This window comes from Nicotiana sylvestris, chromosome 6 (assembly GCF_000393655.2).
Source record: "Nicotiana sylvestris chromosome 6, ASM39365v2, whole genome shotgun sequence".
NCBI classification, from domain to species: domain Eukaryota; kingdom Viridiplantae; phylum Streptophyta; class Magnoliopsida; order Solanales; family Solanaceae; genus Nicotiana; species Nicotiana sylvestris.
This window is the reverse complement of record NC_091062.1, coordinates 62465769-62537857: the sequence shown is the minus strand read 5'-3', so window position 1 is coordinate 62537857 and position 72089 is coordinate 62465769. Positions and strand designations below refer to the sequence as shown.

The following is a 72089-nucleotide window of genomic DNA, read 5'->3' as shown; positions in this document are numbered from 1 at the left end:
AATTAACTTAAACTTCCAATTCTACCATCAATAAGAAGCTTTAATAGCCATACAAAAACTTTGGCATGTTTAATACCACAAGTTTCAAAAGAATTATAGTCACACAAATGTTATGGCTTGGACCACAAGTTTTAGAAGTCTTCATTTGTTTCTTAAGCTTCGTGCCCAGTTAATAGGTTCGCATAAATGTTGGAACGTGGGAGAAATGGGACAAGAGGAAGACGATAGCCGATAGAAGCCACAAAATACAGCAAAACTAGGTAACTACGAAACAATGAAGTGATACGAGTATGAATGTACATAAAGCTGAAAAATGTTGAGGATATAAGAGCCGGACGTAAGTGATGGGATAACGCTGAATAAATCTCGACTTTTTGAGCAAGGTTGTTAGGTTAATAAAATTCAAAAACATGCCACTGCTCATATGCATACATAAGCCATAGATTTAATAATTATCATGAAGCAACACTAACGAAAATTTAGGGAATTACATCGCGTAACATCATGAAGTACAATGCACATATGATCCCCTCACAGCAGAGAGGTGATATGAGTCAGCAACTATCATTGACCAGGAAACAGTTTGATACCTCCGACGAACAACAACTATTATCCAAAATAAAAATAAATATAACAGTACTAGAAAGCGTATAAATCTCTTATAGGACTTAAAGACATCTAGAAAGCGTAGGATCTAAAATAAATGTCTAAAATGACTAAACATATTGGTTGGAGGTGCGACTTTCAGGAAGCGAGAAGTCGAGGAAGCAGTAAGACATGACGCAAAAAAATTTGTCACTGTCAGGTGTACTTACAGATCGGCCAAGGGAACCATTCCAAATCCGTGGTAATCATCTATTTCAAATGACCGTGAGGCAATTAGACTTTTTGCAGCAAGATACTCCTCAACACCGAAATATTCTGGTTTAAGCTGTAAAGAACCTGAAGTTAAAAGAGGCTGAATACACTCTTTCCAGTCCTCGTAGATAAGTTCCTTGTCGTCTTTAACTATCTGCCTACAAATACATTGAAATGGTCACACAATAGAAATAAGAACAGACCAAAGCTGTTAGTACACATGATCAAGCTTCAAATAGCTAAAAAGTAGGCAAAACAGCAAATACATTGCAGAAAAGCCTTTCCCTCTCTTCTACATTGAAGTTCACCAACCAGAAGCAGTAACATAGGCAATGTAGCACCATCAGCAATCTTTCCTTTTTAATTTAAAAAGTAATAATTTTATTGCTTTATTGGGGGGAAACACAAATATACAAGCAGTTTTACATAAGGTAGAGAGATCTAAACAAAAATGTGATTCTCTACAAAAAGCACCCTTTTCATCAATGATTACTGGAGTTTCTTCGGTGTTGCACAAGTAAACCAAAAAAAATGCTCACTCTAATATTTGCAAAAGGATTTTCAACCCCTACAGAGCACAAGTCTTTGACTCTTCCGGCAGTCAGTTACATTTAAATCTGCTTTCTGAAGTATTGAAACATTAATAATCTCACCCTAGAAAGTCCCAACATAATATTTCCAATAGGAATAAGTTTCCTGATTCCGCACAGAAAGATTATTGAGCTGCAAATAATGAAAAAGAGACTCGGTTATATTTATTCGGAGGGGTGCTCAGTTCCTTCTTGTTCTCAGAGTGGGCAACTGGGCATTGTAGCTCCTACTGGAGGTCTATGTTGCACGGACTCTCCAAAAATGTTGCCGGACCCTCGCGGATCTTTCAAAAATACACTACTTTTGGAGGATCCGACAACATCACATTTTTGTAGAGTCCGAGCAACATAGCTGGAGGCTGCTTTTTTGGAAATACATGATGGATTAGATTAGACTACTTGGGTTTTCTTCTAGTAGTGAAGGTAGTCAACATGTCAGCCATCTTAGCACTAAGGTTTACCATCTCTACAGCAATCGTTTTGTTTTTCTTTATCGTTAGCTCTCCACAGTAAGGGTACAGTACAGCTGTCTATTTATTGAGTTGATTATTTCACCAACACCAAGTGGGCAACTCACTCAGAGTTGTAATCAAATTGCACGCCAACTCCCGCAAGTTGCAATCAAATTGAAAGCCACCTGACACCAAGCTGTAACTAAATTGCATCAGAAGCGGATCTAAAATTTAAATTTGAAGAGTTCATCTTCAAATGAAGATGATACATTCCGGCCAAGCACGTAAAGCATGAGTCCCATATATGTAGATATCAAGGACATGGAGGGTTTCAAAAGGTCCAAGATCAAGTTAGAAATCCAGCTGAAGAATGTTGTTTCTGGGTTGTCATGTGACATATCGTGATTGCAATATTTCTTGTCAATTTCGCAAAGCTGTAAAGGATCTACTGAACCGCCATTACGTGGACTAAGCCATGATCGCAAAGATGCTGCTACAGGGCATTGGCTGTTATCGTGCTACAGCGGGCGCTATCGCGTTGGGACACCTGGAAACAATGGCCTGCATTCACGAAGATAGAGTCCGTGTTTGCTGATAAGATCATCACACAATAAAGCGCGATCATGAGGCTTTTATCGCGATCACGATGCACTATTTCAGGCGGTCAGATTCTACAATTGCAATTAAGGCCATTATGGCCATTTCTGTAATAGGCATCAGCAGTTACTATAAATAGCTATGTCTTAGGTCATTTGCCTTGGTTAGCGTTGGATGAATTGTAGAGATTAAACACTTCTTAGTTAGATTACTTCGTGTTTAGGGATTAAACCCTTCTATCTCTTTAGTTTGAACCTCTGTTGAATTCATTTATGTCTGAATTCCTAGTATGAGCTATTTCTCTTCTTCCTTGGATTATTTTGTAGAGTTAAATGCTATTTTAATTATTAGAATTGTCCTTTCTTCCTTGGAATTGCTTGTTATCTCTTTCTCCCTATCTTGTTCTTAGTTGTATTGTTCTAATTTCATGTTTTTGGGTATCAATTTGTATCCTCTTCAGGTTCTTGCTACTGAACCCATTACACTTTTGAAATTTTAAGTTCAAATATAATATTTGTCAAAATTTTAGTGATCTTTTACATTCATATTTATGCTCCATGCCAAAACATTGAGTTCAGTTGAACAGAGTAAACACACTCTCCCTCCGTCACTGAGTTTCATGCCCAACTCACTCAAAGTTGTACAATTTTTTTTTTCATAAAATTACAAGTCAACTTATTTCATCTTGCAAACAAGTTGCCACAAAACATCTTGACAAAACTATTTTTTTAACAAGTCCCAATAAAGTACTTTCAACCAGAGTAGAACTCGACCTGCAAAGTCGTCTACACCAAAAATGATTATAGAATAAACATGCAAGCTTCTCGGATAAAATTGCTAGGAAATTCTCTATAGTAGCATAACAGCCAGGCTATACTCTTGAGAAGAAGCAAAAACTTTGGACCTAAGTTCTTCCCTTGTATGGTTAACTATGCTTCCTTCTGTATAGATATTTGCATCAAAATTCAAACGCGGTATATTCTAATAGAAATAAGAAAAGGAGAGAGAGTGGAAAATTGAGGTAACCTTGTGGAGCTCAGTTCCGGCGAGAAGGGAGTGGATTTCAGATAGGGACCAGAGCAGGGGGATAGGTTCAGAATAAGGAAACAGTTGCAGATAACCAAACCAAGGAGATAGCGGACCCAGGCTTCGCTCATACATGACCGCAACTGCTAGACCTAAGTAGCCGTCGAGCTCCGCTTCCTCGATAATTTGCCGCGCACCAGAAGTCTTAATCGTCAAACAACTGTCCTTCGGAATCCTCGCAACCACATCGCCTTCGTGGAGATCACACAATGCTCTTACGGACACTTCCGAGGAGTTCGCCGTCAGTACCAGGTCCAGCGCGTCGCTACAATCTACGCCTTGCGACTTCATCCATTTCTTGAATGCTCTCAGTTTCCTACCGCAAAAACATGTTACATTCAAACGTTAATTCAGAGAGAAAGAGGAGAAATAATGTGTGAATATTTCGGCGGTGGCATACCTGGTTGCCATTGTTACAGCAGCGGCGGAGAGCGGAGGCCGAAGGTAGGGATAGTAAGCAGACGAGGATATTTTTGAAAGAGGAAGAAAAGGACCGGCAGAAGTAATGCTGTATTTTGTCCCGGGCCCGGGCCTTAGTGGGCCTAACGGGCCGGGCCTCGCGGTCCCGGGCTCTGGCGGTCCCGGGCCTGGCGGTCCCGGGCCTGGCGGTCCCGGTCTTCGTGGGCCTAATGGGTGGAACCGGTCCGTGACGGGCCTAAGCCCACATGGTCCTGTGCTTAACGGGCCGGGCTCGTGGGCTTCGCGGGCCTAGCGGGTTTTTTTTTTTAAGACAATTTCTTGTAGTATCATGGCTATATTAATATGTAGTATATATGTATATCTAATTATTAAAGTGTTTGACGAAAAAGAAAATAACAAAACAATAGTAAAACACTAAATTGTCATGCATAAATATCACTTCTTGAAGTATATTATATTGTATCTTATGTATATATATTCTCTTATATATTTTCTTTTAGTATATGTATTGTATCTTATGTATATATATTCGCATAATAATATATTTTCTTGTAGTATATATATTGTATATTATGTATATATTGTAGCATAATATATTTTCTTGTAGTATATTATATTGTATCTTATGTATATATATTCTCTTATATATTTTCTTGTAGTATATATATTGTATCTTATGTATATATATTCGCATAATATATTTTCTTGTAGTATATATATTGTATCTTATGTATATATTGTAGCATAATATATTTTCTTGTAGTATATTATATTGTATCTTATGTATATATATTCTCTTATATATTTTCTTGTAGTATATATATTGTATCTTATGTATATATTGTAGCTTATAAATATATTTTCTTGTAGTATATATATTGTATATTATGTATATATTGTAGCATAATATATTTGCTTGTAGTATATTATATTGTATCTTATGTATATATATTCTCTTATATATTTGCTTGTAGTATATTATATTGTATCTTATGTATATATATTCTCTTATATATTTTCTTGTAGTATATATATTGTATCTTATGTATATATTGTAGCTTATAAATATATTTTCTTGTAGTATATATATTGTATATTATGTATATATTGTAGCATAATATATTTTCTTGTAGTATATTATATTGTATCTTATGTATATATATTCTCTTATATATTTTCTTGTAGTATATATATTGTATCTTATGTATATATTGTAGCTTATAAATATATTTTCTTGTAGTATATATATTGTATATTATGTATATATTGTAGCATATAAATAATTCTAAGTATAGACAAAGAAATATTGCGAAAAGAAGCTCATGGGTAGAAGCAATAAATTTTATTACCAAAAAATGACATATCTTTCTTAGTCATCCTTCCCCCAATGGAATGAGCACAACAAGGTACTAATACCACCATTAGAAGGAAAAAAACTAAGGAAGATGTGCCAAAATACAAGTTACATATTATTCTATGTATTATCTCTAACAAATCTCATAAATCCTTCAAGGTTCGGAGGAGGTTGCGTTGGTGGTGGTGGAAAAGAAGCTTGTTCATCACCACTTCCGGGCGAAGCCGAATCCTCCGTAAGTTCCGCTATCATTTCTTCATAAGCTTCATCTATCGCCGGTTGTGCTTCTGCAATTCCAAAGTTTCTTCTTTCCGAGCGGATCCAATCTCTAAACAGTACTGATTTTTCCAAGCTATCCCTCATAGACGCTCTATGATCACCTATTTGCAGTCTTGCTTGACTGAAAGCGCTCTCTGATGCAACAGTTGAAGCTTGAATTGATAAAATATCCCGAGCCATCCTTGCAAGAACAGGAAAATGTTTTTCCCTTGCCTTCCACCATTCCAAAAGATCAAAAGAGCCGTCTGGATTCTCCTTTTCAAGTCCCTGAGACAAATAAACTTGAAGCTCATTTAGATGTGAAGTTTCATCATAATTTTCACCTTGAGACCCCCTGAACTCCGTCCAAGATTTAAGAGCTTTTAAGCCCGCAACTCTTTTAGAGGATTGTGAGCTAGACGAAGTAGGGGTTGGAATAGTTGGCCTAGCATGCTCTAAGGCAAGTTGATAAGCATTATAAACTGTTTGAGCGTTAATCTTAATTGAAGCTTTTGCATCTGCAAGTGTCGCAATTTCCTCATTTGAAAGATCTAAAGCCTTATAAATATTTGAATACCAAAAATGAGGACCTCCCAATTTCATTGTAGGATTTAGCATTGCAGCAAGACCATAAATAGGAGGGATAGGAAAAAAATATTTTTTAAACTTTTGTTTCATTTCATTTATAGCAAGTTCATAAATATCCCCACCCTCACTAAATTCAACAAACAAATCAGATAGTGCTGCAATATAAACTAAACAGTTTGAAATAGTAGGATAATATTGCCCAGAAAATGCATTTGTTGCAATTTGAAAATGTTCTAAAAAATCTAAAAGAATTTTAACATTAGTCCAATCTTGAGTGGTAAGCATTTCATCATCATCTTCACCACCTACCCGAGAATTAAACGTTGCATTAATTGGGTTTCTATATTCATATGCTACTACTAAACTTTCGTACATACAATTCCATCTAGTCGGGCAAGGTTTAGGAACCTTTCTTTCTCTAAGGCCATATTCATCACATTTTTTAAAATACTCTCTAAGTCTACTTCTACGGTTTGAATAAAAAAGCCAATTAAGAGCCATTCTAACCTTTTCAATTTCTATGTTTAATATTCGCATACCATCACCGACAATTAAATGATAAATATGACAAATACATCTAACATGGAAAATATTAGTAAATGCAGGATTTAGTGTTGTTGTAAGCATGCCTATAGCACTGGTGTTACTAGAAGCATTATCCATTGAAATTGCCATTATTTTATCGCTAAAGCAAAAATATCTACAAATATCTGCAACAGTGTTAGCTATAAATTTACCTGTGTGACGCGAATTAATTATTCTATATGCAATTATGCGTTTTTGCATTATCCATTCTTCATCTATCCAATGACTTGTAACAGTTAGGTAATCACAATCATTACCACTTCTACCAATATCAGTAGTAATAGAAATCCGATTAGGTATATGAGTAAATAAATAACGCAAATATTGTTCATATTCATGTTTGAATTTATAAATATCACTCTTAACTGTTGCGCGAGGCCAACCTTTATAAGTAGGATTAAACACTCTTCTAATATAATGAACCCAATTAGGATTAGAAGCAAAAGTATAAGGTAAGCACATAACAGTAATCATCTTTGCTAATTCTTCACGATCTCTATTTGGATCGTAATATAAAATACCTCCAGTGACAGTGTTAATTCCTGGTTGAACTAGATTTGAACCTGTACTAGGGTTAATCGCAGAATCTACACTTGTCCCCTCTAGATGCGCTTTCATTTGAAAAAATCTAGCCTTATCTCTAGGGTGTGTTTTTATGTGCCTAGTCAAACTACCTGTGCCGCTACGGTCTCCTACATATTTATGCGACATTAATTTCCCACAAGTTTTACACTTAGCCTTATTTTTTTCTCTTACTTGAGTAAAAAAATTCCAAACTAATGATGTTTCTAAGCGTTTAGCAGGTTCTCTATTAAAAGTAGGAGTTTCTACAGGTGGGTCGACCGGTGCATCACTTGGGTTATTAAGAGGACTAGTAGGTGTATCATCTAAATCCGGTGCTTGAGTTTCATCATCATCCTCATTTTCCTCATTATTTTCTAAGATGGTTTCATTAGGATAAAGAGCATTCATAATTTCATCATCTAATCTATCACCTGGTGCAACATTATGATAAAATTCACTATCGGTAAATTGAAAACAAGGGTGATCACTATCAAGAATTACGGAAGGAGGAGGACGTCTAGGTTGGCGACTACTTTCAACTTGCTTATCTTTTCTAGGTCGGGGAGCCGGGGGAAGGGTAGTTGGTTGGCCACTACTTTCACCGGTTTTATCTTTTCCTTTACCAAACATTTTTTTCAAAGTAAATGCCATATTAATTATAATTATGCAAACTAAACCACACAAAAATATATTCTAAAAACGTAAGAGTTGAAACGAGTTTACCGGATTGCCGAACAACTTCTTGAAAATTGAAAATCGTTGAACACTTGAAAACTTCAATTCAACAACTTCACAATTTTTCACGAAATTTCAACAATAAATTAAGTAATTGTAGTAGAGAGATTGAGAGAGATTGAGAGATATTGAGAGATATTGATGAATTGGTGAATAAAAATGAAAGAATGAGGGGGTATTTATAGTTGAGAAATGAGGAAAAGTGTAATTATATAAAGTTTGGGGTTAAAATAAAGTTTGGGGGCCAAATGGCCATTTTTTTAACTTAAAAACGGTCATATTTTCAGCCCAAACGGCTAGATTTTAAATATGGCCGTTTGATTTTTTTTTTTTTTTTTTTGAAAAATAGCCGTTGGGCCCGCCAGGCCCGGCCCAGGCCCGCCTGCCGGTCCCGGGCCAAACGGTCCCGGGCTCGTGGGCTCAACCATGGAGACCAGCCCGTGACGGGCTCAGAGGCCCACCAAGACCGGCCCACCCAGGACCGGCCCACCAGGCCCACCAGGCCAGTTAGGACCGCGGGCCCGGTCCGGTCCGGTTCAGGCCCGGCCCACCGAGCAGCATTAGGCAGAAGATCTTGTAAGACCCATAAAGTTAAGAAAATTTCCGGTAAAGCCTCAGATGTTTTATTGGAAGTTGTTAGTGGTCCTTGGAGAGTGCTTTTTATTATGGGCCGTTAAGGTATTAGATTTTGTCAAAATATATTATTTTTTTTATAAATATATGTTCATAAATTTTATTTATCTTTTGGCAAATTTCCAAAACCTAGATTCCAAGAACTGGTTTTGGCCCAAAATATTACTATTATATTTTTTAAAAAAAATTCAAACTTTTATATTTTATAAAAGAGCCCATCTTTTATTATTTTGTAACAATGGTACTTCGTCTTCTCGGTCATATGATAGTGTATTATGTAGTTTATTATAAAAAATGATAATTTTATACCAAATTTATTTGTGTTCAGGACTATGGTTTATGATAATATAATGAATGTTATTGATGAAGGTATTGTTGGGTATTTGTGATAGTTTTTAGAACTTGTGGGTATAAGTCATGTTTCATATTTTTTTCAAAAAAAAGTGAAATATGTTTTGAAAACTGATGTCCAAACACATTTTCATCTTGAAACCAAACTTCACTCAAATCAGATTTTTCAAAATAAATTTGGAAATCTATGGCAAAACGCTAACTACAATTAACTCCTATACTTTACATTGTTTTAGTTTATTTATTTTTTAAAATAAAGACATTTATTTGAAATGAACTAGTCAGCTTCAAGGGATGTGATATCCCCTTGATTCATTACAGAAGACACTTTATGCCATGAAGGCCATTCAAATTGCCAAGTTTGGCTAAGGACTTACATACATCTTGAGAGATAAATTAATCAATAAAATACCTTTTTTTTATGTGTCAGCATCCTTGCCATGATAAAATGTGGTGGTATTACAAAACGAGTAATGTTATAATAAATATCACATTATAGTGGATGTCTACTCTTCTTCCATGATCTTCATCTCAAATGCTTAATGACATATTCAATGACATATTTTGTATATTCAATGACATATTCCATGACATATTTTCTTCACTTTTTATGCATATATAAAGGTCTTGTAATAGATAGAAAAATACACACAATTGAAGAAGAAAATCTCTTCCTTCTCTCTATCTCTATTTCTTGTTCATGTTTTACTAAATTGCTTTTATTTCTAGTTCATGTTTTACTAAATTGCTTTTATTTCATAATACGTTATCAGCACGAGTCTCTAGCCAATTGTATATATATCTACAGAGATTGCAATTAGAAGTCATACATATCATCTCTTGGTTAGATGTAAAGAGAAACTACATATGGTAAGTAATGAAACGTAAGAAGGTATGATTATCTTATACTTGTCATTCCTCTAATATCTCGTATGCACACAACTTCGTACTACACATGTATTGCATAAGCACATATCAATATTACATCTTTTATATCACATGAATGGAATGAAATTTTTGAAATTCTATATGTGAAAATCATAGTAGCAGTTAATTGTTGATATGATGCATGTCATGGTAACCAAGGATATGTTATATAAGTTGTCTTATGATTATTTGTGTGCTAACTATCTTCAATCTGTCTTGCCGCTTTTAATATTTTTTTACTTGGATGAATATTTTTTTCCTTTTGGGTCTTTGCACTTGCATAAAAAAATGGTCATACTGATTAGTAGGGGTGTTCATGGTTCGGTTTGGATCGATTTTTCCCTAAAAAGAAACCAAACCAAGTAAGTCGGTTTTTCAAATATTAGAACCAAACCAAACCAATTATGTCGGTTTTTTCTCGATTCGGTTTATGTCAGTTTTTTGATTTTTTGGTTATTTGTCGGTTTTTTCTTAAATATAAGACATACACTACCAAACACACATTTCGGCGATCACATTTTCAACTTAACACTATCAAATCAATTGTCCTTTGAGAAATATATTATTTACCAAGATATATTGATGATAATTGAATCAAATAGTGATGAATAATTTAAGGACTCAATTAAAAATATATTATTTTTAACATGAAATAGATTCTTACATTTAACAAAAGAAAACTACCAATTAAACTAGAATGTAAAGGTAAAGAACTGTACTAAAATTGCAAACGATTAATATTTACTATAAAAATTTTAAAACTTTGTATAAAAATATACATATATATAGGTGTAATAATAAATTTAAAATAGCTACTCCTATATTCGGTTTGGTTCGGTTTTTTTAATTAAAACCAAAACCAAACCAAATTTGATCGGTTTTTAAATTTTAAAACCAAAACCAAACCAAACCAAAAAGTATCGGTTTTTTTGTCGGTTTGGTTTGGTTCGGGTTTTCGAATTTTTATGAACACCCCTACTGATTAGAAACATAAATCATCTTAAAGAAAACAAGAAATACTTCACATCTTTATCTAGATTAATTAATTACTTCTTTGAAATTTGGAAAACAAACCAGCTATTGAGAAAGTATTCATAATTTATGATCGTATCATTTGAAAGCAAACAACGATTAGTATGACTACTAGAAGAGGTATTTTTTTATCCATGACCTACTTGATGCTTGCTACTGACTTACCATTTTCAAGTATTTTATATGAATGATGCACAAGCTACAACTGGTAAGTTGTTACCTATAATGTCACTTTTCAGGTAATATAAATGTTGAATTTATGTATTAGTATTATATATGTGTTGTTACCTATATGGTGTACTTTTGATAAATTTATTCACTAATTGCTTGGTTGAATTGAGTGAAGGAAAGTCATGGCGTTAAACCAAATCCATTAGATAGGGTATAACCCGAAAACAACAATATTTTTGAGAGAGGCTCAATAAATATTAATTTTATAATCCATTTAAACTCTAATAGAATTTAGAAGAAATATTCTGACTACAAACGGTTGTATTTCATATAGATGCTACAAATAAACGCTAATTTGAGATTTGTACACTTATTTAAGAAAGCAAATTTAATTTGCTAAGTTGCAAATTAGTTGTGTATAACTTTCTTGGCATGTGATTGAAATTACGGCTTGAGAATGAATCTCAATATTGTTTAGCCTATTATGACATTAATTGAGGGTAAGATATCGGGATGCTCCATAATGATAAGAGTTGGGTTTGAGTCCCAATTTATTATGGCCTAACATGTCTTTATATTGGTAAGACATTGGGTTTGAGTCTCACTATACCATATTGATGATATAATGATGACTAAAGAAAAATAATATATTTTTCATTAAAGGCATAAAGATTGTCCCACTTGATTTGCTCCATTCTTGAAGTGAATGTGGTAGCAGTGCATAATAAGTTTAAATAAAGACAAGTGGTTGAACAACGAACGTGGGCATTCCAAAGATCAAAATAATAATAATCATCACTATGATTATAAAAGGAGAACAATAAGGGTTCTCAAAATAGTCCTTCAGAATGTGAAGGCAATGTTTACCATTAAATTGGTATGAAAATAATAAAACACGCTCCTGATTATGATCCATTCCTTGAAAAGAATGTGACTTGTGATAAGCATTGAGAATGCAAACCCATTCCTAAAGTTGAATGTGACAATATGTGATAAAAGCAATGAATAAAGACATGCAATTCATGATTATATGAATACCACACAACTCACCTCTAAGGGAGGTTTGAGTGAAATAAAGAGAATAAATATTATTGTGTGGTTACATGAATATGTCATTGGTCGCGTACATGTGATACGCCAAATATTATTTTGTCATGCCTTATAAAAGTTATTAAAGGCAAAATTAAAGCAAGAAATGATTTTGCTTATGATAATTCTGATCATGACAATTTATTATGACATAAGTTTCTCCGTGAAAGAGACATTTACCATATGAATGGTATGATAAAAGATCTTGTAGTACAAAAGTTGTTAAGAGCTCCAAAAAAACTAATTTGTTACTATCCGGATGAATAAAATTATTCATAACATTGATATTGTAAAGTCTCAAAAGAAACTTTTTGAGTTTCAAATGTATAAGTCAAAGTGGTTGGCATATTGAGACTATAAATAAGATTGAATATCTTCATATTTCTATAATCATACTGGATAAATATGAAAGGTTACCCGATTTTCTTTCTATTTGTACTATACAAATATAAACATGATGATGAAATTATATGCCACAAGTAAACTAGAAGTTTACTAAAACAAATATTAGTTGGCATAACCGGTTGATCATCCTGGTTCAATTATGATGCGAAAAAATAATTGAGAATTATATTGGCATATATTGAAGAATAGAAGATTCTTCAAGAATTATGTTGTGCTGCTTATTCTCATGATATACCAGTTAAGGTTGGGATTGAATCCCTTGATTTTTGGAACAAATAAAAGGTGATAAATATATGGGTCCGGTCACCTGCCATGTGGACAATTTTAATAGATGCATCTATTCTATGGTCACATGTGCATTTGTTATCAACTTGCAGTTTGGCTTTTGGAAGATTGCTTGCTCAAGTTATTAGAGCACAGTTCCAGAATATAAATTATGATGATTTATCTTAATAATACTGGTTTTTAAATCCAAGTTGGTATAGCAGAATTTGTATGCCTCCAATTATAGCTAAATCATTGGTTATGAGAACAAAACTCCCAAAAATAAAATTTGGTATGAGATGTATTATTTAATATACAACAACACTTGTACGCATCTAGCCATATTATAAAAATTTCTCCCTATCACAATCGGTTCAGGGTCAGGAACCAAATAATTTCTATATAGAAATATGGATGTGCTATATGATTTAATTATGCCACCAAAAAGCACAAAGATGAGTTCCCAAAGAAGGTTGGGAAATATGTTGGTGATACCAACATTAGGGGGAGAAAATGGGCAGCTGAGAAAGTGATACGTGAAATGAATTATTATGAATACATATATATCCTCGTACAAGAAAATATGAACTTGAAGTTCAAGTGATAATTCATTTACAAATTATTGCCAGACGCATTTGCTGACCCAAAGCTAAATGTCATATTTCAGCTGCTAATGCTCCAAATAGAATAAAGTCCATGAGGAACAAAGTCTATGGCACACATGAAGCGTAACAGACCAATCGGCTCCAAAGATAAAACTCCTTGAAGAAGGAGAGGGGCAAATATTCAAAATGGTCATAATAAGGAGGCAAGTGCCCTAGAATAGCACCACGACATAACACTTCATAAGACCTCATGGGAGAGGCTCAGGTACCTGAAAATAATAAGATAAAGAGATCTCAATAAGTTATGTCTTTATTAGGTAATAATGAACCGACGTAAAGTGATCGTCGATGATATTGTTAATATAATGTAGCGCTCAATATTATTAATATTGATGAGGATCTTGAGCTCAAATCTATCATGAAATTTGGACAGAAAAATGATTGGCCAAAATAAAATAAAATATACGCAATCAAGATTGATTTCACTTGAAAAATGTGAAGTTGGACGGATAGTCCCAACACCTGAAAGTGTAAAGCCAGTGGAGGTATAAATGTGCTCTTGTGCGAAGAAAGACAAGTCGATAGACATAAAGACGACTTGTGTCACAAGAAGATTTGTAAATATCCTGGCATTGATTATATAGAGACATGTTCTCTTGTGGTGGATGAAGTTATTTCAGGTTTTAATCTGGCAATACATAAAAAATTTGATATGTGTATAATGGAAATCATTGAAGGATTTAAATTGTTTTGAAGCATATTATGGTTCCCAAGAAATTTATTAAATAAAGCTTCAATAATCCTTATACGGATTGAAACAATCAGGGCGCATGTGGTATAATCGCCCGAGAAAATACTTGTTGAAAGAAGGGTACAAGAATAATTCAATTTGTCCTTGTAAAAAGATCCGGATTGAATTTGTTGTAATCGCCGTGTATGTTGATGATTCAAATATCATTAGAACTCCCGGGGAGCTTCATAAAGCAGTAGACTGTTTAAAGAAAGAATTTGAAATGAAAGATCTTAGAAAGACAAAATTTCATCTTGGTCTACAAATTGAGTATATGAAAGATGAAATTTTTGTCCATCAATCAACATACACTGAAAATATTTTAAAGCGATTCTATATGGATAAAGTACATCCATTAAGTACCCCGATGGTTATGTGATCACTCGATATAAATAAAGATTCATTCCGACCTCATAAAAATAATGAAGAACTTCTTGATCCTGAAGTACCATATCTTAGTGCAATTGATGCACTAATGTATCTTGCTAACACTACAAGGCATGACATAACTTTTTCAGTTAATGTCTTAGCAAGATATAGCTGTGCTCCTACAAGGAGACATTGGAATGAAATCAAACACATATTATGCTATCTAAAAAGGACTACCGATGTGGGCTTATTTTATGGCAATGATTGCAATTCCGATCATGTTGGTTATGTCGATGCGGAGTATTTATCTGACACACATAAGGCTTGATCTCAAACATGCTATGTATTTACATGTGGAGGTATTGTCATATCTTGGCGATCGACTAAGCAATCAATCGTGGCTACTTCATCTAATCATGCTGAGATAATTACTATTCATGAAGAAAGTCGAGAATGTGTATGGTTGAGGTCTATAATACATCTTATTCGAGCTCAAAAATAATTTGAAGTGTTACAAACTACCCACAATTTTGTATGAAGACAATACATCATGAATAGCCCAATTGAAGGGAGGATTCATAAAAGGAGTTAGGACAAATCGCATTTCACCAAAGTTATTTTCCATACATGATCTTCAAAAGAATGGTGATATCAATGTGCAACAGATTCTTTCAAGTGATAGTATGGCTGATTTGTTCACCAAATCTCTACCGACGTTAACCTTCAAGAAACTAGTGTACAAGATTGGGATGTGAATGATCAAGGATGTGAATTGATGCTCTCATCAGGGGGAGTTAATACGCATTGTAATCTTTTTACCTTACAAAGTTTTGTTCCACTGGGTTTTCCTTGCAAGGTTTTTAACGAGGTAACCAAAAGGCATATTTCTAAACATGTGTACTCTTTTTCGTTCACTAGGATTTTTTTTCCATAGGATTTTTTTCTAGTAAGGTTTTAACGAGGCACATTATCTTTGGACATCCAAGGGGGAGTGTTATGATAAATATCACATTATGGTGGATGTCTACTCTTCTTCCATGATCTTCATCTCAAATGCTTAATGACATATTCAATGACATATTTTGTATGTTCAATGACATATTTTCTTCACTTTTTATGCTTATATAAAGGCCTTGTAATAGATAGAAAAATACACACAATTGAAGAAGAAAATCTCTTCCTTCTCTCTATCTCTATTTCTTGTTCATGTTTTACTAAATTGCTTTTATTTCTTGTTCATGTTTTACTAAATTGCTTTTATTTCATAACAAGTAATTTATTTATATTGGACAACTTGGTAGCTTCCATTACTAAAATATTCACCGAAGTTGTGCATGATTACAACCCTCTCCATTTGAGATATCAACCACCTGCAATTATATATAATAGAGTCAAAAGTTGGTTATCCTTGATGTAGGTAAGTAATTACCTCAGTTGAGTCTGATTCCACTTCCAGTTGCTAGATATCTAACTGAAGGGCTAGTTGAATCCCTTGTTGAAGGGCTAGGAGTTCAGCATGTGTTGAGCTATTTGTATGAATACACTTGGGGAAACCTACTATTCAATCAGCATTGCTATTTCTAATAACACCTCATGCGTCGCTACAACAGATATTTTCTTTGAAAGCACCACCAATATTGAGTTTATACCAACCCTGAGGGGGCCTGTTCCAAACTATTGAAACTAGAATAGCTCTATTTAAATTACTCCCTCGAGCCGTAAGGAGATTGTATTCTACAACATGTCGTAGTACATGAAAGATGGAGAAACTAATGTTAATATTATTCTCATTATTTTTGTTTCTATTGTTCCAGAAGTTCAAGATAGCAAATGGAAAAATATCTCCCCAGGTGATAGAGTTGTTATGCAATGAAGGGTTGATACCTTGAAGTGCAATTAGCCAATGTGAATTGGCAATTAGTATCACTGAGGAGGAACTATTTATACCTAAGCCACTCGAAAAAAAAATTTGCAATAGAATAGTTCACAAAAAAATGCATGATAGTTTCCTACTCCCTCCTATAAATTGTACACATGGCGTCTATGTCCATGCCTATGTGGCTAAGGAAAGCCCTTCAAGGGAGTCTGCCATGATAGCATTTCCATAAGAGAAATTTAATCTTATTAGGACAATGTAATTTTCAAGTACATTTAAAGTCCTTTTTGGAGTCTTTCAGAACCTCAAATAAACTATAACTAGAATTTGTGATAAAGAGTCAATTATATTTGAGGTCCTAAATAGGTGTATCAACATATTTGTGAATAGGAAAAATTATAGACCTAATCTCATTAACTATATCTGGGGGGAGGGAGAAGGATATCCTAGTTAGGTTACATTGATTTCTAGCATGAAGATCAGAAACAGTGAGGGAACTTTCTGAATGTGTTAGAGGACCTACAATGCAGTTTTTAAGGCTTGGTTCATTTTGGATTCACCGTATGTCCCATGTATTGAAAGTGGAGTATTTGGTACTAACCAAAACAAATCTTTACTACATTATCCCTTTAAAATCTGGTCCAAACAAAAGAGTGATGAGAATATTTGCTAGCAACATATTTATTAATAAGAACAGTAGACCAAAGAGCATTTGGCTTGTTAAATAAGCACCATGCAAGAGAGTTTAGAAGCGCATAATTTTTGGACTTGGCTTTTCTTAGACCTAAACCTCCATTAGCCTTATCTCTCGAAAGAGTGTTCCAATTTAGAAAATGGAGCTTCTTTTTATTCTTAGTGTCTCCCAAATGAAGTCTCTCCTAATTTTATCAATGTCCTTTAGGATTTTTATGGGAAGCATAGTATATTGCATTATATGATTGAGAATGCTAGAAAGGGTAGAAGTTTCTAGAGTTACTCTACCAGTAATATTCATAAAGTTTGTTTTCCAAGCAGCTAATCTAAACCTCATATTGTCCAAGATGAAGTGAAAATCCCTAGGTTCAGGGGCAATTGTATGAATTGGGAAATCAAGATATCTCCCAAAAATTCATTGCTTTTAATCCCAAGAAGGTTAGAAATATCCCTGATGGATTCCTTTTGCAGTTTTTTGAAAATATAATTTTCGATTTACCATAATTAATTTTTTATCATACAAATCACAAAAGAGATATAAGCAATGCAGAATAGTGTCACCACTTTTTTATTAACTTTGGTCATCAATGTTAGGTTGTCAACAAAGAACAAATGAGATATGAAAGGATCTTTAGGAGTAATATTTTATAACGATCTGAAAGCTCGTTTTGTGTATTTGCACTCTGTTTCTCCTTTTGATTCTTCACACATGTATATCCATGGTTTTATAACTTGCGGGGTTGATCAGTTTCGTTCCGAGAAGGTTTTGGGTTGATTTGGACACTTTGATTCTTGGCTTATGAAGCCTAAGTTAATTATGTTGACTAAGTTTGACTTTTGTAAAAATGACCCAAAACGGTATTTTGATGGTTCTGATAGGTTCGTACCGTAATAAAGGACTTGGGCATATGGCCAAAATCGAATTAGGGGGTCCCTAAGTTGATTTGACTTGTTTTACCGAAAGTTATCAATTTGAGGTTTAGAAACCGTAGGTTATTTTTTGGCTATCGGATACGGAATTTGATTTTGGGACTAGGAATAAGTCCGTTTTGGTATTTAAAACTTGTCTGCAAAATTTGGTGTCTTTTGGAGTTGATTTGATAGGATTCAGACACTTGGTTGCAATTCTAGAGGTTCTTGAACTTTTCTTTGAAATTCATGCGTTTTGGTATCTGATTCGTAGTTTAAATGTTATTTTTATATTTTGACCGCACAAGTGAGTTTGTATGATATTTTTAGACTTGTGTGGCTATTTGATTTAGATATCCTAAGGCTCGGGTGAGTTTTGAACGTATTTCGAAAAGGTTTGGATTCAAATACAGGTTGCTAGTGTGCTAGTGTGCTAGTGTTGCAGTTGTCGCAATTGTGAGCACCATCATCGCAATTGCAAACATGACGGGGGGACTCAAGTATCAGAATTGTGATACCTGCTTCGCATTTGTGATGTCTAGGCCTAGGTAGGTTAGTTCACATTTGTGATAATTGGGTTGCATTTGCGAGGAGGGAAGACTTCGGGGCTTGTTAGTAGCCGCAATTGCGAGGCATTCTTCGCAATTGAGATATCTACAGCTGAACAAACGGTCGAAAAATCGGGATTTCATCTCACTTCTCTTATTTTAAAATCCTAGACTCGGTATGAGGCAATTTGAAGAGGAGATTTTCATCTACAATTATTGGATAAGTGATTCTAATCGATTCCAACTATGTTTCATGATTATATATGAGATTTTAACATCAAATTTATGAGAATCAAAGAGGAATTTTAGAGATTTCTATCAAAGTTTTGAAAAATAAAAATTTGGGTTTTGAGAGTCGATTTGGACCAGGATTTGAAAAAAAAAAACACATATATAGACTCATGGGTTATGGGGTAGTCGAAATCTACCCTTGAACCCGAGTTTTGACCCGGCGGACCCGAAATTGACTTTTGTTGACTTTTTGAGAATTGCGTAAAGATCATAGCTTTATCTATCGTAATTGCTCCCTTGCATTGTTTGATGATATTAAGTCTTTTTTGGTTAGATTTGAGCCGTGTGGGGCAATTTTAGGGGAAAGCTATTTTCGAGGGTTGATTTGGCCTAGTTAAGGTAAGTATCGTGTCTAACTTTGGAAAGAGGGATACCCCTTAGGATTTGGGTTGATTGTGTTATTTGTATTATGTGAAAGACATACACAAGATGACGAGTGTGTACACGGGCTATATGTGACATTTTGACCGGTTTGGACTTTTAGACGTCTTCCATGCATTTAATCGAATTTGTCATGACATGTTATATCTTTTATTATTAAATTTACTCTCACATGCTCTATTTGACGTTACTAGCACTTGTTCTATCGTTTATTGTTATGTTTGCTCTTACATGCATTAGTTGAAGTTGTTACCTCTCTTATTATTGAATTACTCTTACTTGGAGTTGTTATTTCGTGGGAATATCTTCTTGTTAGATTATTGATGTTGAAGTTGTGAAAGCTATTATCGTGTTGAGGTTGAGGTTGAAGTTGTTGATTGTTAAGATAATACTTCGCAACTCTCTTAAAGTAAGGAATTGCTCATATTATTCAGCGGGCACAAACTATCATCTCCTGCTACCTGATTGTTATGTTAAAGTTGTTTACCTAAAAGAGCTCTAATTCAATTCTAAGTCGTACTCTATGCATGCACTACTTGTCCCATACCTATGGTCCAAGAGGCATTGGACCTCTATTCAGGGTGGTTCTATACTTTATTTAGATTGCTCAAAATGGTAAAACTAGGCAACATACAAAAACAAATAGGACATTCACGTAAAGGCAGTTAAGGGCTCAAACTAGCCTCCATACTTAGACAACAAATGCATGCAGACAGATTTTTTGCATTAGGCGTTAGACAATTTCAAAATTCAGGCAAATTAAAGTCATTAAGCCCTACATACATGGTTTCTACGTGACTCTGAATTCCAGCATCGCATATATAATATTATTGGTCTTAGTGGCTTAGACAAGGAGGCAGTAAATCATTTATGAGCTTTAGAGCTGTTAAAACTGGTTTTATAGATACCAGTTTTAGAAAAGTGACATTGTCCTATAGGCATGATTTCTAATGGTGGCGTAGCTAAACAATGAAAACAGTTCTGAGAGCCCAGCCTTGACAAGTTGATCTCATAAGCAAAATTAAGCAAGTGACAGTATCCTATAGGCAGGATCTCTAGCAGTTGACAATCGAGCTTGATTTATAACACGTTATCCTTATTAGCATGTTATCTAGGCGGAGCAATATGATAACAATAACATTAGCTAATTTGTTAATTAAGGTCTTATAGACATGATTTCTAGGTGAAAATCAGTAGAATATAAGCTAATTCTATAGGCATGGTATCTAATGAATATGTTGTAGTTATACAAATTGAAAGAAAGTTTATTGGCATTTGTTTCCTGCATGCTATCTAGTAATAGCAGTAGACATAGGAATAAATAAAGCATTTACACTCATGCTTTGATAGTAGACGAATAATGTAAATATATGATTCTCCTAATGACATGACTTCTATCAGTGTACATGGAAATTGAATAACATATATGGCAGGTTGGATAAAATAACAAGTAGATCATACAAAACCTATAGGCATATTTTCTACCCTTTCATGCAAACATTAGAGTATGTTTGTTTCCCCAATTTCACTAACATCCCAATTATTTATTGCAAAATTATTACAGACCCAATGATGAATGTGATTACAAATATTATACTAGCACTAACAGTAGGCCTATAGCAGGCCCAAAGGAGATACCCAATATTGCTTGGGCGTTCAACAGACTTTTTCTTTACAAATAGCATACCCAGATCCCAACAGAGGACTATATTCATCAGCACAACCCAGAAACCATAGAGGAACTCAAGCCAAGCCAAACAACCACAGATCGACCATATGACCCAAACATTAAATTACATAGAAATTACTTAAACAACCTAGTTTGCAAATTTAGTAGATAGAATGAGGAAAGAAATAAGTGTTAGAGAAAGCTCAAGTCTTAGTAGTAACGAGAGTGGCCAAAGAACCCCAAATCCTAGTATGTCAGAGTTCACAAGGGTCTCAAATGGACCCCGAGCAGTGCTCACACTAGAGAGGTCAATGGTGGGAGTCTTTGTGGCCTTGGCTTTCAGCCGGCCAAGAGTGATAAATTTAGAATAATATAGGTAACAAGTGAGAGAACAATGTTTAAGGGATAGAATTTGAAGAGATACACTTGTATTTTAAAATGCAGACATAGCAAAGTTGTCTAAAACACATAACATGCTAGTTAAGAAAGTCAACAAGACTTAGAGGCAGGTTTCTATTATAGGTTCAACACTTAGCAAGAAGTAACATATTGGTAGAAATACATTGAAAGAGTCAGGAGAGAAACAAGCTCCCTGAGATTACGAGATCAATATACAAAGATGTATAATACCAAATAAATCTAGTTAGAGTACCAACTTAAAGAGTTTAAAGCCTAAGAGTTCCAATTATGTTAAGTATCCATCATAATATCAAAGGACATGCATGCTAACTTACATCATGAAAACAAAACAATATCAAACATGGTAAGGAAACAAGTTGAGATAGCTACTCTAAGGTCTCAAATAATCATTAAAGGATATGGAATCAAGTAAACCAAAGACATGTTGAGTGACACAATAGCAGGGGAGCAAGTTATAGTTAATAGTGAAGGTCTTAACACATTCTTAATAAGAGCTAGTCAGTACAATGACTCAGGCCAAAGCAGGGAAGCAAACTCACGTTAGGCAGTAAAGGTAAATATTCAAGTACCAACCTACTAGTATCAGCGAGCTTAAGAGAGTCTAAATTGTTCAAGTTAAGCATATACAACTAATGATGTCTCAAAACTGAAAATCTTAGATGAATTCAAATGCTAGAGAAGTTCAGATTATAAGATAGGTTCAAATGCTAACAAAGTTATACATAGAGGTGGTCTAAGAACATATTAGGTCATGAAATTCAGAGGCGTGAAAATGCAGGACATAAACACAAAAGAATAAAATTGTAAAGCTAAGAGACTTACCAGTTAAACAAACAATAAGAAAGAGCAAATTCCACAATACTTTGAATATCAATAAAGAGCAAGAACCCAGAATCTTAGTGCGTCCGAGTAATTCCCAAGGGCTTCAAATAAATCCCGGGCAGTGCTCGCACCAAGAAAGGTTGAAGAATCAAATTCCGATGGCCTTGGCTTTCAGCCGGCTAAGAACCAAAGTACAGAGCAAGAGAATGAGAGAACAATAGAGTAATAGCTTCAATTTTTTAGTGAATCTAGTAAAAAAGTCCGTTTTGAAGGGAAATAGAAACGGGTTTATATAGTAGCAAAATTAAACACAAACAAGGAAAAATAGTCAATCAATCATAAAAAGGAAAGAATAGCATGCGAAATTCATTCAGATCAATTTAGGAAAAATCAAGCAAACCCTAATTAGAGTCGGATTTAGGGCAAATCGTTCACAAGCCTCAATCACGACAAAATCACTGGAGATATACCATATACAAGAGAAATTTCTCTTTTTAAGTGTATAAAATCACAATCGTTCCCAGAATCAAGAATCAAAACCAGATCTGGCATGCCAAAAGTGAAGTGGTAATGAAAGTTACCATAAAACGAGTAATGGTAACAAGAAAAGGTAAGTAAATCCGCGTATGGGCGCGTATAGGGAAGGAATAGGTAAAAATCTCCATGGTTGGCTAGGGTTTAGGTTTGGGAGATGAAGGGGGTGCTAAGAGAGTTTAGGGGCGGCAATTTAGGAGGAATGGGCTACGGTTTGAGTTATGGGGATATAAGTGGATGGGTTGGTTTATTATGGGTCGTTGATCATTTGAGATCAACGGCCAGGATTAAAGGGGGAGTGGGGCGAGTTATATAAAAGGGTCCGACCAGGTTGGGTAGAAAGGGTATGGTTTGGGCTTGGGGTTATTGGGTCAGGTTGCTGGGCCAATTTTTTTGTCCGAAAATTAGTTTAAAACCGGGCTACTACTTAAATACACACAATTTATCAAAAAAGAAATAATTTGTAAAAACGCTTAATAAATAAATAAAAATATTATTTATGTACTAAAATAATTAATAATAAGAATTAGCGTTATAAAAATATAAAATGTTATTTTGACACAAATAATGTAATTATGCATAGCGTATAGGCTATTATTGCAAAATTATGTAAATAGCCTAAAAATACAAAATATGATTGTATAAAATAAAGTAAAATATTATGATGCATATATATGGATACAAAATAATAAATTTGGATGATTGAGTCATTACAAAATAATTTAAAGGGTTATTAATAAATATTTGAACAATCAAAATGCAAGAAAATCAATTTTAAAGCTTTAAAATTATGAAAAATTATAGAAAATGCTTGCATAAATCTTGTAAATTAAATAATGATGCAAAATGATATTTTGAAAGTATATATACTATTTGAGGGAAAATTGGGTATCAACAGTTGTTATATACTACCAATTAATAGTAGGGGTACTTTAGACAATTACTGTAAATAGGAGGGCATAATAGTACTTTCAAGGGGATAGTTAGTTAGGCAGTTAGTTGGTTAAAGCTGTTAGCAAGGATATAAGGGAGGGGACTTAGATTGTATCAGATATCTGAAAATTTTGTTGAAATAATAGTCTCTCTTCTTCTTCTATCTCAGCTCACATTATCTTTTATTTTCCATTGATTTGTAGAGCGTTCAGGAGCTATTCCTCCAATTAGTTCCTTAATTCTACATATTTGTACTTAAATTGCATTAAGTACATACCAAATACTGGCCGAATTTCACTGATTAAAGGGTTTTGTTATATGGCTTACATAATTTGATCGTTTGAATTTTGCAAAAATATTCAAATACCCCCAGGGGACGTTCGATTTATTGACAATTTTTTTTTTTGAATAGGTTTATTGACAAGTTATGTAGGGATTTAAATGCAAGATTGGACTATCTTTTGTTCATTATTTAGTTTAGTATTTACATATTAATATAAAATGTACAGTTTAAACTGTATTTTACATTTTATACAAAATATTCTTACTATTATGAGGCTAATTTAATCGTTTAGCAATTTTTAATCCATGTATTACCAACACCCGCATTCTTATTCTGTATTTTGCCCCACAAAAAATACATATATTTTCGAATAACTTATGCATACTTTTTAGAAACTTAAAACAGAGCAACCAAATATTGTATTAATTAATGATGACCTATATGTGAATATTAAAATTTAAATCTCTCCAAATCTCAACTAAATATTGTATAAACTATTGCTAATTTTTATATGGGGATTATATCTCCTAAAACTACACTGAAACCACAAACTTGTGCATGTTGCCGTCTTTTAATTAAATACGCATGGGGTCTAAAAAAATTATCTCTCTAGAATTTCAACTTCTCCACCACATTCTCAAACCATGGATTCAACCATAATCACAACACAAATTCCACCAGAACCACCAGACAAGCACAACCAAATGGACATTAAAGAGATAACAAACACACACTCCTACAAGGAATGCTATTGGATAAACCGACATGCCATCAAAATGAATACTATGAGGATGATGTACCAACAATCATCGAGAATAAAGGAAAAAACATCGAAGGATTAATCCCACTATCCCACGATGACAAGAAGCGCCTCTACCTCCCATGACGTTACTCTGTAATCATAAAGGTCTTTGGACGTAGAATGTCACACCATTATCTTCCCTCCAAACTAATAGACTTATGGAAACCATCTAAACAGTTAATCTTGATTGACCTAGGATGGGATTTCTTCATTGTCAAATTCAGTTTAGAGGAAAATATGGTAAATGCACTACACCTAGGACCATGGTTTATCTCAGGGAACTTTCTATCAGTACGTAAATGGGAACGAAAATTCATTCTACAAGAAGCCACACTCTCTACCACAACCATTTGGATTAGCCTCCCATAACTCCCAACAGAATTCTGTGACAAAGAAATTCTAGAAAAAGTGGGCAGAAAGATGGGCAAGTCGTTGAAAATAGACTCATGCACCTCCTCCACCCTCAGGGGAAGATATGCACGCATCTGCATTCAAGTATCCCTAGAAACCCAGGTAAAAACCTCTATCATAATCGGAGACCACAAACAAGCAGTGATCTATGAAGGGGAAGGCACACTATGCACGTCCTGTGGCAGAATTGGGCACACCTCAAAGGGATGCAACTACAGGAAGCTTCAACCTTCTGTCCCATCAGAAGCACCAGAGACTTCCGAAAAAATTACAGAACAAAGAGAAGAGAATGAATGGAAAACAGTCACCTTCCCAAAAAAGAAAAAACAAGGCCAACAAAAATCAAATGATAGGAATGGAGGAGCGACAAACAACCAACACCACTCAACACATGCTCAACGGATTCAGGTAAACATGTTCAATGCAAACTCAGGTAAGTTTCTACAAAACCAAATTGTTCGGTACAATACCAAAGCAAGCAAACCCAACCCAAAACCATACAGCATGCCCAATGGCCCAATTAGCAAACTAAGTCCTACCCCCAATACCAGGCCACCACTCAGATGCGGTCCCAGCCCAAAACGAGTACAAAACGAAAAGCTGGATCGAGGCCCGAAGACGCTGACACAATCCACACCCTCGACCCCCAACTCGTCTCCCTAGAAAATGCCTCTACTTTTGGCCCATCTAACGAGGCAATAGACCCCAAATCTGAGGCAATGGATTATGGGGCCAGCCACGCCCATCCAATAGGGACCCCCACCCAATTGGAGGTTGTCAGCCCAAAAGCCCACCCCTACTCTCTCACCTACGCCCTCTTACCAATACCTCTGAGATAACCTCTAATGGGGGAAATCTCAACAGTCACCATGAACACTCAAGTGCACCCTCTAGAACCTCACTCAAATTCAGGTGAAAAGGCATCCACCGTCCACTCCACAAGATCTCTAATTAATACAGAATCCCCCTCCCCAGGCAAAATTAACATTGCCTCCTCCACTGATTGAGATTTGACACCAAAGTTCATAATAATATATCATCCCCTTAAGTTAACCCCCCCTCATTACTCAAAGTAGTAAAATAAAAAAAAACATAAAAATGGAAAATAATCAAGCACCGCTCTCCTTTGCGACCTCACTGCCACTACCACCGGACCACCTACTGGCATCTTGGCTGGAGGAGGCGCTGCAGAGCCAGGGTTTAACCTACAATTTCACCCTGGGAAACCAGCAAGTGACCTTGATTGTACAGAATCCGTCTCACTTAGCAAGGGTAACTGTAGAAGCCTTGAACAAAGCCCTAGCTAACTTTGGCCCATGCCTATGGCAAATGATGGTAAACAAGGACAACATGCTACCTATATCGGCCCTCCGATGCTCAACAGTCAGATGTTCCAAACCTTCCAGTAATTACCATTCTTCCCCGACCTAGCAACGGAGGACCCAGCAGCGGAGCCGATCTTTGTGACCATCGACCCCCAAATCCATCAAATGCCATCATCTTCTGATCTGCCAGAGAAGAGCACATCTCCACTTCTCAGCAACATCCAAAAGGAAATCAGCAAGGCCCCAAACCTCCTCAAAAAGAAAAACTCATCAAAGGTGGAAGGACCAACCTACGGCCCCCTCCGAGCAGACTCGCTCTTACTGGACTCAGTCAGGGCGATCGAGTTCAGTGTAGAGACTAGCGAGGTACTAGTGATACTATGCCCCAGATCAATGATCAAGTATGGACTGAGTCTAGTGTCTCACCAATCCCAAGGATCCATCAAGCCGCTACTCAATCTAACTCCGGTTCTCAGCCTAAAGAGGAAATCCCTGCCATCTCCGAGCAAGGCCTCGCAAGGAATGGGGAACCCTCAGGAAGGTCACCACCCAAGCAACCAACCACCCATAATGAACTACATCATATGGAATGTTATGGGTAGAAACAGTGCTGAGTTCAAAAGGCACTGTATAGAGATGGTCAAAATGCATAAGCCAGCCATGCTCGTTTTGCTAGAGACTAAAATGGCCGACTATAAGAAACTGGCTGAAGAGCTTCAGTTCGATCTGATTATCCAATCGCCGACCATCAGGCTATCTGGGGGGATCGTGATTATATGGAAGGAGGACAGTAAGAGTGTCGATGAGGTGGCCACCACCCCTCAAGGTATCCATGCAATGGTGAAGGTACTCTCTAACCATACTCCTTGGCTATTCTCAGCCATTTATGCTAGTAATAATTTAGCAGATAGGAAAATCCTCTGGGAGAACTTAATTACAATCTCCAAAACTCTTATAAATAACTAGTTTGTGGGAGGAGACTTCAATGAAGTCTTGAAAGCAAGGGACAAATCTGGGGGTAACCCGATAAGCCCTAGCCGCAGTAACCTATTCTAGAACTGTATCAATTAATGCAAACTGCTAGACCTAGATTACAAAGGTAGTAAATCCACTTGGTCTAATAAAAGATATAACAATATGGCCTCTCTGATCCTTGAAAGAATTTGATAGGTGTTTTGCCAATGAGAATTGGATCACGCAGTACCCTGAGGCTACTGTGTTACACCTTCCTAGAACCCACTCTGATCACTGCCCCATCCAAGTTGTCTTGAAAGGAATACCCTCTAATAAACTGACTAGACCCTTTAGATTTGAATCCATGTGGGCTAGCCACCCAATCTTCCCAAATATCATCAATGAGGCTTTCACTACTAATTCAACCCTTCTCCAGTCCATTGAGTCTTTCAAGAGAATTGTGACCAAGTGGAATAGAGATACCTTTGGCAACATCTTCCACAAGAAAAGAAGAATCTTAGCAAGAATTGCAGGAATCCAAAAATCCCCCAATTATCAATCAGTAGCTACTTGTTAAACCTAGAAAACAATCTTGTTAGTGAGCAAGACTCAATCATTAGAAATGAAGAGGACTTAGGGAAGCTCAAATCTAGGATTAACTGGCTCCATGAGGGTGATGCTAACACCAAATTCTTCCACACTTTCACTCTCAATAGAAGAAGAATGAATATAATCCTTTCTCTTAAAGATGAGAGTGAAAATTGGCTCTATGACCAGCTAGACATCCAAACATCCATATTTAGCTTCTTCACCAACCTCTATACTTCATCCCACTCCCAAGCCCCCATTTATACCACCAGTCATCTAACTATGTCTCATACCCTCTCTAATTCCCAAAGGGACAGACTGGACAGGCCCCTTGAGTTGGGGGAAATAAAAAGGGCTATCTTCTACCTAAAGCCCTTTAAAGCCCCTCGTCCTGACGGCCTCCACCCTTTCTTCTACCAAAAATATTGGAGCATTGTGGGCAACTCTGTCACAGATTTCTACAAGAAATGCTTCTCTACTAACTCCATAGATGAAACCATGAACCAAACTCTACTTGGCTCATCCCAAAATGCCCCCAAGCCTCAATGCTGAAAAACTTCAGACCAATTGGGCTTTGTAACACAATCTACAAGTCCATCACCAAGATCATTGTAAACAGAATCAAATCAATGTTTCCTAAAATCATTGGGCCTAGCCAGGCCAGTTTCCTCTCCAATAGAAGAGCCTGTGATAATGTCATCATTGTGCAAGAGTATATCACTCACTTTAGGAAAATTAAAGGGAGACAGGGCAACATGATCCTCAAAATTGATCTTGAAAAAGCTTTTGACAAGCTGAGTGGTCCTTCATCAAGGACACACTTCATGCCTTCAATTTTTCCGTTGGTTTAACTAAGCTCATTATGTCCTGCATTAGCTCTTCCAGCATCTCAATTCTTGTTAATGGGGGGAAAACTGAAGCCTTCAAGACCTCTAGAGGCATAAGGCAAGGGGACCCAATATCTCCTTACCTTTTCATAATGTGTATGGAGAGGCTATCCAGGTCAATAGATACGGCTGTCTTAGACAACCAATGGCAGCCCATAAGTATCAGCAGGTCTGGCCCTAAAATCTCTCATCTCTTCTTTGCTGATGACCTCACTCTGTTTGTCAAAGCAAGCAACAGAAACTGCACTTCCATACACTCTATTCTGCATACCTTCAATGAGAACTCAAGCCAAAAATCAACCTTGCTAAGTCAAGGGTGCTCTTCTCCTCTAACACACCCCAGGATACATTGGAGAACCTCACCAACACTCTATCTATTCAAGCTACCACATCCTTTGGTAAATATCTTGGTTTTTTCATCTTCCATAAGAATGTCACTAGTGCATACTTTCAATTCATAATTGATAACATGCAATCCAAACTGGCTGGCTAGAAAACCAGTTGCCTAAACATGACTGACAGAACTGTCCTAGCCAAGTCTTCCTTAAATAGTATCCCCAGCCATGTCATGCAGTATATCAATTTGCCCACCAAAGTCATCAAACAAATTGATAAAATCCAAAGAAACTTCATCCGGGGCACCACTTCAGACAAAAAAAAAATTGCACCTGATAAACTGGGATAAGGTTACCAAAAAAAGGCTGATGGAGGTCTAGGGCTCCAAAAAGTTGATCTAAAAAACAAGCAGCCCTTACTAATCTTGCCTAGAGGACTTATCACAACACTACTAGCTTATGGGCAAGAGTCCTCATTTTTAAGCATTGCAACTGGAGCCACACCCCTAGAAGCCACTGAGCCATTAGATACCCTAGATACCCCAAATCCCATACCTGGCAATGCATCCTCAAGGGATGAGACACTTATAGAAAGGCAAGCAGATGGGTAGTCCACAAAGGAAATAGGGTTCACTTTCTGAGTGATGCCTGGATCCCTAATCAACCAACAATTAGGGATATGATCGAAGGCTCCTTTTCTCAGAATGATCTAAATGCCAAAGTAGACAGTGTCTACAATTCAGGGGCTTGGGATCTCTCCACCATATCCATGGATCTGCCCCCTAGCATTTCCAACATGATCAACTCTGTCTTCATTCCCCCAAATCCCACCAAAGATGACAATCTTATCTAGGGATTAACTGCTAGTGGTTCCTTCACTAACAGTTCTGCTTACTTTTTTCTTAGCAAAACTAAAAATAGTGTTGGAATAGAAGAGGAAGGAACTTTCAATTGGATCTGGAAACTCCAGACACCCACCAAAATAAAGAACTTCCTCTGGCTTCTTACCCACAAAAGGCTTCTTACTGGGGGCTACCTCCACAGAATTGGGGTCAACTATAACCCACAATGATCTTACTGCCATAATTGTGAAGAAACAATTGACCACATTTTCTTTGAGCGCACAAATACAGTCCAGTTCTAGCATGAACTACTGTCAAAAGCATCCATTGAGAACAGACAACAGAACCCTATCTTTTCAGCCCAACAATGGCCATCAACTAGGAATATAATTAGGAAAAAAATCCTTCAATGGCCACATTCTTTGGGAAAACATCCTCCCTTTCTGTTTCTGGCATATCTATATGTAGGAACCACAATCTCTTCAATAGTAAAAAAGATAAGATCAACACTGCCAACACCATCTCTAAAGCTACTTAATATTTTGTGTTGACAAAAAATGCCTTCACCAAAACAACCCACCAAATCACCACCAAATGGGAGCCACCCAGAAGAGGCTCTTATAAGCTGAATACGGATGGAGTAGCTAAGGGCAACCCAAGCATATGAGGAATGGGTGGAGTCTTCAGAAATCATAATGGGGACTGGATAATGGGGTTTATGGAAAATATTCCACACATAACCAACACTTTGGCTAAGCTAAAGGCTCTCCTAAAAGGGCTACAACTTGCTGAGCAAAACAATTGGGTTCATTTAGACATCAACACCGACTCGGCCGAAATCATACAAATGCTAATCACGGGTAACCTAACTTATGATCCTATAATTTGTGAATGCAGGTCCTTAATACACAGGATGGATAGGGTCGAGGTGAAGTACACTTACATGGAGAAAAATAGGGTGGCAGATGCATTAGCTAAGGAAGCAACAAAGCCAGTTTTTTTGAACAGATCTAGCCTACTGCCAGTTCCTTCGATGTTTGCCAATGATGTCTTACGGGCAGACATTCTAGGAACTGATATTGTTAGGATTTTTGTGGGTTCTAATATGGATACAATACTCCAAAATATTGCTATGCTAGGGGTCTTACAATACCCCACTAGTGACACATCTGTGTAATGTATTTTGTATGCTAGTAATATATAAATATCCTCTTAACAAAATAAAATAAAATAAAAACCACAAACTTTATTTACTAAGATTAGATAATTACAATTAAATCTCTTGATAAACATTAACCAGTAATCTTATAAAAATGGTAACAATATGCTCCCTGTGTCCTGAGATATTATGTGATGCAATTTGACTTTAAGTAGAAATATTTATCAGTTTTATCATCATTAATAATTGATAATATTAGTATATTGAAATTTTCAAATGTTTTGGATAGAATAAATGTAGTTTTCAATTGTTTAGAATGATAATATTAGTATTTTTTAGTATAATCACGGTCGTAGATAGATTGTCAATATAATAGTATGTTTAGCCAAGCTTCTAAAACTTATTTTGAAAAGTGCCTTTCTTAAATTACTTTTGGTAATAAAAAAAACAGTTTGTGTTTGACTAATTAATTTGAAAAATACTTTTGAACAACAATTAGCGTTTGACCAAGCTTTTAAAAGTGCTTTTAAGTATATTTTTCTCAAAGTGTTTTTCAAAAAGATGTTTTTGATAAGAAGCTACTTTTTCTGTTTCTCAAAAACTATATATGCTTTTACTCAAAAACAGTTCTTTTCCTTCTAATCGCTTGATCAAACACCTTAACTTTGAAAAAAAATATTTTTGACCAAAAAAAAGCTTGGCAAATAAGCTATAAGACTAGTAATCAGTTTCTTATATGTCACTTCAAGAATTGTATCAATAACTTTAATTTCAACTCAAAATTTAATAACAAGGTCTGAAAATGTTGAAGCGCTGGAATGACAGCTGGAAGCCAAGGCAGTGTATTGAGTGACAAGCAGTCATTTTAGCTTAGCGTTAGTTAGGTGTTAGTAGTTAGTTATAACAGAATTAGGTTTATTATTAGTGCTAATTAAGTGAGCTAGTTAGAGTGTGTCTATATACACGTGTATGTATCAATGAAGATTCATTCACTTTGTAATTGATTTCATTTTCTCTCAATACATAGAAGATACAACTGTCCAGAAGCTTCTATTCACAATCTTTATCTTCTTCGTTCTTAGCTAAGCTCAACCACTACTCAATAATGGTAGATTTAACATGGTATCAGAGCTTATTGAGTGGCAAATCACCATATGAGGTCTTCTATAAATCACCACCTTCACTACTACACTTACGAGTTATTGGTTTTCTTTGTTTTCCTACAGTTACCAGCCAGAATGATAAACTTCTACCTAGGGCAGTAGCAGCAGTCCATATGGGATATTTCACATTTCAAAAGGGGTACAAATTATACGATCTCAAGGACAAGAAATTTTTTGTCAGTAGAGATGTTACATTTAGAGAGGATGTGTTCCCATTCTTAATGATGAAAGAAGGAAAAAGCCCTCAATTATTTTTTTAAACAGCTAGACAATATACAACAGAACAACATGCATCTCCACAACAACATACTCCTACTCAGGAAATGCAGACTCCTGATCAAGAATTAGGTCAACTACATGCTGAATATGAAGATACGATACCCCAACTGGATGACTTATCCAACAATGATGCTGAGGAGGTTCTAGTTCAACAGTCAGACCAAGCAACCGAGATAGCACATGAGGAAACATCACACATGCATCTTAGAAGAACCAGCAGAGGGTCTAAACCACCAGTATGGGCCAAGGATTACATCTGCCCAACTATGAAGCCTTCTTTTTCTACTTCCCTATATCCTATGTTCAACTATCTGAGGTATGACACATTAAGCAATGCATATCAGAGTTATCTTACTGCAATGACAACAGATGTTGAACCCACATCCTATCATCAGGCAATGAAGGATCAGAAGTGGATAGATGTTATGCAAGCTAAAATAGATGCACTAGTGAGCAACAAAACATGATAGGTGGTTCATATTCCTAAAGGCAAGGTTCCCACTGGTTGCAAATAGGTATACAAAATCAAACATAGATCATATGGAACAATAGAGAGGTACAAAGCTAGATTGGTTGCTAAAGGATACCGTCAACAAAAGGGATTGGACTATCAAGAAACATTCTCTCGTGTGGTTAAAATGGTAACCATTAGGACTGTCATTGCCTTAGCAGCTATGAATCAATGGCCATTGTTTCAGATGGATGTTCACAATGCATTTCTTTAAGGTGACCTTGAGGAAGAGGTATACATGTAACTATCTTTGGTAGCCAAGGGGGGAATACAGGATGTAGACTACTCAAATCTTTATATGGCCTTAAACAAACATCTAGGTAGTGGAACCTTAAGCTCACCAATGCACTCCTATAGGCTGGTTTCAAACAAAGGAAACATGATCATTCTCTATTCATCTCAAAGAAACACAACAGACAAGTTATAATACTTGTGTATGTGGATGACATTCTCATTACAGGTGATGATGCTGGTCTCATTCAAGAAGCCAAGAACACTTTACAAAACAACTTTAAAATGAAGGACCTAGGGACTCTGAAGTACTTCCTAAGAATAGAGGTATGCAGATCACAACAGGGAATTTTGCGTTGCCAAAGAAAATATGCTTTGGAGCTGATTGCAGAGTTAGGATTGTCAGGTTCTAAACCTGCCTTAACTCCAATGGAGCAAAACTTACCACTGCTGAATATGATGAACACTGTGACTTCAGTGATGATGCTGCATTACAAGATGTAAGAGAGTACCAAAGACTGGTTGGGAAGCTGCTTTACTTGACATTAACCAGGCCAGACATAACATATAATGTGCAGACCTTGAGCCAATTTATGCAATCTCCTAAGAAGTTACACCTTGAAGCAGCCTACAGAATTGTGAAGTATGTGAAAAATGAGCCAGGATTAGGAGTGTTGATGAGTGCAGAAAAGAGTACAGCCTTAAGAGCATTTTGTGATGCAGACCGGGCAAGCTATCCAAATTCAAGGAAATCAGTGACAGGGTACTTGGTGAAGCTGGGGAACTCCTTGTTAGCTTGGAAGTCGAAGAAACAAAACACAGTAGCAAGAAGCTCAGCAGAATCAGAATACAGGAGCATGGTCCTAACAATAGCTGAACTTATGTGGCTACTATGTTTACTTAGAGAGTTGAAAATCAATATTGATGCTCCATTTCAACTGTTTACAGACAGTAAGGCAGCAATGTAGATAGCTAACAATCCTGTGTTTCATGAAAGAACAAAACACATAGAAGTTGATTGCCATTTCATAAGAGAAAATGTGCAGCAAGGCATGGTACATCTTGAGTATGTGCCAACAGAAGAACAAGAAGCAGACATTCTGACAAAGAGACTTGGAAGTGTGCAGCACTATCATTTGTTGTCCAAGCTAGGGTTGTTAAATATCTTCACACCACCTAGCTTGAAGGGAGTGTTGAAGTGCTGGAATGACAGCTGGAAGCTAAGGCAATGTATTGAGTGACAAGCAGTCACTTTAATTTAGTGTTAGTTAGCTGTTGGTAGTTAGTTATAACAGAATTAGCTTTATTGTTAGTGCTAATTAAGTGAGCTAGTTAGAGTGTGTATATATACACGTGTATGTATCAGTGAAGATTCATTCACTTTGTAATTGATTTCATTTTCTCTCAATACACAAAAGATACAACTGTCCAGAAGCTTCTATTCACAATCTTCATCTTCTTCATTCTTAGCTAAGCTCAACCACCACTCAATATCGTTGGATTTAACAGAAAAAGTAGAGGCACATGAAACAGATGGGACAGAAGGGTTATACAATAACACAATTGGAAAGAAAGTGATAAATAAACCTATAATTATCAACTTCTTCAAAACTCTGACATTCGCTCTGTTCTAACACAAATAATTTGAAACTTACTTGTCCAAAGTGACGGTACAATATTCCGAGGCAACGTGTATGCCGGATTTCCTAAAAACACAAGAATAAAATAGACACAACAAAAAAACAAAAAAAAAACAAAGCCTACACTGGAAATATTTGATTTTCTTTAGTTCTCTTACGAGAAGGAAAAGTGTATAATACCTAGTACTTTTCTTCCTCAAATGAGAAGAAAAATGTTGAATACGTAGTTTTTTTCTTCCCCACTTCACCATTGAGAAGATAATAAGGAAAATAACTTATCATAAGCTTCCGTTTCAATTTCTTTCCTGAACATCTTTTCTTATTCAGAGTTAAAATCAAACGCTCTTTCAACCTTAGACAAATAGACACGGTGTGTGATAGGGAAGGAAGGTCTCAGACATAATTTTAAGTCCTCTAACCATTAACTATATATAAATGGAGTGCAGCTTCCACCCAAAAAAAGGTTCAAAACACAAATCTAATCAGAAAGCCAAACTATATATGATGATGAAAGTAGAGGTCCAGATGGAGCTACTATGGAGGTGATGTTGGCAGGAAAGGGTGTAACTGGAGATGGTGGTGATCATATTGATCTTCCTACTCAAATCCTTAGGGAGGAGAGTAGGAAGTTATTTTTTACCAACAATGTTTGCCTTTTTGCAGGTACCTATCTAGGGCCTGGATCATATGCTTTGGCCAAACCTAAAAGGGTGGTATTAGTATCTATGATGCTCGTTCCTGTTAGGACTAACCAAGGCATAGACCAGCCCTCTCACATTGCTCTTTGCACGAAGGAGAAGGTACAAGCATGGCAGGCACACTGGATATATGCTAAATCACTCCACATGGAGCCCTACTGGAAATGCTCAATAAGGAGGCTGTATATGGTAAGCTCTATACGATTCAGTGCTATCCATTGCACGTTGGAAGTATTATACTCAGTCTTGAAGCTAAGGAACTGGTCTCTAAAAAGCAAGACAATGCAAGTGTGTGTTACTATACACGACAGATTTTGCTTTGGGAAACTATGGCAACTTAGGGTGACTAGGAGATAATTTGTGTTATTCATATGTACCCTGCAATGTACTATAACTTCATTGATGTGTTGATGCTAAGGAACTGCCCAGATTTTGCAATTGTGACCACAAAACTCTACAGTTGTGTGCTACTTCTAGCTACGTCCAAGTGTAAAGGGGAAAGAAATGCAAAGATCTACATAAGGATATGCATTACACAGGCTCTTGGTTTAGAGGTGAGAAGGCTTTGGAGGTTCCAACACCTGATAGAGTTGCATCAAGATGGCCAGAAGTTGAAGCAAGGATCAATGTCTCACTTTGTATATCATTCATTTTCCAATATCAACTTAAGACTTCTTGCCTTTAAGTTGATACTAATTTTTATCATTCTGGCAAGTTCTTACTTCTTTCACATTGTAAGACATTACTTTATTTTCGTCATTATTAATTAAAAAGACCACTAAGCTAGGTATATTAGCTTAACAAAAAAAAATCAGCAAGCCAGAATGGCACACAATTTTGTTGTCGTTTAACCTTTTTTTTTTTTTTTTGAGAATAGATTGGCATGAACTCAATAATCTCCATTTACTTACAACAACAACAAACCCAATTTGATTCCATAAATGAGGTTTGGGGAGGGTAGTGTGTACGCAGACCTTACCCCTACCTCATAGAGATAGAGAGGCTGTTTCCGATAAACCCTCGGCTTAAGGAAGAAAAATTTAGGTGTTAGAAAGGATCAGAAGTTAGTTCATCAACGAACAGTTCATTCACTCCAAGTATCTCCATTTGACCGAGGTGCACTCACCTAACCCATTCTATGGATTAGAACACCTAGAGGTGCGAACTTGCTAAATGCATACTGTACATATTTGCAATTATAATCCTTTCCTCAAGCTATAACCCTAGAATTCTGTGTCAAAGCAAGCCATCATCACTTTTGAGACCATGGACCTTGCAAAAGGAACATAGCTCAAGCTATACCTGTAATGCAACAAAAGAGCATCAGCTTCCTAGCCTAAACAGAAATATTTAGAATTTGGCAACTAGCTTAAAAGGATAACAATGCCAAGTAGACGCGGATCAAGAACAAGGTAGCAAAAAAGGAGAAGCTTCCTATTTATAAGCTAGTGGTCCTATTGCCCTACGTTTGAGCCAAATGCAAGAGCTGATAAAGAGATTATTACCAGTGTGTGCTACACACAAAGGCATTACTTGTTCATCAACAAAAAAAAGAGCAGCCCGGTGCACTAAGCTCCCACTATGCGCGGGGTCCGGGGAAGGGCATCTAATTAGCAGTTGACAAAGTCGAAGTTATTCTATCTAGTTTCTTTATAGATAATTTGGATGACCGAAATAAAAAGAAAAAACCTATGTTTTTTTGACCAATTCAAGGTGAAAAATGGGGTTGCTCCCTCGGCAAACTAGGATAAAGTTGAGCCTAAAGATCTCGATTCAAGATATATCTTTTGACATTCTAGTTTATCCTCCAAGTTCTCTAAACTATTAAAGCGAAAAGAGTTTATCCAATTTCGGACGTGTTTAACGGGAAAAAAACTTGTCGGGAAATATTTGTCTCAAGTGCTCTACTGGATGAGTTCTCCGCTATTTCAGAATTTATATTTGATACCAGAATTTAAAAGGAGAGTTTGCTGCTGAGCCTGGTTGTACTTAATTTCACCTATCCCAACCACAGAGTAACTTATCTTCTTATGTCACCATCCCCCAATCCGTGTTTATAAGACTGAACCAGCGTGTGACTACAGTCTGACATACCAAATAAGTGCACCAAACTCCAATACAATTGCCAAGAGTGTAAGTAGTTTGTTCCGCACCTGAAGCAAGCAAATGTAGATGAGACAATAGAATGGCAAAGTTTGCAGAAAGCCAAGATGAAAAGAAACTAAAAACATGACTTATACAGTAACTCACATATAGAGCAGAAAACAGAGCAATGATAATGCTTGCTAGATAAATGGCAGTTGCATATAAGCGAACTGGGTCAAGCATCATTGTCACTTGTCGTTTAGGCCCTATAAGAAACGCTGTGCTGCCACAGAAAAACAATCTAAGTGAAAAGATGAAATACAAAAATGGTAGCAAGTGCGAGAATACACAGGAGAAAAATCTGTTATTGAATAATAATGATACAATGAGTCCTATATATAATACATATTCTACTCCTACTACATATGAGACTAGGACATATTCTATTCCTACTACATATAAGGATTATTTACACATAACTATGTAACACTCCCCCTCAAGCCGGTGCATACAAATCATATGTACCGAGTTTGTTACATAAAGTGACCGGCGCGAGCAACATACAAGGCCACTAGACTCCTATTGAGCAACAAAACCAGGTAGTTGTTGAGAAGTTGGCCAAAAAGTCGCCGGAGAAATTTGAAAATAGTGAGACTAAGCCGAATTCCACACTTCAAAATAAGTTCTAAAATACCAACAGAAAACAAAAACTTTTCTGAAAATTACTCTTCACACCGGAATCATTGTTCATGTCGCAAAGTGCACTGTTCACGCCGTAAAAAAGAATTTGTCAGAATTTGATGTAATTTATGTGTAGGCTCGGAATCACTGGACGAGTAAGTTGTCCTGAAGAAGTTTTATCAAAAAGTGGCCAAAATGGCTAACACACTGAAAAAGTTATTGTAGCTCGTCGGCAAAATCCAAAGTTCTCGGTATCTATAGGAAATTGTACTGGTGGACTCGGAACCACCCCATGAAACAACTGTCCTAAAGAAATTTTTGAAAATTCTGGCTGGAAAGTGCTCCACGCGCCGGCACGTGTGTTAGACGTGCTCGCCGGAACCCTAATTCTTGCGGCGCGCGAGTGACGTTTTGCTAGAGCGATTGACTGGGGTGTTGTCGCATGACTTTTCCGAACAAGATGATGGTGTTGGCTTTCGCACAACGCTTACCGATGAGGAGATAACACAAATCAATCTTGAGCCGTCAACTGGAAAGACGCACAGTGGCTGACTATTCTGTTCCGATGGGACTGGGATTTCTGGGGTTTGGTCGCACAAGGGTTTCGTATCTGATGGTGGTACTGTTATATGCAAAGTACCATTATAGAAGTGATGAACCATGGGAACAAGACGAAGTTGTCGGAAAATTGCATGGCGACGAGATCTTCCTGGATGTCGTTGGAATGACGCACATCGATAATTTTCTCATTGAAGCTCTGATACCATGTGAGAAAGCGTAGGAGAAAAATCTATTATTGAATAACAATGATACAGTGAGTCCTATATATAATACATATTCTACTCTTACTACATATGGGATTAGGACATATTCTATTCCTACTACATATGAGACTAGGATTATTTACACATAACTATCTAATAGTAAGAAAGGCAGAAACGTCAGATTGTATGCTACATATTATGCAGTATATCTTAAAAGGGGGCAAAATTATCCTTATCGAGTCTATTCTGTCTAGCACCTGTACATGCTACATATCCTTGTTCCCAGTTCTATCCGGTAGTCAGGAGATTAGAGAAGTTAGAATAGAGATTCCTATAGGATGGGATAGCGGGAAAGGAAATATCATCTTGCCGAATGGAAGAAGGTGGTGATCCCTTTAGAGGAAGGAGGTCTGAGTATGCGCAACATTTCTATGTTGAACAAATCTCACCTTGAGAAGTAATAGTGGATGTTTAAGAATAAAGGAAGGGGCTTTCTCGGTTATAAAATATGAAATAAAATAAAAGAATGAAGGAGGGGCTTTCTGGAGAGGTGATTGCATTAAGGTACTGAAGAATGGAATAGGGTTAGCTCACTAATAGCCTGTTTGGCCAAGCTTCTTTTTGGCCAAAAGTGCTTTTTTTGGCCAAAAGTCCTTTTGGCCAAAAATTGAGGTGTTTGGCCAAGCTTTTGGAAGGAAAAAAAGTGCTTTTGAGGAGACGCAGAAGCAGTTTTGGAGAAGCAGAAAAAAGTAGCTTCTCTCCAAAAGCACTTTTTTGAGAAGCACTTTTGAGAAAAATACACTTAGAAGCAGTTTTTTAAAGCTTGGCCAAACACTAATTGCTGCTCAGAAGTGCTTTTCAAACTAATTAGCCAAACACAAACTGCTTCTCACCAAAAGTACTTTTGAGAAAAATACTTTTGAAAAAAAGCACTTCTCAAAATAAGCCGACTTTTGCAACTTGGCCAAACAGGCTATAAGAAGGTAAGAAATACTTATGGGCTTTGTGTGTGGAAAGTAATAATGAAGGGGTACAAAGACTTCTGAATATTTTGGATTTCTAGTTGGGAATGGGAACCAAATTTGTTTTTGGCTCGACATTTGGTGATAGGAATTAACATAGAGAGAGATGTTTCCTGGCTGTACTCCATAGCAAGAAACAAAGAAGTGACAGTGCCAAATAAGGTTAGAAGGCTGCAGCGAAATATCATGGGATATAGTCTTCAATTGAATTATATAGTAGTGAAGATTGGGCCGCTAAATTCCAACATATCCACAAGATCAGCGTCGCAAATATGCGAACGTTAAAATGGATGCAGACGTACAAGATAAAAAATGACCATATCCGGCAGAAGGTGGAAGTAGTACATATCGAAAATAAAATGAAGATAGGTTACTTTGGAAAAGGGTAGAGGGGCGGGCCCATTATCCACCGAGTTTCGAAGGTTGCGGTTGGTCCAAAGGATCGGCCCCAGACGGATTTCTCGGTCATTAAAAAAAAAAAAAATGACGATAGGTTACTTGAGATGGTTTGGTCATGTCCTGCGTCGACCTTTAGATGCATTAGTCCATAGATATGTAACTATGGTGGGTGAAGATGATAAAAGGAAAAATAGAGCTCAAGAAAAAAAACTATATATGTGATACCAATTAGCTGATAAAATGTTTATTCATGTTAGTACGTTTACTTTAGGTCCTATTTTTTCCAAAAATCTTCTAATTCTATCAAAGATTTATATGCCAATAGAAAATATAGATAATTTCTAGTAGTTTTTATTTTTTGTATTATATTGGTTTGAGAAGAGCGTTATTGGAACGACATGGCCAGTAATGATTCAGCTCGACTGGACTTATTTGAGATTGAGGTATAGTTGTTATCGTAAAGTCTTCAAAAAAACCACCCAGGACTAGGAATGGGTTGAGATGGACAAGCTCCTCACCAGAATATATAGTACTGAAATTGAAAACAGTGAGGATAGGATGGCATGGATGGGACTAGGCCGAAATTACTCTCAAAGAAATCTTATTTTTTCAACAAAAAAATCAAGTTTTATTTAAAAAGTGGCAAGTATATACCAAAAAATTGTTTGGTGAATAGGGACAGCACAAACAATATGTGGAGATTCATTTGGAAAACAAAAGCATAAAAAATGGATCGTCTTTTACACGGTGCGCATGCTGGGATGCTATTCCAGTAACAAGTAACTGAAGAAGGGACCTGTAGTAGTAAGCTACGGTTGCCTATGTAATAAGGGGAGAAGACACAGATCACCTACTTTTGCACTATGAATTTGCTACTGGCTTGTGGGGTTTCATCTACCAACAAGGAAGGCATGTTGAAGTATTACAACACCCAATTTGCATACAACGTTATATGCATGTAAATTGACCTCTTTTTGTCGTAAACTTTCATGTTATTTGAAAAATCTTTTGTTAAATTGTATAATCAGTGCATATTGGTTACAAAATTCAATAGACACTTTAATAATACTAGGATGCTCCATTGGTTGGTGGAAGAATTCGCTCCACCTTAAGCGAAATGGAGCAAGGAACTATCAAGGGCCAAATAAGAAAGTATCATGGGGAGACTATAATGTAATTTTGAGAGACCAAGATCTATTCTATACATATTCTAAAACAAGGAGGTGATGTGGTGCAAATTTTTTAAACTCCTTGTATTTGAGTTATTAGATCTTTAAGATTAATTTGCAGCCATTGGATACATGGGTACAACTTTTCTACCCCTTTTGAGCCGCTACCCATGTCGAACAGCCTCTCCAATTTCCTAAACTCATCTTCTTCTTCAAATTTCATTTTATATCCTCCGTTGAAGAGCTCAACACTATATCAATACCATTCTCTTACTCTCATCTAAACCCAAAATTTATTGCATATAACCTTTTCTCTCTACCTCTTTAAAGTTTTTGAATTTTGTTTTGAAGAATCAAGATGGATTAAGGATTATTTTGAAGCCCTAGATTTGGCTAGAGAGGAACTTCCTCTCTTCCATTCATCTTGCATGCACCTAAATGAGTTCTCTAAGGCACTCTAAAAGATCAATGAAGAAAAATACTTCTTGATGGTTTAGACTAAAAACCATAGCAAAGATAGATCTCTTCTCTTGTGGTAAACTTCTTACTCAAAATATATTGATAAATAGTTAAGATTTTAGTTAATAAACTAGAGACATTGAGAACTAAGAATTCACTCGTTTTTTACTGTAAAACATTTAGCAAGTTGACAATAACTTTCTTTCTTGAACTCGGATTGACATGATTCAAAATTCTGTAGAAAACTAAGACATACTTTTGTGAAGACCAAAGGATCTAATTCTGATGTTTAAGGTGTAAAATAGACCGAAGCTCAGGGCATAGATGCTGCCTAGATTTTTTGGCAATAAGAACTAGGGATAGTTTTGACCTACTGTAAGGTTTTGCCCTTGGCTTGTGGCTACGCACAACACAATGCTTTGGAAGCTTGTTCACTTACTTCATGTAATAGTTAGCATACTCATTGTAGTTAGTTGTAGTGCTACTCCTCTTAGTTTTGGTTTTGAACAAGTTGTAAACATTGGATCCGATTTTGGATTTGATTTATATATAGAGTAACTACTAGGCACCTGCCTAGTGGTATATTTGCTAAAAAAATAAAATAAAAAAGTAACACCTATATGGATTTTTTTCTTCTATTGTACCCTATTTTTAGCTAAATCTGCATTGATTCCAAATTATTTTATAAAAAGAATAGAAGTCAATGGTTTTCACACTTATCATTTGGGAAATATATAGGTCCTCAATACCAGAAAGACAAACAGCTTGAGGTAAAATGAAATTGCTGTAAAGCTGCAGCGATCCAAAACCAATAGAATTAACACCAATAAAGCAAGGAAATAATATTTCCAATTTTTTGTGTCTTCAAACTAAAAGAGAGCAAGTATCTGCTTGTCACGGAAATAAGAAAAAATCGGCCATAGAAATCTAAAAACACACCCTAGTTATACAATCTCCCCATGCCCTTATCAAAGCCAGAAGTTCAGTACCCACGGGAAAAGCTCATTACTACCATAGCACCAAGGGAAACCAAAAACAACACTTATTAAGATCAGTGCCCAAAAACCAGATATCTCACCAAAAGGATCCCACTGAGAGGTAACATGGGAATTGATTCAAATGGCCTGGTTTCATAATTAAAAACTGCAATAATCTATCATTTTGAACAATTGTAATCATTAGAGTTAACAAAGAAAACAAGATATTTCATTCTACATCAAACAACAATACCATTGTGTCAAATCCTAGTTGGATCGATTATCTAATGACCAATGAGTTCCAAATTTAAACGATATCTAGTATAAACGGGAAACATTGGTGAAGCTAATTCCCAAAGGAAAAATGTTATTCATAAAAATAAAATTATGAAAAAATATTCCATTTAAAAGAAAGAGAAAAGAGAATCTTATAACAGACCTTCCAAGTGCAAGCAAATTACCAAAGGAAAATGTTATTCCAAACTTGATCGGGTTGAAGAAAACCAGCATTGACTGTCATAAAGAGAAGAATGACATCTACATGAGATCTTATGCCCATCCACGAAAGAGATCAAATTGTAAAACTGAAAATGAAAGATTTTAGACTGTCCAAGAAAATAAGTTAGCAAGTGAACACTTCACAGAAGAACAAACGAGCTATATATATAAAGAACATTCATTGTATGTTAATCAACACAAAATCCTTAACGATTAGATGTCTCAACTTTAAGCATTAGTTCTGAACAAATTTGTCTAAAAGAACTCATTGCTGGTGCATGCAATACATGCTATAATAATACATCCTATAATTTATCACCAAAAGACTCAATTGCAAAATGTTACCTTTCAAAAGAAATATAATTTGTTAACACAAGCAAGAGATACATTGTTCAAGGACACAAGTCCTCAGCATTAATATGAAGAGGTTGCAAAAGAAAAAGCTAGCTCCCTTCACTCCTATAATACATTTGAAAAGCACCAAATCCAGAAACCCTCCTAAGCTTAATACTACCAAGAAACAAAACCCATTCTGCTTCCACAAAAAAACATAAGAAATGGTATATGCCAATAGATTCTTGTCTTCAATAGGGTAACCACGACGGGTCCCCTAATGCTTGCATTAGGGTAGGCTATCTATATCACACCCCTAGAGGTGCGGCCCTTCCCCTACGTGAATGTGGGATGCTTTGTGCACAGGGTTGTTCTTTTTATTCTTGTCTTCAATCAAAATAAAATCAGAATAGACGCAGAGTAAAGCTCATAGCCATCTCTTTTGTAATGACCCAATCCGGTTGTTTAGAGTTCTAGCATCTCGTTATGCGATTTGAGACCTCGAGTAGGTTCATATGATATTCTATGAATTGCATGTATGCTGGGTTTGAATCCCAAGAGGTTCGGGAGTGAATTAAAACACTTAGTTCCTATTGAAGTGTTGGGTTAGAAGAGTTGACCAAGGATTGACTTTTGGGTAAACGGACTTGGAATCGGAATTTGAAGGTTCAAGTAGGTACGTATGATGATTTTGAACTTATAGGTATGTTCGGATTGGGTATTGGGTGTCCCGAGAAGGATTTGACACCATTTGTGGAAAGTTGGCAGTTTGAAGAAGTCTAACTCAAGTTTGCCTTCTGCTTTATTATATTCCGTTTGGTGTTTTGAGCCTTTGGACAAGTCCATGTAGGGTATTTGGACTTGTAGGAATGTTTGGATGGGGTCCCGAGGCTCTCGAGTGAGTTCCGACGCGTTTGGAACAACTTTTGGAAGATTAGAGTTGTTTTTTTTATAAGGTAAATTGTATTAATCAAAAGGGAGAGAACTCCTGTATACAAGAAGTATACCAAAAAAGAAGAGAATTTACATCAGAACATGATTCTCTACATAACATTAGAGTTGTTAAAACAACATTTTTCTGCAACTAGCCTGACTGTACAAGAGCATATCTCCCAATATATAAAAAAATTTAAGATGTGTGTTTTGATGAGATTGTAGCCCTTTGAGTCTAATTTCCGGTGATTCAAACCATTTGTCATTCCAACATTTCTACAAGGAGTTATGACTATTTTTACCGGAACACAACAGTGCAGATTTCTATTTGTGGTTGACATGCGGTAAACATGCGGCCCGCATGTGAATTTTGCAGCCCACATGTGAGTTTAGTAGAGCCCGGGGCAATTTTTACAGCATTTTCCAGAAACTATTAAATGCTGAGTTTTATGATTTTTCTTTCATTTCCGCACGTTTGGAGCTCGGTTTTGTGAGGTTTTGACCTAGATCTTCATCAACAAGCTTGGGGTAAGTGATTCTAACCTATATCTATAATTTATAAATGAATCTATCACTAGACTTTGACATCAAAACGTGTGATTGAACAAGAGAAATTGGAGTTTTTGTCTAAAACTTCGGAAAATAGATTTTGTGGTTTTGAACACCGATTGAGACTCGGATTTGAAAACTAATTACATATTTGAACTCATGGAGTCATCTGTCAACGGGATCCGACTTTGGACCCAGGTTTTGACAGCGTGGACCCGAGTTGACTTTTTTGTTGGCTTTTAATATTTGACTAAAGAATGAAGCTTTATCATTTGGAATTGGTTTTTATAGCTTTGTTTGACCCCGTTGAGTATTGTATGTGCTAGATTGGACTCGATTGATGAATTTGGAGCTAGAAAAGACAGATTTTGGAAAACAGAGCTAGTTAGGGATGAGGTAAGTATCTTGTTTAACCTCGACTTGAGAGAATGTATTCTAAAATGGACTTACATGCTACATGCTATGTGTTTGAAGGTGACACATATGCGAAGTGAAGAGCGAATAAGCGAGCACCAAGGCTATATTATGCTCGCGGTAGACTTTAGGCATCTTTATGCCTTGTTTGGTTGTGTTCTTCTTGACGTATGCATTACTTTTCGTATGACTATGTGAGCCTATTTATTCATGCTAGAAATTATGTTTAGGCTTATGATATCTTATTTGGGAATGATGGGCTATCCTTGAGATGGTTGATATACTAGATTTAGCTGTAGTCATACTTTATATCATGAGCACACATCTGTATCTTTATTTATTATGTCCCTATGCACCTTACTGGTTATTTCTTAAGCATATGCAAACATCTTTGGAGATGAGAACTTGATACGAATTGATATGATTATGGCATATTTGAACATTATGAGCGGATTGATATAGTTATAGCACAAGGTTTATGTCGTGCGGGTATTGTTCTTGCACGAGGTTTCTGCCGTGCAGCGTGTGGATACAGATCCATTACTCTAGGGTCTCCCTCCCATGTTTCTCTGTTGGTGGCCAACATGCAGAGTTTGTGAGACTGATGAGTGTCAGACTATGATGGTATTGGTTGATGAGTTGGGCGTAAAGGTGGAAGCTTTGATTACTTAAGTGAATCCTTTACGTCATATCCTGCATTCCATAGGCTTTCTGTACATGTCTTCTAAATATGCTACTTGATGCTTCTGTTACATGCATTCGACATATGCACATTCATACATTTTACATATGCATGGGATTTGCTATGAGACACTTGGAGGGTGTCAGGTTGATGTATATGTTAAATCATCATCATGCATAGAGTAGAATTATGTAGGAGCATTCGTACAAATGCTATTTGGGAATTGATGTGAAATTGGGTTCTTATCATGCATAGACACTCTACATCCATGTAGAAGTATTCGAGATAAAGCTACTCGGAGTAAATCTCCTTTATATATGGATTTGGTGCATTTGTATATGCTTTGATCTGGTTATTTAGAAAAGCATGTTGACTACCTCCTCCTTTATTATGCACCTTATTATAGATATCAGTTGTTCCTTGGCTGATTCTTGGCTATTTCTCTATTATTCAATATGCGTATGAGCTGCACAAGCTATATAAAGTGAGTATCTTTTGACTGAATGTCGCCACTATTTCATTGAGGTTAGTCTTGATACTTACGGAGTACATGGGGTAGGTTGTACTCATACTACACTTCTGCACCTTGCGTGCAGATTTTGGGAGCTGAGCTGTTGTGAAAGTCGAAGGCTAGCATTGAAGATGTACCAACATTCCAGTTGCAAATTATCATTTTGTTAATGGTAATCTAGAACTCGTATTTCTATTTATGTATATTCCACACAGATGATGTATTTTCTTCACACTAACGGTGTAATCTTATTCTTATAGCCCGTTTGGCCAAGCTTCTAAAATTAGCTTATTTTGAGAGGTGCTTTTCTCAAAAGTACTTTTTAAAAAAGTGCTTTTGGTGAGAAGTAGTTTGTGTTTGGCTAATTAATTTGAAAAACACTTTTGAGCAGTAATTAGTGTTTGGCCAAGCTTTTGAAAACTGCTTCTAAGTGTAATTTTCTCAAAAGTGCTTCTCAGAAAAGTGCTTTTGGAGAGGCTACTGTTTTCTGTTTCTCCAAAACTGCTTCTACTTCTCCTCAAAAGCATTTTTTTCCTTCCAAAAGCTTGGCTAAACACCTCAATTTTTTGGCCAAAAGTGCTTTTGGCCCAAAAAAGCACTTTTGGCCCAAAAAAAAGCTTGGCCAAACAGGCTATTAGTCGCTCTTGACTTGTAATTTTTCAATTCTTGGTTTAGTTATATTAATCTTTGCACACTTATCTTATTATTCATTTGATGATCTTCAGTTCGAGTTGTATTTATGTTGGTCGGCTTGCTTAATTGGTTGGGTTAGGCGCCATCACGATTTCTTTGGGATTTGGGTCGTGACAAGTTGATATCAGAGCTCTAGGTTTATAGGTTCTACGAGTCAAAAGCAAATGTCTAGTAGAGTCTTGCAGATTGATACAATGACGTCCATACTTGTCTTCGAGAGGCTACAGGACATCTAGGAAACTTCTCTTTCTTTCTTTCCTTATCGTGCGACTTTTTTTAGCTTGAAGTCTAAATCTTCAGTTTCTTTCTATTCGTACATATGCGATGATGAGAACTCGATATCAGTTGGGCATCGACACTTGTGATGATGTCGTAGATGTGGTATGAGATGCTTTCCCATGATATGAGGGCAAGCTAGTCTAAAGGACTTGTGGCCAGGTATGGAACACAACTTTGGCTCAGGGGACTCAATTAAGTAAGCAAATGATTTTGGACTCTTTTGTCCGTTAGTGTCCCTAAAAGTGGGAGTGATGGCACAGTGAGCGGTTAGATAGCTATGTTTTCACAATTGGTTGCTCGAAAATTGAGCGGGTGCCTCCATAGCCTTAAAGAATAATGGAGAGGCTATTTCCGAGGGAAGTGATAAGAGTTAACAAGGTAGCTATGTAATAAGTGTTATGGGCCTAAGGACTACACTTACAGGGTTTATACGTAACAAGAAGGTTTTGCTTGAGATACAAAGGAAATGTGAACACTTGATCATCATCTCGATATGTAGTGTCTGTCCTGATAGAAGTTTAGAATTCGGATTCAACAGGTCTACAGCCTGTCATTCCTGTCTCCTCAAGAATGTCTAAGGCATACTTCCGTTGTGAGATTACAATACTTGAGCTAGACTGAGCGACCTCAATACCTAGAAAATACTTTAATTTGCCAGATCCTTAGTCTAAAAGTGCTGAAAAAGATGTTGCTTCAATTTAGTGACACCATCCTGATCATTGCCCGGAATAACAATATCAACAACATAAATGATAATAGGTGAATTTAACTATATTCAGGCCCTAAATAACCGCCTTCTTGCATAGTTTTGATAATAAAAGTGATAACAAAATGCTCTTATTAGTGCTTTTCATGACTTGCAGGTTATATATGACTAGGGAAGGCTAGGGAGTACTTTTGGAGTCAAAAATTGAAGAAAGAGAGGTCATCCGTGAAATATCCCAAGTGAACCACGCAAAAACAGGCTGAAGAAAAAGACCCCTTCCCCTTCGACAAAACAGAGCTCTCAAAACCTAGGGTTCTACCTGCTGACCATCGACAAAACAGAGACATCCCCATTGCTAACCCTTTCTCTCTCGCTCGAGCTCGACCCCTTCTCCCTTCTCGCTCGCGGGTCGAGCAGTCCAGGACCCAGGTAATTTCTTCTTCACTTCTTCTCATTTTTTTCTTTTTTTCTTTCTTCTTCTTCTTCTTTCTTTCTCCGGTTCAGAATAGATTATCCTTTTTTTCTTTCTTTTTCCTTCTTATTTTAGTGTATATTTCAGTTTATAAAATTAATTATTATATATATGTTATATTTTCAGTTTATTTGATTAATTTTATATGTCTTTCATTTTAGAAAATTCATTATTATTTATATATATATATATATGTTATATTTTAATTTATTTGATTTTTTTAAGGTGTATTTCAATTTATAAAATTAATTATTATATATATATTTTCAGTTTATTTGATTATGTATTTTCTTATATCTTAATAGGGATTCAAAATGTCTCAAAGTTCGAAAGAGAAAGACCCGGCTTGGCGATATGGCAATAGAGTTAATGAGAAGAATACAAATGTTGTATGCAAGTTTTGTAACAAGATTACAACGGGTGGAATTTATCGATTTAAATACCATCTTATTGGTAGCGATAGAAACGTCACAAGTTGTTCGAAATGCCCATCGGAGGTGAGGGAAGAAATAAAGAATTTTGTTGAGAAGAAGAAGAAGCAAAAAAATCAAATGAGTCATCAACCAATGGTGACCAATCTTGATGACGATGATGATGATATTGAAGAATTGTTACTTCCAACAAAACGTGGAAGAGATGCAATCTCTTCAAGTCATGGATCATCGACTAAAGGTCCTATAGATTGATATTTCCCAAAGAAGCCGGAAGCAAAGAGCCGTGGAAAAGATGTACAAGAAATTGCTAAAGACATTTTGAGGGATCGTGCAGTTAGAGCTTTTGCACGATGGGTCTATGATGCTAGGCTCCCCTTCAATTGTGTCAACTATGACACTTTTGGAGACTTTATTGAGGTCGTTGGTCAATACGGACCTGGAATGAAGCCTCCCACTTATCATGAAATCGGAGGTCCTTATCTAAATAAGGAAGTGGAGGAGATTAATAAAATTGTTGAGAAGCATAAAGTTGTGTGGAACAAGTATGGCTGCTCCATTATGATGGATAAGTGGACGGCAAGAACTGGGAAAATGATTATTAATGTGTTGGTGAATTCTCCCGGGGGAAGTTTGTTTCTTGAGTCCATTGATGCTAGCGACTCATCCACTGACCACATCAAAATGTTCACCTTGTTTTAAAACACCATTGAAAAGATTGGCCCAAACAAAGTTGTTCAAGTGGTCACTGATAATACGAGTGAAAATTTGAAAGCGGGTGGCATGATTGAAGGAGCGTACAAGAATGTCTATTGGCCTCCATGTGCGGCTCATTGTATCGACTTAATGTTCAGGGACATTTTCAAGGAAAAACCCTTCTCTGCAGTTTTTGGCCAGGGCGTTAAGGTACATTCTTATATTTCTCAGCGGACCTTGTTATTGAATATGATGAGAATATTCACCATGCAAAAAAATTTGGTGAACCGGGCAAGACAAGGTTCGCCACTGCTTTCTTGACTTTGCATAGTATTCACTTGCAAAAAGCCAATTTGAGAAAGTTGTTCACTTCATAGGAATGGAGCAAGAGTAAATTTGCAAAGGGAAGTGCGGGGAAAGATGTTGCACGCATTATTCTTTCTTATTCTTTTTGGAATAATGTCCTTCATGCTCTTAAAATTGGTGGCCCTTTGGTTAAAGTACTCCGTTTGGTGGATGGAGAGCAAAAATCACCAATGGGCTACCTCTCTGAAGCTATGGATAGGGCCAAGGAGGCTATTCAAGCATCATTCACTAATGAGCAAAAATATGCAAAGGTCTTTCAGATCATTGATGCAAGACGGAATGAGCAACTTCATAGACCTTTGCATGCAGCTGGACTTATTCTGAACCCGTCACTCTTTTATGATCAGCATGAGAATAATTCATTGGCTAAAGAAGTGTGGACGGGATTCCATCAGGTTGTTATCAAGTTGACCCCAGATGAAAACTTGCAAGAAGCTTGCAAGAAAAGATAGTAGATCAGCTTGCTATTTACAAGGCAGCTGAAGGACTTTTTAAGCTCCGACTTGCTATTAAACAAAGAAAGACGAAGTCACCAGGTGACCAAGCGTTTCTATATTTTATAGCTCTAACTTTAATGTATTCTTTATACTTATTAACTCTTGAACATTTTTTTTGACTTCTATAGTTGAGTGGTGTGACCAATATGGTGTAGAGACTCCGGATTTACAGACTTTCGCCATCAAAGTTCTAAGTTTAACTTGTAGCTCATCCGGAAGTGAAAGGAACTGGAGCGTTTTTGAACATGTGAGAAATAAAAAGAATTATTTCGTGTTTTGAGATAAAGTAAATTATATCTCAATTGTCCCAACTCCTACTAATTACTTGACATTTTGTTTGCAGATTCATACAAAGAAGAGGAATCGACTAACCTTGAAGCGCCTCAATAATCTAGTGTTCATCAAATACAATAGAGCATTGAGGCGTCGCTACAACTACCGCAATATAATTGATCCAATTCTTTTGGACAATATTGATGAGGCTAATGAGTTGCTAATCGGAGTCCCCGAAGATTGTGAAGATAAAGAAGTATTTGAAGGCGACTCTGATTTCACTTGGGGTGATGTTGCGGTTGGTAGTGGAGTTGGGGAGAATCCTTATGGTTTAAGGGGGATTACTTCAAGTTCAAGCTCGATTAGGAAGGGAAAAAGTGTGGCTACTACAAGTCGATCCCTATCCCTAATTGATGACGATGAAAGTGAAGAGGAAGAGGAGGGGGAAGAAGAAGATGACGAGCAATACGAAGATATCAAGATTTTGACAATCTTGAAGAAGAACAAGAAGAGTAGAAGAATAAGATGTCGATTCTAGTAATTTAGTAGCTTTGATTTTGCTTGTCCTATGGTTTGTGGAGGATTTGGTGGTACCTAGTACCTACTTTTAAGTTTTTAAATTGAAGTTTTTGATTATTTATAATTTTATATTGTGTCTTTGCAAGGTTTACATTATGTTTTTTAAGAATTGCGCTTCACTTTAATAAAGCGTGCGCTTCGCTTTTGAAGCGAGGCGAGCCTTCGTCGCTTTTTTACGCTTCTCGCTCTTGAAAACACTGAGGCCACTAGACACTCCCTGAGCAACAAAATCGGGTGGTTGCTCCATATAAACCTCATCCTCAAGGTCACTGTGAAGAAAAACATTCTTAATATCCAACTGAGAGAGAGGCAAACGGATGCTATTTTAGCCACGGGAGAGAAAGTATCACTATAATCGAGCCCAAATATCTAAGTATACCCTTTGGCAACAAAACGAGCCTTAAGTTGATCAACCTAGCTATCTGGACCAACTTTAACTGCATACGCCGAACAACCACCAACAATCTATTTACCCGAAGGAAGAGGAACAAGCTCCCAAGTACCACTCGTATGTAAAGCAGACATCTCGTCAATCATAGTCTGTCACCACCCTGGATGAGATAGTTTTTCACCTGTAGACTTAGGGATGGAAACAAAGGACAAAGATGATACAAATGCACAATGGGGTTTGACAGACGATGGTAACTTAAACAAACATAATGGGGAATACAAATACTCTAGGGCATTATCACTACGAAATGTGCGGATAGAAACCCCAAATTGATTTTGAATTTCAGTGTGGAAGGTCTGGAAAATAGAAAACAACTCAGATCGATTTTTCATCAAAAATATCCAAGTGCACTTGGAATAATCATCAATGAAACTGACAAAGTAGCGGAATCTCAAGGTAGAACTGACCTGACTAGGTTCTCAAACATCTGAATGGACTAAAGTAAAAGGTGACTCTGCTCGATTATCAAGACGTCGAGGGAAATGGGAGCGGATATGCTTACCGAGCTGACATGACTCACACTCTAGAGTGGACAAGTGAGATAAACCAGGTACCATTTTCTGAAGTTTTGATAAACTGGGGTGTCCCAACCGTTTATGTAATAAATTTGGTGAAGCAGTAACAGGACAAGTTGTTGAAGGAAGACAAGATGTGAGTCCATGTGATTTTGCAAGCATAAGGTAATAAAGTCCATTTGATTCACGCCTGGTACCAATGATCCGCCCTGTACTGCGTTACTATATAAAAACAATGTCATCAAGAAATAAAACAGAGCATCTAAGTGATTTGGCTAAGCGACTAACGGCTATGAGATTAAAAGGACTACCGGGAACATAAAGAACTGAATCTAAAAGTAAGGAAGGAAGTGGACTTGCTTGACCTATTCCAGTTGCCATGGTTTAAGACCCGTTAGCCATTGTGACTGTTGGGAGAGAATGGGAACATGAAATAGTAGCTAAAAGAGATTTGTTACCAGAAATATGATCAAATGCACTTGAATCAATGACCCAAGACTCAAAGGTTGGAGATTGGATACATAAGTCACTCTACTATCTGTTTGAACAACGGAAGCTATCCTTGAAGATGTTTGTTTACACGCTTTGTACTAAAGGAACTTAATATAATCCGGTAAAGAAACCATCTGGATTAGATTCAATGCATTGTATCCAACGGATTGTGAGTCAAAGGCTTCTAATACGAATGTCATTACAATGTTTACGCCGAAAAAAAAGCAGAATTTTTCTAGAAATTACTATTCACGCCGGAAAAATATAAAATTGGTTGGAATTTGATTTAAATTGGATGGTTAGGCTTGGAATTGCAAAGGGAACAAGCTAGCCTGAAGAGTCGTCACAAAAAAATGGTCGGAAGGTGGCCCACGCGCCGGCACGTGATGTCGGAACTTCGCCGGATTTTTTTTTCTTGCGGCGCGTGGAGGGTCTTCTGACGGAGATTTTTTTATGGGTTGGTCGCCGGAAGGCGATCTACTTCGTTGTGGTGTTGGTTTTTGCACAACACTGACGAATAGTGGCTTTTTACTTGCGGCAGACCTGTGTTTGCTGGAAAAAAGAGACTTCCGGTTGACTGATTTCTCTTTGCGGAGTCGCTGGAATTTATGCACAGCGATAAATCTCTCACAATTGCTATGATACCATGTGAGAAAGCACGGGAGAAAAATATATTATTGATATTCTATTTAATTATAATACAATGAGCCCTATTTATACAACACATATCATACTCCTATTCTATGTGGGACTAGGACTAATTCATGTTATGTACATAACTATCTAACATAGTCTTTTAGCTCTAATGAGTTGAAAGCAACAACCATGTAAAGTTTGAAAAGCAAAGCACGTATAAAAGATAAGTTGCAATATGAAAAAAGCCCATTTCAACAGTCTCGACTCTCGTATAAACCATGAAATTCTTTTTTGTCTAGAAGAAGTTACACCAACAGGTTATGCATCTGCAACTCCACATAATGATCCCAAGAACCAAAATGAACTAGTGATAGAAATGAAAGAACAAAAGGATTTAGAGAAGTGCAACTCACCAAGAGAGTACAAGCGATACCAGTTGACAAGCATATAGCAAAACCATAAAGCCTCTGTTGAGAAAAAAAATGAGCATAGTTGGTCACTGATTACACATATGATAGTGCAGTTAGTGTTCCCATTCACTTTATGAAAGAAAATTCAGTATAAGTGTACTGAAGCATCACATTCTGAATAGAAACAAATTGAACTCGGCAAGATATAATCGACCCATAGGATAGTGCAAGTTCCACTGTCACCATATCTAGTTCTCCTTGGTTACATCTCACAAAAACCACACATTTTATCTTCTTGAACATCTTCCATGTTGTGCTCATAACGAAGTAGTTTCTTTTTAGCCCATTAGTGATAGTATGGGATCCTGTTAAAAGGGAGAGAGGAAATCTGGAAACCCCAATAAAGAAAATTGCATATTCACATGTCAATACACATTACAATCACATGTCTGCATAAAGTTAACAAGTCTGCTCACTCTTTAACTAGTGATTCGACCTTCCAGGCCCTCTATCTAGCAACAACAATGGGGTCTGGGGAATTCTTAAATAGGCCCTCTATCTAGCCTATTTATGAATTCTTTCTTGTCTCTGGTGCCGACCTTACCGGGATTCTTCAGTTTTCCTACATATACCTATGTCTAATGGGTATTAAATGGTCAGGATCCTTCAAAGTACTTTAAGAACCAGAAAACACCATAATAAAAATAACACAAAAGAAAATGCTGTGATTTCATGCACATGTGGCACTATCACATATGTTGATGTACACTCGAGAAAGCTCATCCTAATCTCCGTAAAGATTATTGCCTTTGGCTTGGTTAAGATGGAATAACACTCAAATCTCACTCGCTCCCTCCTCCCTCCCCCCGGCTGTTTTCTTCATCCACTAACCATATCAACCGCATGTTTTTTGTCATATGCTTACTGTATCAACTGCATGTTACTTCCATACCCACTAAAGATTATATATTGTATATTTTAGTAATATCAGTGTCCATAATAATTAAAGTATTAAACTAGGATTCAGGTTTTTTTCCTTTTTTATATGGTAAGGTGTCTTATTAATGAGTACTAAACCAGGATTCAGTACCATATCACTTCTTGATACCTTACACCTGTTGATCTCAACATCAAATAGTGTAATTCAAACAAATTGACTATGTCATAGTACAATCTTCCCAAGATCAATTATCAATTTCTCTTCAAATTACCATCCATCCTAATTGAGAAAATCATTCTCGCACCTACGATGATATTTTCTTTGCTGAATCTTGTAAGGAAGTTGAGAGAGAAGCATATTATGTTTCAAGTGATGGGCTAAGATTGAAAAACTTCTTCTGTACAAGTATCTGCATCGGTCAAAATAACCTAAGGATTTGTACAATACTTTAACCATAAATGGGGAAGAAATGAGTCCACGTGTAGGTTCCAACCTCATGTGTTTTCACCAAAAAAAATGAAAATTTGAGTAAGGTAAAATAATGTGTTCTCACCAATTTTAAGAATATATATCTTAGCCCTGTTGCAAGTGCTTTAACTTTCCAGTAGTCTTAAACAGAGACAGAGAAACATCTCCTCCTGATATCTCTAGATAGAGATATTTCCAGTAATATTCTTCCACTAACAACCGCACTTCATTTTTCAGGCTGCTTAGCTGCATGTCCATTAGAAAAGGTTACCAGTATACTATTTTCCAATATGCTAAGCAGGCATGACTGCTAGAGGAACTAAGCTAGTGCTACAAAACAGAGCTACAGATTGTGCAATTCCTCGATTATATCTAACATGGCATCTACATCCTGTACAAAAGCTAGGTTGCACCAAAAGCTAGCAAAGAAAAAGCTCTAAGCTTAAGGCTGCGAATGTTTCTCTTGGTGCTTTCAAATTATGTTATTGGAGTACTATTCCAGCAGGATATTTTTTAGCAGGTAGTATAACTCGCCAAGCAGGATAGATCAAGTGAGTTAAAAACAACAGGCTTTTACCATTGCTAGAGTTTCTAGAATTTCTTCCATTCTTCTAAGTTTTGCTAATTCTAGCTCTACCTTCAAGTCATCAAACACAAGTAATTACAATAATTATTTCAAAACTTAAAAGCATTGAGTTACTTGTACAAATGCCTTTACAATGCAGCTATTCAAAAACACTTTTCGTTTGTGGCCAAACACCTCAAATCTCAAAAGGAAAAAAAAAGTGTTTCTATCTTCCCAAAAGATCGGCCAAACAGGCTATAGCATCGACCTCTAGATGTCATCAGTTCTAGCTTTTTGTTTTCCCTTTCTTACATTTTTAATTACAAAAGTAGACATTTTCATAATTTAAATCTGTGTTAATGGACCCCGACTTCTAGTTCATCAGATACGTGGACGTGCACATTCAGATATTCCTAGAGTTTTTAGCTATTACAAAGGATCCATACTTAGTATCTATTCCCCATTCACGTAACACAGCAATGAATCAAATTATATGTATTTTAGCTCAAAAATACAACCAAATAAAAACATAAATACTAACTCTACCAATCAACATTAGATTATATGAATAAGTAAGTCCATCTCAACCAAAAATTAAAGAGGTATTGATTGTATTTTTAAGACTAAGACAAGATAAATAATAAAAAAACAAAATTAAATCACCCAAATTTCCTAAGACAAGATAAATAATAAAAAAAACAAAATTAAATCACCCAAATTTCACACCTGTTTGGTAGATAAAGTGCAGTTGCGATTAAAATCATCCAAGAAAGATTCCTGCTGAGGAGCTGCTTCTTCATCTTCTACATCCATTCCCACCAGCATTTTCATCTTCTCCAAAGCCTGGTTCATTTTCTCCATTTCTTTTTTCCTTTTTTGCTTTTCTAATCTGACCCACTTCAGTCTACTACTCTATAAATTCTGACCCTTATAAGGGAGTAGTGTGCCCTCCACGCAGTAGGCTACCTTAATCGTTTGTTGGGAGTAGGGAGATCTACCGGTCTTTTTACTTTTGACCCCTACAATTTTCCATATTACTTTTGACGTTTGACCCCTACAATTTTTATAGCAATACCTTTTACGAGTAAAATGCTTTTAAGGGAACTAGTCTTAGGGCCCTAGGGGTGATAAAACTGACCCAAGCCCATGTAACATGCCCAACCCACCCAAATGTTAATGGGTTTGGGCTAGAGTGATTTTGTTGATGGGCTGAGTTGGACTATGCCCAAGGTAACCCATGAAAAACCACTGGCCCAAATTGATCCATAGTGGTAAAAATTGCACGGGCGTTCTATTTGGTCGCCCCTATTTAACCTATACCCATTTTTTTTAAAAGTTTTAACTTGTACTTAGTTTTTAAACAATTTCAACCCCTTTCTCCTCCTCCTTCGTTTCTTCTTCTTCTTCTTGTGAGAGTTAGGGGATCTAGCAAACAAATGTTCTCTCAATTTAGAGTGTCTCGTTATATTTAATTTTTTTAAACACAACTGCTTTCAGGCCAACATCCATAGTCATGTACAATGATGAATAGATTGGACGACTATGTCAATCAAACTTCTACAGCTATAATACTTATTAGCGAACACTAGTAAATACACTGAAAGGACATCTTAGCCAGAAATAAAAGTAAACCACCACACATAAAACATAGAGAATAATAGAATATCACTGATAAGATTTCTAATGGCTCTGGAGCAGTTGTTCTTGCAACTCATAATATTGAGTCAAGTAAATAGGCTAAAACTTCAGCTCTAGAGCTGAAGTTCGCCAGTTACAAATAAAAACATCAGCTCTAGAGCTAAAGTTCGACAGTTACAAAACAAAAACTTCAGCTCTAGAGCTGAAGTTTGCCAGTTACAAAAACAAAAATTTCAGCTCTAGAGCTGAAGTTCGCCAGTTACAAAACAAAAACTTCAGCTTTCATCAAGCCCGACTACTAGAATGTTGAAGTTTTGCGTGATTGTCTTTGCTACTTCAGCCCTGTATGCTGAAGTTATGCGAAAAAGCGGGTACGCTTACAATTTTTTTTGCAAAGCGGACACAAGTTAAAACGTAACACAAAAAACGGGTATAGATGTAAACGCCCCCCATAGTGCCCAACTATAACCCATGTAAGTGTCTAAAATTCTCTCTTAAAGCTTGGACATATGTGAACCTCCACCGAAGCTCAATTAAATAAAAGGAGTAATTCCTTATCCAAAAAGGTGGACTTTAATTTATGATCTCATGATGAAATAGAATTATTTTGTTTGTTCTTTTATATATCTATAAATCAAATAAATCATACTCTTTTGAATATTTAAAAATAAAATCAAATTAATTTATCGATTACAATTGGAAGTTCGAGATTGGATTAGTAATGTTTATAATAATTTACCATGCAAATTAAATGATTCTCTAGATATTTTATTTATTTATTTTATCAATGACAATAATTAACAAGCTCGATACTACTATATCTAAGAAATCAGTCAGAGTTATGATTTTAGATACAGAAAGAGCATTTGATAGTGTCTTACAAAAAGAAAATTCAAAATAAAAGCGAACAGATATGAAAACAGTAAAGATTTCCCATCGTATTGGTTGTCTTACAAGAAAAAACAAAACGATATTCACATAGTAAAAATAATAGGTCAAGTTAGGCGGGTTGGGATATAACCCATTCTTTAGCCCATCTTGACCCAACTCGTTCAGCCCAAGTAATAAATTGACAGGGTTGGGCAATAACTTATTTATTAGTTCAGCCTATTTTGACCCGCCCAATTTCAGCCCAACCCGCCCATTTGTCACCCCTAGTCTTAGGGTTGTACCCATATTAATAAATATACTAGTATCTATTAACGTGATGATTTAAACAACAATCAAATTTAATTAATGAGAGAAATTTTATGTATAATAATACAATAATCATCTAAATGCTGAAAAATATTATTGCATTAGCATAAAAATGAATTTAAAATAAAAGAACATCATCAAAACCATAAATGATCAATTTTGTCATGTTAGTTAGATCATAATATATTATAGTATAAATGTATTTAATATGATAGTATCTTAGCGAATACTTCTTTGTGTGTGTATGTTCCGCCTAATGCTTTGGTTGCTCTGCCTTAGCCAAAACTTTTATTGTCGATCTTGATATCCCTCTTGAAAGTGCAACATACAGTTGTTCATACAAGAAAATATATTGCGATAAATGTATTCCAATATTTTGCACTGGTTGCAAATGCGACATCTGCAGCTGATAAGTTTTGGACTTAGACGGGATTTTTCATTCATTCTCCCGTTTTTCAAAACCTAAACTTCAAGTGGCGATTTTTCAAGGGTTAGTTCTTCCCCAAATAAGGTAAATGATTCTTAACTCATTTCTTTCAATCTATTACATCTTTTTATAAGATTTCATCCTATAATCTAGAGTTTTTCATGATGGAATTGGGTGTTTTTGGGTAGAACTTAGGAATTTCAAATTTTGGGGATTTAGACCTCAAATTGATGTCAGATTCCAAAACCAATTGTATATCCAGGCTTAGGGGTGAATGGATAATAGGGTTTTGGTCCGAACTTCGAGTTTTGACCAAGCGAGCCCAGAGTCGGTTTTTGACTTTTTGGGAAAAATGTTAGGAAACCTATAATTGTGTATTAGAATTGATTTTTAGCAATAATTGATGTTATTAAATTAACTATGACTAGATACGAGTGGTTCGAAGGTGGAATCTAGAGGAAAAACAATGATTGAGGCTTGATTTTGGTCGTGGAATCGAGGTAAGTGTTGTGGCTAACCTTAGCTTTGAGGGATTAGGTGTTGTTGCCTTATTTGCTATGTGTTTGGTTGTTGAGTATGAAGTATAGGTGAGGTGACGAGTACCTATACGTTGTCGTCGGGTCATAGCATGCGAGTGAGTCCTATACTTGTGACCATCGTATTCTTTATTCGTACTGTTCATGCTTAAACTAGTTATTCTTCATGTTAAACAAATCTTATCATGTTTTTCCTGGAATTAGATATTGGTTGAGCATTGACTCAAGTTGAGATTTATATTGTGAAATTTAACATTGAAACGAGGTTGGTTATTGATGGTTTCCCTTGTCGAGTCGTTATTGTTCTGTTGTTTGGGTAAGGAAGAGTGTAAAGCACGAAGGGTGATGTCGTGCAATATTTTGTGAGTGAGTGGTAATGCACGAAGGGTGATTCCGTTCCATATTCTGTGAGTGTTAATGCACGAAGGGTGATGCCGTGCCATGTTATGAGAGAGTTAATGCATGAAGGGTGATGTCATACCGTTTCTATTGTTTTTTACGGTAAGGACGAGAGTAAAAGCACGAAGGGTGATGTCGTGCACATGTTTTGCTATGTTATTACTTCCGTGGGTGCAAAGCATGATATTTACTGTGTTTCTTACTGTACTATTTTCAGGATTTGCTATTTCCTCTCAGCATGTTTTCCCCTTCCCGTTAATATCTGCTAAATGTCTATTTGTTGTTATCTTCTCGTATATGATTTAACTGCACAGGTTCATGTTATCGTCGTGTCCTAGCCTCATCACTACTTTGTCGAGGTTAGGCTCGGTACGTACCAGTACATGGGGTCAGTTGTACTTATACTGCACTCTGCACTTTTTGTGTAGATTTCGGTACTGGACCGCATTGATCAGAGTTGAGTTGCTACCTTCAGTCCATCAGAAGACCCAAGGTAGATTTGTCGGCGTTCGCAGACCCTGGAGTCCCCTTCCATTTGTCTTAGTTTCCCTGTTTTCTTCATTTCGAGAACAAATGTATTTTCTTTAAACAAGTATTTGTAGTAACTCTTAGGGGTCATTTGGTATGAGGTATAAGAAGGTATAAGGGTGGTATAAAAATTTAATACCACCTTAATACTCTGTTTGGTTAGCAAATCAGGTATAAGTTATCCCAGTGTTAATTTTAACACCGAGATAACTTATACCTTATAGAAGGTGGGGTAATTAGCACAGGTATAACTTATACCTTCTTTTTAGAAATTATGCAATTGTCATTCTTAATACAACATACCAAACAATGAATAAACAACAATCCCAACATAACTAATCCCAGCATAACTTATCCCAATATAACTTATACCGATATAACCGTATTCCAACCAAACGACCCCTTAGAAATTTGTGGATTGTGACACCAGATTTTGGGTAGTGGTATTGAGATATTTGAGTAATTATAGCTTTCGCATTTTATTAAATCATTATGGTTTTTTTAAATTATTGTCATTTAGTGAATTTCCTAAAGAAGTAGCATATTTAGATTTTTATATGTTGGCTTGCCTAGCAATACTTTGGTTAGGTGCCATCACGATCCCGACGGTGGGAAATCCGGGTCATAACAATTTGTGATGGTTATTTAAGTTGTTTGAAGAGGTATATCAAATCTAAAGTGGGTGGCCTCACAATAAAATCGTTGTTGGTACACACTTGCTATTATTGCTAACAGTGTCATGGCTCTTGATATGATATTGCAAGTAATGCATGACATAGAAATATTATTTCGATTTCGCAGGAGGGATCTACAAAGAATAATCTCGTTATGTTAGTCGACTCTTTATAATAAAGTCTTGAAAGCTTGTTCTTGTTTAGGATTTAGTTTTGATTGTGCTTCCTCGGACACTTGTATAACATTTGATTCTTAATAATATGCTAACATTTTTACTTTGTCTTGTAACTTTCTTTTCATGGAATAAATTAATATTAAGATTTTTTCTTAACTTCAATAAGAATTTTACTCAGATGAATTTAAAAAAAAAAGACTGAATTGAATTCTCTTGCTAAATAATTAATTAAAAGATTTAATTATTTGATTTTAACATAAAAAATAATTTAGTCTGTGTTGATTCAAATCTTAATATTAGTTCATCTCTTGTTTTGAATATTCAATCTTAATTATAATTTTATCCACCATAAACTTTATTTTCAAAGAGTAAAAGATTGATAAGACATTTCACTTTTAGATCTTTATGTTTGTAGAATCAGTAGTGGTACCATTTTTTTCTCTTTCACACACATTTATATTCTTAAATATTTTCTTAATTATTGTTTAATAATTGGGTATTTTTCAATATTACACTAAAAATTGATTAAAAAATATTATTTGAGTAGAAAAATAGTTCAAATATATTACCGTGAGGGTATTTTTTTTCTCAATTTCAACTCTTTATGCAATCCATTTAATATTACTTTTATTTTTTCTTCGTATTGGACATTATGTAGATGTAATATTACCAATATGGAGGATTCTTATGAAATTGATTTTATAAACCTTCCTGCATATTTTTAATAAAAAATTAATAGACAAAATTTTATTAATTTTAAAATCTTAAATATTAACAATTAGCATAGAAGGTATTATAGTCCAAAAAATAGGTTATTGCAGTTATGTCCTTTCCCTATGAGTTCTTCCATTTATTATTTTAAGGAAATTTTGGTATATTAATATTGTATTTATATTTTTATAATAATATAGGCTCTCATTTTTCTAAATGGATTTGTCTCAAATTAAATTAGTAATAGGACATTATAATATGTTTTAAAATTAAAGTAGTAATAGAAATTTTTAAGAAGTATATCCTAAAAGTAATAGGATTACATATCTAAAGATATTTACTTGTTCAATTTTATATGAATTAGACAGCCCGAAAGTAATAAATACTAATAGAATTCATAAGTGTAATCATATAGGATTCCTAACGTGTAGTATTAATATCTAGAATTCCAGTTATATCCTTTTATTATGAGTTATTATGCTTAACATTATAAGGTTATTTTTGTAAACCGATATTGTATTCATTCTAACAAGAATGGCGAAGGCTTCCATCTCTGTCCCTCAGGAGGATGTGCCTCCCTCTTCTTCACGCTCGTCTAAGGGTAAGGCAATATTACCCCCTAATATTGAGGAATTCATCCCAGGATCCTGCAAAATGACCTCCAATTTCAAGGTTGAGAAGCCTTCTTCGAAACCGGGATGATGCGAACCTGTATCCTGATATATTAGTTTAGTAGCAGATACCGAGAATGTGAAGACTGACTGCCGCTGGGGGGACGCAGTGTTGGTGGAGATTCCTTCTATGGGAGAGGACATAACACCATACAAGACCGGCTTCCTTAGTGCGTATACCTATCCATTTACTCTTGGCCTGGTGGAGCCGTCCTCGCCTTCAATAGACCCGTGATCCTCGACTTCTACGAATGATATCGAGTGATTGTCGGCCAAATTCATCCATAATTTTGGCGCATTGTTTACATGATCAAATATTTTGCAAACATGATTAAGAGGATGTCTTTCACCCTCGACCACCTGATCAGAATATACAGTCCCCGACTCCTCCGAGGGGGCCTGATTAAGCTCCGATATCAGGCCTCGAAAAACTTTTTTGCTTATACTGACGAAGTTAGGGACGGAGCGTGGATGAGCCGTTTCGTCCGAGTCAGGACCTCAGACCTGATACCGGTGGAGAAGATGTCGTTCCCCGAAAGGTGGAACGTGAAACGTGAAACGTAAGTGGATACACTGATTAAGTATTTTCTTTTCCTTTAGGATCAATCTCCCTATGAACTGACTTCCTCTGCTGATGCAACTGATGCGGTGTACCCTGGCGCGGTTAGGGATCTCTCGGGCTAGGTTAGCTGGCTGGATTCGACTTGCCCATATGTTAAGCGCGTATGGCACAACCTGTCTAAGGCTCGATGGGAGGCCAAGGACCACGGTGAGCCCTCACTTCTGCTGTGGTTGAATTTCTCAGAAGAACTATCACCGATTGCGCCCTCATTCCCTATATTTATATTTTGTATCTGTGCAGGTCTAAGAGAGGTGGATGAAGTGGAGGCTCGCTTCCGGTGTCCTATGTGACATGAATGTGCCGTTAAGACTTAAAGGTAAGTTTTATTGAGTGGTGGTTCGACCCGCTATGCTGTATGGGGCTGAGTGTTAGCCAGTCAAGAACTCCCACGTGTAGAAGATGAGAGTAGAAGAGATGAGGATGTTAAGATGGATGTGTAGGTGTACCAAGCGAGATAGGATTAAGAATGAAGCTATTCGGGACAGAGTGGGAGTAGCCTCCGTGGAGGACAAGATACGGGAGTCACGACTGAGATGGTTCAGACATGTTAGGAGAAAAATCATTGATGCCCTTGTCAGGAGGTGTGAGAGGTTGGCCATGGAGAGTTTGAGAAGGGGTTGAGGTAGGCCTAAGAAGTACTTGGGAGAAGTGATTAGACAGGACATGGCGCTGCTTCAGCTCACTGAGGACATGACACTTAATAGGAGGGTGTGGAGGTCGAGGATTAAGGTAGAAGGTTAGTAGGTAGTTTATAGTGTTCATCGATAGGCTTAGTATCATGTATATCCCTTCATATTCTTAGATTTTTCTTACGTTATGTGGTTTTGTTCGCTGCAGGTATTGTATTCCCTATTGCTATTATTTGATACTATTTATCCTTTATCTGTCCATTTTTTCCTTCCATATTTCTTCTTTCCTTGCTTCTCTCTTCTTCTTCTTGCCCTTCCTGAGCCGAGGGTCTATTGGAAACAACCTCTCTATCTACATTAGGTAGGGGTAAGGTCTGCGTACAGACTACCCTCCCCAGATCTCACATATTGGGATCAAACTGGGTTTGTTGTTGTTGTTGTTGCAGGTCTAGAAGAGGCCTCCTTGATGAGAGAAGCACCGCCTGGGGAAGCGGATTCCCCGAAACCTGACAAAGAGGAGAAAAGACGAAGGGAATCGTCGACCGAGCCTTTGAAATCCAAGAAGACCATAGTGGAAAAACCTAAGGCTGATTCAGCAGCCTTAACTCCAAGAGTAGCGGTGAGTCCCCGAGCTGAAGGTGAGGAGAAAGATGATTCCTCAGTAGCATCTAAGGGAGGGAAAAACTTGATCACCCCCCATACTATTGTGACAGTGGCTTCCAAGTCGGAACTTGATGCTGTTGTTGTCCTACCATGGGCTGAAGAGGCCTTCGAGGGTGTATCGGGTAATGTCCTCGAGCCGGTTGACGACCAAAATATTCCTCGAGCTAAGGTGCATTTGGTAGGTGGTCCGGGGGAGCCTAGTTCTGAAGCTCTCTAGAATTAAGAGATGGCCCCGATTGATCCAGTCGGGGCTATTGAAGAGAGAGATTCCCCTACGATACTAACTTTCCCTCCAAGGGAGATGCGGGATGCCCAAAATAAGGAATTTTCCGATGTGGGGGCTCGTTGGAGATAAAGATGTGTTTGAGAAGCTTTTTGCTGCGCCCAAGTAAAACCTTGAGCTCGGCGCATCATTTATTTTCAGCGAGATCGATAGGCTCTGTGAGCAGGTAATTTTTTGTGAATTCTGCTCGGCGTCTTGATCTTTATCTTTCTAACTTTGCTTCTTTCACGGTCCTAGGCCAAAGTGCTTTATAATCAGACCTTTTCCAGGTTTCAAGATGAGTTGGCTCGCTACGAGGGTGAGCGCAGAAAGCTCACCTAGAAAGCCGATGATCTTAGAGCTCTTTTTACCAAGGAGGAGGAACTCTGGGGCCTTCGGGATTGTTTGGAGGCGGCGTCCCGTGAGAAGACTCATCTCACTGAGCAGGTTACGTATTTTCCGTCTGTTTTTTTCTTCATGTTTACCTCATTTCAGTGTTTTAACACCTTTGGACTAATCTACGCAGCTTGAGAAGAAGGATGTCCTAATAAGGGAGGAGCTCCGAGCCAGAGACTCTGAAATTCTTGAATTCAAACGGCACGTGAGTGAGATAGTTTCTGAGAGAGATACCCTCTAGGGGAAGGTGGTCTTAGCTGGGTACCGACTTTATGATGCGAGGGCAGAGAGTAATAAGTATAAAGATCTTCATACTGAGTTAGTTGTTATGCTATCCAGGATCAAGGTTGAAGCCGAGACGCTCGTATCTTTGCACAAAGAGGATGTTGTCGCTGCAAATTCTCAGGCCAGGAGAGTGTTCGAAGGGGCCGAGCTACAATTGACTCGAGCCATGGAACATACTCGGTTAGAATCTCGGAGGAGGGCTCTCGAGGATATACATGCAGGGGGCATTGATCTGTCTGCCGAGCCCGAGAGGGTGAAGACCCTAGAAGAGAAGGCTGCGGCCCTACTTGCTTTTGAAAGTGAGTCGAGCAGTGGCTCGGAAAATGATAAGGATAAAGGTGAAATCCCCAAAGGGAAAGAGCCGTTAAAGACCCTGGGGCCGTGGTCGAAGCCGTTGGGGGCACAACCTCTGAGGGAGCTGTCGAAGGCATAGACCCGGTGGTAAGTTAAGGTTTTATTTGTTCTCTCCCTTGTAAATGTACCCTCATGAAAAATATATATAAAAAGCCTTTAGTTTTTCATCATCTCTCACTTTTCCTTTGCTTTGACGATTGGTCCAGAAATCTGGACCTCAGATTAAACCCTTGGATTCTTGCCACTACTAGGCGATTTGTGTGGTCGAAAGTTGACCATTTGGGGATTAGTTCCCGAGTTGGGTTCTTGACTTAAGTTTATCGACCTTTAGGTCTAGAAATAGGCCCTGAGATTATTTAGGTCGGCCCTTAGGCTCTTACGCGTTGGGTCCGCATGACCTCTAATCGGCCCTGAGGCTCTTTTAAGCTGGCGACAATGGCTCTTATGCATTGGGTTGGTACTACCCTTAATTTAAACTGGTGACAATGGCTCTGACGCATTGGGTCGATACGACCCTTAATTTAAACTGGCGACAATGGCTCTTACGCATTGGGTCGGTAAGACCCTTAATTTAAGCTGGCGACAGTGGATCTTACGCATTATGTCGGTACGACCTTTAATTTAAGTTGACGACAATGGCTCTTACGCGTAGGGTGGGTACGACCTCTAGTATAGGCTTTATTTTTCCCTCGTTGAAGTTTTTGTGTTTGTCCAACTCTTCGACGGTTCGATAAGAACCTCGATTGTGAGCCATTATGTGACGATAGATGAGCACCTCAGGAGGTTTCGCTCAATGGCTGAATTATTTCAAAGCCTTTTTATTGTTCAGAGCTGATATGATCGAAGCTCATTTGCTTATGCCGAGGGTAGCCTGGTTAACCAGTTCTTTTCGAAGTATTTCGAAGTAATTGAAGGCCTGTGATTTTGTGGCGACGGTAGGGCGTCCCTGAGTCGCATTAGTTTGGCTGGAGCCTTGTGACTGGAGTCATTGTGTTTGGCCATAGCCTTTTAGCCCCTGAGTGAGGTAGCCTCGACGTCTATATCTAGGATATGCCTTTTTATGGGTCTTACAAGTTCGAATATATAACCTTGACTTTAAGATCAGGATTATGCCTTTTGTAAGGTCTTATAAATTTGAGCATGCCTTGCTTGAGGTCTTATAGATAAGTTACTTGGTGCAAGTATAATTCATGTCTTGCTTGAGGTCTTGCAGGTAGGCTACTTTGTACAAGTATAGATCATGCCTGGCTTGAGGTCTTACAGATTTGGGCATGCCCGGAGGTCTTATAGCATTGAAGATGCCTCATGGAGGGCTTACGTTGTTGATAATGCCTCATGGAGGTCTTACATTTTTGGGCATCACCACATAGAGGGCTTTCGGGCTCGAGGTTGCCCGCTCGGGGTCTTATGGCCTCAAATTTTTTATAGCTCGATGGGGTAACAGTTGGCGATAGTCCCCGAGACATCGAAAGTTTTTGGCTCTAGAGCCGTTCTTTGTAAGCTTGACGTTGCCTCATTTCAGGACGTACGAGCTCGAAGTTTCCGGCCCCGAGGTGTTACAGCTTCAAGCTTTTGATGTCAGTCCCCTAGAGTTCGGGAAATTTCTGGCCCTGGGGCCGTTGCTTGTAAAAATAACAATCTTCTTTTGGAGCGCAAAGCGTTTCGATGGTGAAAATATTCCTTTGATTACTTGGTACAAGTATCCATAGTTTTCGCCGTCGAGGGTTCCATCATTCTATGTGGACACTGTTCATTTGACCGTTTGGCCCGATACATCATTTTTCTATCGAGACCTTCTTTGGCTCATCTTGATTTCTTTGGGGAGATGATCTCCCGGGGGGATGCCTCCTAGTATTCGAGGTTGATTGAAGAGGAACCTCGAATACTTGTTAAGTTCTCCTTAGGTAGCATATAGATGTTTCCTCGTTAAAAACCTTGTCGGTAAAATCCTTCTCCGGACAAAAATCCGATCAAAAGAAAAGAGTGCAACACATGCTTTAAAACCCAAGGTCTTTGAGTCGTAAGATGTTTCGGTGTCTTTCATAGGACACCTCAGCAGTAATAGCGTTTGAGCATTGATATGTTCCAATTGCTTGGAAGCTGTTCACCTTCCATGGTACTGAGCTTGTACGCCATTTGCCGATAACTTCGAGGACGCGGTACGGTCCTTCCCAGCTTGGGCCTAGCTTCCCTTTGTTAAGGTTTCGAGTGTTTAGGGTGACTTTCCTCAGGACTATTTCCCGACTCCGAAATGCCGGAGATTGGTTCTCCTGTTATAGTACCTTTCTATTATTTGTTTTTGGACGGCCATTCAGACCAGTGAAGCTTCTCGCTTTTCATCTAATAGTTTGAGGGCTACAGTCATAGCCTCGTTGTTTGAGCTCTCGGTGGCATGTTAAAATCTGGCGCTTGGCTCTCCGACCTCGACCGGTATTAAAGCCTCGGAGCCGTATACCAGAAAGAAAGGCGTCTCTTCTGTGCTTGATTTTGGAGTTGTTTGATATGCCTATAGCACCTCAGGCAACATTTCTCTCTATTTCCCTTTCGTATTTTCTAACTTCTTTTTCAAGTTTTGAATGATGGTCTTGTTTATAGACTCGGCCTGGCCGTTTGCACATGGGTGGTAGGGTGTTGGCAGAATCTTTTTGATTTTATGATCCTGGAGGAACTTTGTTACTTTGCTCCCGATGAACTGCTTCCTGTTATCACATATTATCTCGGAGGGAATCCTGAATCGACACATGATATGGTCCCAGATGAAGTTAATGACTTCTTTTTCCTTTATCTTCTCGAAGGCCTACGCTTCCACCCATTTCGAGAAGTAGTCAGTCATAAATAAAATAAATCTAGCTTTACCTGGTGCCATTGGCAGGGGTCCGACGATATCTATCCCTCACTTCATGAACGGCGATGGTGACAAGACTGAGTGCAGCTGTTCACCGGGTTGGCGAATCATTGATGCAAATATCTGGCATTTGTCACATTTTCGGATGAATTCTTTGGTGTCCTTCTCCATGCTATCCCAATAGTAGCCTGCTCTGATCACATTTCGGACTAAGGAATCGGCACCGGAATGATTTCTTCAGGTGCCCTCGTGGATTTCTCAGAGCACGTAATCTGTGTCTCCCGATCCCAAACATACTGCTAGGGGCCCATCAAAGGTTCTTCTGTACAGAGTTCTATTTTTGTCGAGTGAGAACCGAGCTGCTTTTGTTCGCAGGTCCTCGAATCTTTTGGATCTGCGGGTAGCTTCCCACTTTCCAAATAATCGATATATTTATTTCTCCAATCCCATGTTAGGCTAGTGGAGTTGATCTCGGCATGGCCTTCTTCGATCACTGATTTGGACAGCTGAACAACAGCCTCAGGGAGTATGTCATCTTCCTCAATAGATGATCCCAGGTTTGCAAGGGCATCAGCCTCGCTATTCTGCTCCCGAGGTATGTGGACCAGAGTCCATTCTTTGAAACGGTGCAATGTAACTTGAATTTTGTCTATGTATCTTTGCATCCTGTCTTCTCGAACCTCGAAGTTCCCATTTACCTGATTTACCACTAGAAGGGAATCACATTTTGCTTCGATTACTTCCGCTCCTAGGCCTTTGGCCAATTCCAGACCTGCAATCATAGCCTCATACTCAACTTCGTTGTTAGTCAACCTTACGGTTTTTATAGATTGCCTAATCATGCCGCCCGTAGGCGGCTTTAGAACTATGCCGAGCCCAGACCCTTTTACGTTCGAGGAACCATCAGTGAATAAGGCCCATACCCCCCGAAGATATGTCCATTTTTAGGAGAAGTTCTTTCTCTACCTCGGGCACGAGGGCGGGCATAAAGTCAACCATAAAATCTGCCAAAATTTGGGACTTGATAGCCATTCGGGGCTGATACTCGATATTATACCCTCTAAGTTTGATGTCCTATTTGGCTAGTCGGCCCGCTAATTAGGGCTTATGCAATATGCTTCAAAGAGGATATGTCGTTAAAACACAAATACGATGGCATTGAAAATGAGGTTTTAATTTTCGAGATGCGCTTATCAATGCAATAGCTAATTTTTCCAGGTGCGGATACCTGGTTTCGACATCTCCTAGAGTCTGACTTACATAATAAACAAGGAATTGCATACCTTGTTCTTCTCGAACTAGCACACCACTTACCGCTACCTCGGATATGGCCAGGTACAAATATAGCATTTCACCCTCCTTTGGGGTGTGGAGTAAATGTGGGCTTGTCAGATATCGCTTCAACTCCTTTAGGGCATGTTGGCATTCTGGAGTCCATTAGAAGTTGTTTTTCTTTTTGAGCAAGGAAAAGAAATGATGACTTCTGTTTGATGACCTTGATATGAATCGGCCAGGGCTGCTATCCACCCGGTCAGCCGTTGCACGACCTTCATTTTGTTTGCCACCGTGATTTCTTCGATGCCTTTGATTTTGTCGGGGTTGATCTCAATCCCCCTGTTTGACACCATGAAGCCTAAGAATTTGCTCGAACCTACTCCGAAGGCGCATTTCTCGGGATTGAGTTTCATGTTGTAGCTTCTGAGGATGTCAAATGTCTCTTGCAAATGAGTCAAATGGTCCTCTGTGTGCAGGGACTTATCTAGCATATCATCAATGTAAACTTCCATGGATTTACCTACTTGATGTTCGAACATCTTATTAACTAGGCTTTGGTACGTGGCTCCCGCATTTTTAGCCCGTAGGGCATCATATTGTAGCAGTTCATACCGTACTTTGTGATGAATGAAGTCTTTTCCCTATCCTTGGGGTTCATCTGAATTTGATTATACCCTGAGTAGGCGTCGAGAAAGGTGAGGATCTCATGGCCGGTTGTAGCATCGATCAATGGTCGATGTTGGGTAATGGGAATGAATCTTTGGGGCATGCCCTATTTAAGTCTTTATAATCTACGCACATTCTTAACTTATTCCCCATTTTGGGAACTACCACCACATTGGCCAACCATTCGGTATATTGTACCTCCTTAATTGACCATATTTTGAGAAGTTTTGTTACCTCGTCCTTGATGAACGTGTGTTTTACTTTGGACTGAGGTCTCCTTTTT

At 37.2% G+C, this 72089-nt stretch overlaps 2 protein-coding genes across 3 annotated transcripts in view; both read right to left on the bottom strand.

Moving 5' to 3' along the window:
• The window catches only part of LOC104234436 (ribosomal lysine N-methyltransferase 4), a 7492-nt gene extending 3439 nt beyond the window's left edge, over positions 1-4053 (bottom strand). Inside the window, exons 1-3 of one of the 2 annotated variants that reach the window (XM_009787998.2) lie at positions 3984-4053; positions 3524-3899; positions 816-1012 (exon numbers count right to left, since the gene is read on the bottom strand). In XM_009787998.2, coding sequence (XP_009786300.1) covers positions 816-1012; positions 3524-3899; positions 3984-3994 — 584 coding nt within the window. In that variant the 5' untranslated portion in view covers positions 3995-4053. Of the gene's footprint in view, positions 1-815; positions 1017-3523; positions 3900-3983 lie in introns of those variants that run through there. The other variant, XM_009787999.2, reaches the window with a different exon arrangement.
• A 32689-nt stretch (positions 4054-36742) lies between these two features.
• Positions 36743-57894, bottom strand: LOC104246978 (uncharacterized). The gene is made up of 6 exons (XM_009802900.2): positions 57579-57894; positions 54883-54936; positions 43903-43976; positions 38158-38275; positions 38002-38060; positions 36743-37209 (listed from the first exon to the last, which is right to left on the bottom strand). Exons 1-6 carry the CDS (start codon positions 57711-57713, stop codon positions 37131-37133), a joined length of 519 nt encoding a protein of 172 aa, XP_009801202.1. The 5' UTR covers positions 57714-57894; the 3' UTR covers positions 36743-37130.
• Positions 57895-72089: the final 14195 nt, after the last annotated feature.

Excerpts from the sequence above, each read along its gene's own strand:
- LOC104246978 (XM_009802900.2), bottom strand. The coding sequence starts at position 57,713 with ATGGAGAAAATGAACCAGGCTTTGGAGAAGATGAAAATGCTGGTGGGA. Across the intron at positions 38,061-38,157 it reads CTCTGTTTTCTGCTCTATAT|GTGCGGAACAAACTACTTAC; the intron begins GTGAGTTACTGT and ends TGCTTGCTTCAG. Across the intron at positions 37,210-38,001 it reads GAGTTTGGTGCACTTATTTG|GTATAGCTTGAGCTATGTTC; the intron begins GTATGTCAGACT and ends GTTGCATTACAG.